The 72089-nt window shown below is 36.8% G+C and overlaps 1 protein-coding gene across 1 annotated transcript; it reads right to left on the bottom strand.

Annotated features, from left to right (window-relative positions):
- Positions 1 to 30373: 30373 nt before the first annotated feature.
- Positions 30374 to 43209, bottom strand: LOC149842856 (uncharacterized). The gene is made up of 5 exons (XM_090001609.1): positions 42793 to 43209; positions 38841 to 38877; positions 38523 to 38759; positions 38380 to 38427; positions 30374 to 31090 (listed from the first exon to the last, which is right to left on the bottom strand). The coding sequence occupies exons 1-5, from the start codon at positions 43092 to 43094 to the stop codon at positions 30614 to 30616; spliced, it is 1101 nt and encodes a 366-aa protein (XP_089857735.1). The 5' UTR covers positions 43095 to 43209; the 3' UTR covers positions 30374 to 30613.
- Positions 43210 to 72089: the final 28880 nt, after the last annotated feature.

Here is a 72089-nt window from a genome sequence, read left to right as displayed (position 1 = left end):
AAAAAAAAAAGAAACTATTCTGAACACGTAAAAAAAAGAGGGGAGAAGAAGTTACCGAGTGGATCGGCTGGACTGGTTGAGGGAAGAACGGTCTCTCCCTATATCAGATTTTCACGTTGCCTCCCTTTTGCTGAAGGAAGAAGAGGAACCCGCTGGCTAGAAAGAAGAAGAAGAAGAAGAAGAAAAACCGGCTGAAGGTAGAGAGAGAGAGAGAGAGAGAGAGAGAGAGAGAGAGAGAGAGAGAGAGACGTCAATCCCAAAGAGAGAGACGTCTTTTTTTTTGGCTGTAGAAGATTACTTATAATACTAAATTAGGGTAAAAGAAAAATTTCAAAACAAGTCCACAATTTTCCATATTTTTCAAAAGACCCATTTTAGTAAAACAACTTTTATTGTCTAAAAACAAACAAACAAACTTCCTAAAAATTAAAAAACCTAAGCAAACTAAACTATGATTAAAACATTCTAACTATAATAGAAACACTAAAGAAAATATATGCAGGGAAAGCTTTGAAAAATACGAATTTCTGATAAAATTCAATTCAATGCAATTTCTCAGAACTAACAATAAAAATGGGTTTTTAGATCGATTTTAACACGGATCATGCATAAATAATTATTAATAAAATGCAAGTATTATGCATGATCAGTTACTTTTTGGTTAGCTACACATCAGTTCCTATGGAACAGTTCTCTGTTGGTTCTATGTCACTGTGTCCCTTTCGCTCGATTTTTTGGACAAGTTTTTTAGCGGGGGTTTTCGACGATGATCAACTGTTCCAATGTGTTTCTCTGACCACTGTTCCCCTCTGGTAAGTATTATTTTACACTTTCACTGGATGGATTTTAATGTCCTTGTTTGAATTTATCGTGCATTGTTTCATCCGATCATTGCAACTTCCTTTTGTGAGATGACATATTTTTGTGAGCTTTTGATGGGATTTTCTTGTAAAATATGCATCTATATTTTTCTCATGGAATGTTTCAGCCCATCCCTATGAGAATGGGCATTTCATGGTTTTATAATTCCTTATAAGATATGTTTTTGTTTTGTTGTCTTTATTTTGTAAAACTTATTGACAGTTCATTATTTTATTTATACATGTGTTGTTGATGTTTTGAAAACTATGAAGTTGAAAAAATCATGCTGCCTAAATATAATGTCCCAAAATTTTAACCGTAAAATTTTAGAGATTTTTTTCTTTTTAAAATAGAGAAAACAATCTTGTTCTTTGGGTTAAAACATTTTAGGCGGGTTACAATACAATCAATGATCATAACTAAATTAAAATGTGAATAACATTAAGATTTAATTAAGTCTCAATAATTTGAAATACATATGAGAGAATTTTTTTAACAATAATTTTTTTTCAAAACTATCTCCGGGAAAGGAAAAGACTGGCTCTCGACACTGCCTAATCATTCTCCATCTGCTCCACAGTTTCACATCATAATCTACCTAAAACCCCATAAAACAGGTCAGACTCGTGAAAGCCTGGTAGAAAATAACATACTTGCAACAAATGGATAATATATAAATACATTAAAATACAACCTTATATATTAATCATGTAACACATATCTTAGTAGGCAATAATATAAAATCATGCCAATAACAAAATATGAGGTCAATTTAATGCACATACATTCATACGGAGATTTGCATAAATACAATCAATTATGCACATGCATGAACATTTACAAAAATGCATGAACATATACACGGTGTATGAACTTACCATTTCATTCTTGCGAGTCCTTCATGCATGAATAAGTTCTTATATTCAATTATTGTTTTCTTGCTTAAATGATGCATGTCATATTTTATCTATATGCAATTCACATTCTTGCTTTGCTTGCCAATATTTGTCTGTGGGTACAACACAATCTCTCTCAGTATAGAGGTACGACCCAGGTTTGTATTTTCAAACAATTGTTTCTTATTAACCTACGTGATGCCCCAATTGTGCATACTCTAGAAAGGGAATATAATTTTATAGAAAGAGTTACCAAACTCCTACAATCACGATATATCAGATTTTTCTCATGAGTCTTACCTACCACATCACAGACAGATCATGGTAGTTATCCCGGTTATAGGTCCTATGGATGGATGACAAAAACAACCTTCTGTGCTAAGCCAAATATCACATAGAACCATCAATACCATGCTTACTCTCTCAATAAGCCCTAAGAAAATTAATTTAATTTTGATTTTTTAATTAACTCTCTCGTTAATCGTGTCAATACAAACATACAACCACATTCAGGGTTCATATGCAATAATATTTATGACACTTTATGCATGCTTTCGATTAGTCTTGATGATGCGTGAAATGCATAACATTTGAGCTATTAATTATATGCATTCAGATGTGTTTTCATGGTTTAAATCCATGTTTATGTCATTGTAAGTCTTAAGGAGCCACGTTTCGAATTTGAGCTAAAACTAAGCTAAAATGAAGAAGTTAAAAGGATTTCAGCATCCTGAAGCGAATTTGTCAACAAATCGGGTCTAGATACGGTCCAGGCTACATATTGTAGGATTTTTGGATCAGACAAGACCCTCATATCCATTCCAAAACCCAAATCCATCTAGCTTTAGGTTTTAAAATTGCAAAATAGCTTAAAAGTGAGGGACGATTTAGGCCTGATGAATCTTTAAAGAAATTTTGAGTGCAAGTGTAAATCTGTGAAATAAAGGAGGTGTTTTGAAATATTTGAACTTGGTTTTCTGATTCTTTCTCATATCGAACATGTACTCCAAAGGAAAACCTTTGTCCATGGTTAAAGGAAAGAGTTCTCTTGTTGTGCTTGCATATATAATTTCTCTTCATCATATCCGGCTTGAATATTCTTCCCCAATATTTCTTCCACCTTCACCGCTTCATTTCAAAATTTTTCACATATCCATGTGATTATTCTCCATATCTATTTGATGTTTTTTGCAGATTCGTGCAAGTTAGAGGCATGTTTCGTGCTTGAGAAATCAAACATTCTTGAGGTCTGATCGATCTTCTTGCATCTAGCGGCTGGATTCCTTCATCCCAATCTTCTTCATGTTTTTTTCGTCTCCATTACTCCACCTTAAAGCTTTGCTGGAATTCGCAGACCTGTAAAGAACCATTGGAGGACGTGTAAAGAACCACCTCTCCAAAGCCATGGTCCACTCTTCTTACGTCTCTATTCATCGAGCTTCTGAAAGGGTGTATGCACATTCTTCAGGTCAAGTTTGACATTTTGGAAGTAAATACAAAATTTTATGAAGGCGTCGAAATTGACTTGAGACCATCGAAGGCTCAAACACATTCGATAGGAAATTTTTTCTTTGCACCTTGAGCATTAACTTGTGTCATGAATGCTTGTATTCATTCAATAGTTTATAAACAATGTTTTTATTTTATTAATAAAGTGAAGTTCATCTGGATATTTGATCTTGGATATATCCCATTCCCTGTGGATCGACCTGACTCACTACTATAGTGGAAGTCGGTTTTTAGTATTTGATGGCCGATTTTATTGAGAATAATTTTATAAAATATTGCAAACATCAAAAGAACCATCAAATTTTGACGTCATTGCCGGGGAATGGCGAATCATATCTAATCCTATCCAGACTCTCACTTTATTAATAAATGGTGTGTTTCATAGTTGATTAACATCGGAAAAACATAGTAAGTAAATATAGGATTTCATTTGTTGGATAATATAGTTAGTATGATTTGATTTATTATAGATTGTTTTGAATTAGTTTGTTTCAAGCATATTAGTTGATTAGATTTACATCATTCTGCATGGTAGACGTGTTTGTGGATTTTGTTTCATCTATTTTGTGGATTAGTAGCTGAGAAATTACATAGAAAAGTCAAGTAAAGCAAGTCTTGTTTTCTTCTATTTTTAGGCAAATTTAAAAAATCTGTTTTAATAGCCAAAACAGTTCAGAAAACTCTGGTTTTTGGGACTGAACATTCTTTGTAGTGTGTAGGATCAGAAAAAAAAACTGGGTACAAGTGATTCTGAAAAATCTTGATTTCTGGCCCGTGATCGCCAATTTGTCAAAAACTGAGATTTCTGTCCCTGCTTCAGAACAACTTGCATACAGGATTTCAGGAGATTGGGAGTTGAGTTTAGGGTAGTTTCAGATGTTGTGGAAAGCTATTCTTGTGTAGAATCCACCTACAAATTTTCAGAATTTTTTGGGTTTGTGGTCTTATAGTTATCAAATTTGAAATCAGACCCTATCCTGTGCTCAGAACTAGGTTTCTGCAGATTTTTGGAACAAAAGTGCATTTTGTCTGAATTTTAATTTTCAAAATAAAATAGATTTGTGTGTACTTATTTTTTTATGTGTTTCTTTGGTTTGTCTAGTTGTTGTTTTGTATTTTTTTGTGATTTTTAGGGATTCCTCTCTCTGCTTATTGGTTATAACTTTTGAAGGTGTCAAAAATCCAAATGCTGGAATTACTGAAGTAGTAGAGAAAGGGAGGCATTAGTGCCTTTTTTATTGTTTTTTTGTTTGTGTTCTCTGTTGCTAATTGGGCTTCCATTTATCACTCTTTGTGTTTAGTATTAGTCGTGTGACTCGTGATCTAGTTGCACACCTAGATTAGATAGGCTAGGAAGGTCACATAGATTTTGGACCATACACTTGAACTTGTGCCAGTGTATGCAAGGGCAATGTAATTTGGGTGAAGCTCTTCATCCCTTCAAGCCAGAGCTAGAGTGAATTACAAGAAGAACCATAAGCCAAAGCGAGATAGAGGACGAGAGGCAAGAACATCTGGTGCAAGAGAGGCCTGCCCCTAGGCTACTTCATGAGTACTTTGTGCTTACAGAGTACCCACCAGGGCTCCGTTATCATAAGACCTGAGATAGGATCCCAACAATATGAGATCAAGGCCAGCACGATTAGCATGTTACTATCTTTTCATGGCCTCTCATATGAGGATCTATATAAACACATTGATGAATTCCTTGACATGTGCGATATGGTTAGGATCAATAATGTTAGGGATGATGCGTTGAAAATCTGATTGTTTCCATTTTCATTGAGGGATAAAGCCAAGCATTGGCTCAAGTCATTGAATACATGGCAGATTGAAACATGGGATCAATTACAGCAAGAATTCTTTCATAAATATTTTCTGATAGGTAAGACAAATCAGTTCAGGTGAGCCATCATGAGTTTTTGCGAGAGTAAGGGTGAGCAGTTTCATGAATCATGAGAAAGAATTAAGGAACTCCTTCAGAAGTGCCCACATCATCAGGTTACAAGATGGCAAGTTCTACAATCCTTTTATGATAGTTTGTCGAAAAGGAATTGCCAACTCATTAATTCATCTTGTGGAGGCAGTATTCTTTTGAAGAGTGAGGATGAGGTGTAGCATTTATTTGACACGCTAGCTGAAAATTCTCTTCATCATTCATCATCCTCTTCTTTTTCTTCTTCTCGTGCCGAGAGGGACACACTGAGTATTCCAAGAAAAGATGGGTTGTTGGAGGTAGGTCCACTGGACACTATGCAAAGTCAAGTTAATCTGCTTAATCGCAAGGTGGATTAGATCCTCACCAACCCCTGATGCATCAGTCTTTGGTGTGTGCTCTGTGTTATAGTCCAACTCATGAGGTTACTGAGTGCCATTTTGCACCTCAGGATCCTGAATTTGTAGCAAAGCAAGTTTAGGCCGCACAAGGCTTCACTCGCCCTCAAAATGATCCTTTTTTCCACTTACAATCTAGGGTGGCAGAATCATCCTATTTTTTCTTAGAGGCAGCCAACAGGACCATCCATGCATCAGACTAGACCTCAACAACAGTCTTTTCAACGTCAATCTTTCTCCCAATCTCCATCTCTGTTTGCACCTACTGCACCTTCTCAGGAGCCGCAATGACATTCTTCATTAGAGGAGCATTTGTTGAGGATTTGTGAGGATATAAAGGCATCCAACGATAAGAATCAACAGAGATATAATCAGACATTTCAAAAATATCACAAGATCATGAGTTCGCACACCCAGTCTCTAGTCAAGCTAGAGATGTAGGTAGGACAATTAGCAGAGTCATTCAGAAGGAGGATGGAGGGGACCTTACCAAGTCAGCTATTGAGAAATCCTAGGGGTAAGGAACAAGTTATAGGAAGTCTATTTGCTTTTGAGGATGAGCATAGTCAAGCCAAATCTGTCATGATGTTGCATAGTGGACATGATTTTCATGCCTCAAAATCTATCAGGATGGTAGAGCAGCCTGTACATCCTGAGCCTTCCACTTCAGCTCAGTCGTCCATCCTGGTCAGACATCGTCATCAAGATATAGGTGCATCTTCTCGTCAGAAAGAGGAGCCACTGACGCACATTCCCAAACCACCCTATCCTGGAGCTTTAGAGATGTCAGCAGGCAACAATCCTGCGAAGATGTAGGATATGCTTGAGATTTTCAAGAATGTCCAAATTAACATCGCTCTCCTTGATGCCATTAAGCAAGTGTCTGCGTATGCGAAATTCCTTAAAGAGCTCTACACTTAGAAGAGAAAATCTAGAGAAAGAACCCCCACCAAGGTCATGCTTAATCAGCAGGTGAGTTAGGTGCTCCAGCACCGGACACCAATAGGGGGTGGCAATCAGGTCGGGTCGGCGGGTTGGCGGGTCAGAATACCTCAACCCGAACACAACCCGTTTATTAAACAGGTTGGATGTGACAAACATGAACATGACCCATTTATTAAACAGGTAACATGACACGGTTAACCTGTTTAATAAATGGGTTGGGTCGACACGACCCGATTACATGACATGGTGAATAAAGTCAAATGCTCCAATGACTTAGAAAATTAGGGGAAATGATCTGAAAACCTGAGTTCGTTAGTGATTTCGAAGGAGAAAGAAGATCAAAGGTTCTGATTCTAAAAAAAAAGGCGGAACCACATTGACAGAGAAAAAGGAAAACCAGAAACTTCGGTTATTCAAAAGAAACAAAACCAAGAAAACAAAAGAAAAAACAAAATCCTGTAGAGTCAGGATTTTCCACGGACCTTTCTGAAAGAGCAGAAGGACTCCTGCTTCACCTCTGGGTTCCTGACGAGATCTCTGGAGTCATCATCGGGATTCGACCGAATCAATTTCCAGGCAAAGTATCTGGCGAGGGTCGCCGAGAGGAAGACGAGGATGAAGCAGAGAGGGCACATCCTGGACGGACGATACAGAGCGCTCGAACCGACGAAACAAAATGCACCTCCTCCTCCTCCTCTTCGCTCGACGAAATCAGGTGACGATCGAACGAGAAAAGGTCATCGGGGTTAGGTGGTCGTATGTGAAAAGGGAGGAAAGCCAAAAATTATATGCGACGATCACTCGCAGTAATCATCGTCATCCAAACAGGATTTTAATGGCTGCGAACTCCAAGCCTTGGTGTTAAATCGGATTTGCTATGCGCTTTGGCTCTGCCTTGCTACGTCAAAATCAGGCGCCGACCCCTTCCTTCAGATGCGGGTTTCTTATGGGTTCTAATTACCATTACGCTCTTTACTCTTTTGCGATATTACGGTCGTTGCCCCCACCACACGGTTGGTGCCATGAAGGTTTACTGGGTCTACCTCGTGCTTGCCTAACCCGTTTATTAAATGGGTTGGCTGGTTGGCATACCCCTAACACGAACCCAACCCATTTAATAAACGGCTTAGGCGAGTCAACCCGTTTATGACACGAACCCATTTAAGCTAAACCCTAACCCGGATAAGAAGCAGGTTGGCGGGTCGGGTCAGATTTTGCCACCCCTAGACACCACCCAAGTTGCAGGACCCTGATGCACCCATCATTTCATGTGTGATAGGGGAAATCAAGGTGGAGCGAGCATTGCTAGATCTAGAAGTGAGTGTTAACATTCTCCCTGGTTTCCTCTATAACTACTTTGGATTAGGGGAGATGAAGTCGACACCCACGACCCTTCAACTAGCTGATCATTCTATAAAGGTGCCTCATGGCATTCTTGCGGACATGCTAGTGAAGGTCAAGGATTTCTACTTCCGAGTTGATTTCTTCATTCTAGACATGGAGGGCATAGATGAAAGGAGACAGACTTCGATTATTTTAGGCAGACCATTCTTGGCAACAACCAATGCCTGCATCAATTGCAAAATAGGAGCTCTAGATCTATCATTTAGAAATAGGAAGGTGAGGTTAAATGTGTTTAATGCAGCTATGGGACCTGCTGGAGACTCGACGTATTTCTTGGTTGATGTTATTGAGGAGATCTTAGAAGAGACACCTGAGTTGTATATGCCATCGTGTCTAGATTTGTATAGAGTAGGAGATAAGGATTTAGAGTTAGGTAATGGTAGTTTGAATATCAGGTCTTCCCTTCCTTCTTTGGCCATATTTTTGCGAAGAGATGGGTTTGATCCTCTCCCATCTTTGGCTGAGAGACCAGCACCATAATCTATCATGTCTTCCACAGATTTAGAACTTAAGCCTTTGTCGAGCACGCTTAAGTATGCATTTTTGGGAGAGGGGGAGACCCTTCTCGTGATTCTCTCAGCACACCTCTCTGATGAGCAAAAGAAGAAATTGTTAGAGGTATTGTATGAAAATAAAACAGCTATTGAGTGGTCAGTGGCTGATCTCAAGGGGATTGATCCCTCATTTTGCATGCACCGAATTCATACAGATACGAAGCAAAAGCCAGTCAGGAATATGCAGCAATGACTCAACCCAAACATGAAGGAGGTTGTTAAAAAGGAAGTCGTCAAGTGGCTTGATGTAGGTATTATCTACCCCATATCCGATAGCCAGTGGGTCAGTCCAGCTCAAGTTGTTCCTAAAAAGTCTGGGTACACTGTAGTCAAAAATGAGAAGGGAGAAGAGATTCCGCAGCGGACCACTATAGGGTGGTGTATCTGTATCGGTTATATGAAGTTGAATGAAGATCATTTTCCTCTTCCTTTTATTGATCAGATCTTGGAGAAGTTGGTCGGTCAGAGCTATTATTGTTTCCTTGATGGTTATTTCGGCTATAACCAAGTCGCAGTTCATCCGGAGGACCAAGAGAAGACTACCTTCACCTGTCCATTTGGCACCTTCACATTTCATCGTATGTTGTTTGGGCTATGTAATGCCCCAACAACTTTTCAAAGGTGCATGATGTCTATATTCTCCGACATGATCAAAGATGTCATGGAGATTTTCATGGATGATTTTTTTGTGTATGGATCTTCCTTTGAAGATTGTCTCCATAAACTTTTACATATGCTTCAGCGTTGTAGGGAGACTAATCTTATGTTGTCTTGGGAGAAGAGTCATTTTATGGTGTAGGAGGAAATTGTATTAGGACACATTGTATCTAACTATGACATTAAAGTGGACTGCATGAAAGTTGAGTCAATCGCAAGGTTGACTTCTCCTTCGACTATTAGGCAAGTGTGATCATTCCTTAGGCATGTCAGATTTTATCGGCAGTTTATTCGCAATTTCAGCAAAATCTCTAGACCGTTGTGCGCTTTGTTACAAAAGGATGTGTCATTCACTTTTGATAAAGAATGTTTGTAGGTGTTCGAGACACTGAAGAACGCCTTGATCATTGCTCCTATTTTGAGGTTGCCTTACTAGACATTGATGTTTGAGATCATGTGTGATGCATCAGACTTTGCTATCGAGGCTATTTTGGGGCAAAGAATTGATAGGAAGCCTTATGCTATTTACTATGTGAGTAAGACCCTGAATGATGCTCAAATGAATTATACAACCACTAAAAAGGAGTTACTCGCAATAGTCTTTGCCCTCGACAAGTTTAGATCCTACTTGCTGGGGTCCAAAGTAGTTATCTACTTGAACCATGTTGCATTGAAATATTTGCTCAGCAAGAATGATAATAAACCAAAGTTGATCTGATGGATCTTGCTACTACAACAATTTGATCTTGAGATTAGAGATAAGAAGGGTAGCGAAAATATAGTAGCGGATCATCTGTCACGTCTGGTTGTAGAGTCATATACAAATAAAGCTCCAATCAGTGATTCCTTCCCATATGAACAACTTATGGCAATAAAATCTATGTGTTGGCCCTGGTTCGCAAATTTTGTTAATTTTCTGGCAACCTGACAGATACCTGCGCACTGGTCAAAGAATGAGAGAGATCAATTTTTTTGCCAAGTCAAGTATTATTACTGGGACCAACCAGATTTCTTCAAGTACTATGCAGATCAGGTAGTTCGAAGGTGTGTCCCAGAGGATGAGGTTCAGTCTTTGCCTTTTGTCATTTCCTGGCTTGTGGAGGTCATTACAGCAATCGAAAGACTGCAGCCAAGGTTCTGCAATTCGGATTTTATTGGCCAACCCTCCACAAGGATGCTTATGAATTTTGCAAGTGATGCATTCATTTTCAGCAGACATGGAGCATGTCATGGCGAGATATGATGCCTTTGCTCCTGATCCTTATTGTTGAGATTTTTGTTGTCTGAAGCATTGATTTTATGGGCCCATTTCCTCTGTCATTCGGTAACCTATATATTCTTGTAGCGGTGGATTGCGTGTCCAAGTGGGTGGAGGCTGTGGCAACCAAAACCAATGATCATAAAGTGGTACTTAAGTTCATTAATCATAATATTTTTAGTCAGTTTGGGATGCCACGGACGATCATCAGCGATGGTGGAAAGCATTTCTGAAATATGCAGGTTGCTTCTTTACTAAAGAAGTACTCTGTGTGTCACAAGTTTGCCACGTTGTACCACCCACAAACCAGCGGTTAGGTTGAAGTTTCTAATAAGGAGATCAAGAGGATTTTAGAGAAGATAGTCTATCCTGATAGGAAGGATTGGTCGCAGCATATGGATGATGAATTGTGGGCCTACCAAACTACATTTAAGACTCCCATTGGAATGTCCCCTTACCGCCTGGTTTTCGAAAAGGCATGCCACCTCCCTGTGGAGCTTGCACATCGGGCATTTTGGGCGATAAAGAAGATGAATTACGAGTATAATCGGGTAGAGAAAGAGCACCGCTTGTATCTTTCTAAGTTGGAAGAACTTAGGAATGATGCATACGAGAGTGCGAAGATTCATAAAGCTCGCACCAAGATATTTCATGACAGACATATCAGCAGAAAGGTGTTTGAACCTGGTCAAAAAGTGTTGCCCTTCAACTCTCGGTTGTAGCTCTTTCCAAGAAAGTTGAGATCAAAATGGGATGGACCGTATGTCATCTTGCAGGTCTTTTCATCTGGAGTAGTGGAAATTCAGGATCCTCGCACTCAATATAATAGTGAATGGACAAAGGTTAAAACCATATATTTCTGGAGATCCAGAGTCTAAAGAGTGTGATGTCATTGACCTCCTTGATGAATGAGAATGGCACAAAAAATCATGTAGATTAATGGTTGCTGTAAATTAATTAGCATGGTGTTTGCTTTTGTTTGTGTTGGATTTTGTTTGATTATTTTTTCTTTCTCTCTTTTTGTATATTATTGGCATTTCATCTAATCATTTGAGCCAGATTATGTGAGTTTTAGATCTTGAGGTCAGATGAAAGAATTGAAGGATCTACAAGCTGGGATCAGTAAATACTCTTGAAACTATGTGTCATGAGTATGGAGTGTGATCAACAGTGAACAACGCATTAGAGTGTGCATTATGGTGGTGCACGGGCAAGTGGATATTTCAGAGGACCTTCCTATCCAATCAGGTTGTATTGCTCCTTCTTCTCCTTTTTATTTATTGTTTTCAGCATGCATTCTTTGTTCATGAGGTTAGCATTAGTCTAAGCAAGGGGGAGTGTCATTGAGGATAGTGTTGGTTTAAGCATGGGGGAGGGGATGGCACCCTTAATTTTTTTTTTGTTCATGTGTTTATTTTGCAAAACTCACATAAATTAGGTTACAAAAATAAATTTTTAGCTTTATATGGAGTGCTATTTGTAGGATTTAACATATATTAAGAATTTTAAGCCCCATGTAGAAAATTCTTTCAAAAACCAAGCTAAAATGCGTGATTCTTTATGTAGATTTCAATGAAATGATAACATATGAATACTTAACTCCTGATTGAAGTTCTTCTATGATCATGCATGGCTTTGTAAAATAAAAGCAGTGAAAATTTGAGAAAAGAGCGAGTGTAATTGTTCCTCTTTATCTAGTGCACTCATGAAGTGGAAGGGAGCTATAGTTGATTTACTTCCACCCTATGAAAAGAGCCACTAGACGAATAAACACATTGCCTAGTTGTCATCAGTGAGGCCTACTGAGTTCGAGCAAGTAAGCATGAGGGGTGTTTACACCTGGTACCCTAAGGCCAACTGGTCTGGGAGTTGCTGGGCCAAAGCTCACTACAAGAACGCAGTAGAAAGTCTAATAGGCGATGACATTGCACACGCTAAGGGTTGCACAAAACTACTGATATCTCGGGCCTAATAACTTGATGGGTTATTAGGTTTGTGATGGAAATAGAGCTTAGTTAAAAAAAATTGCTTTGGGAAAGAAAGAAATATGTGAAAGAATCATACACGTGTGGAGTGAAGGATGATGATATGCTCATGTTTGATTTTTTGCGATTGACATGTAAATTATTGCAAGTTTTAGTGAGGTTTGAGAAAATCTTTCTACTGTGGAGGCGTGGATTGTTGTTATATGTTCTCTCCTGCATGAGCATGGCATATTAGAGTTAGAATTGACTTTTTTGTATACCTAATGATTTTATAAATTAAATTAAATGCATGGTAAAGATGTTTGTGGGTAGCATCACTGGAAACCCTCACGAGACCTCACTCATCCACTGTGGGTGAAACCCAGGGTTTTAAAGGGCTTGTTGCAAGTGCTAAATGCAACCGAGATTCTTGCAAAAGTGAGTTAGGATAGTTGTTTTATGTTTAGTAGATTTGATTTGTTGGAATTCGTTTTTATTTTTGTAATTTAGTCTGTGGTGAGCTTCTTGCATTTTAATTATAATGCACTAATCTAAGCGTTGCTCGAGGTCTAGCAACGAGTAAGCATGGAGGATTTTGATGATGCATGAAATACAATATATTTGAGTTATTAATTATATGCATTCAAATATGTTTTCATGGTTTAAATCCATGTTTATGTCATTGTAGATCTCAAGGCGCAACGTTTCAAATTTGAGCTAAAACAGAACTAAAATGAAGAAGTTAGAAGGATTTTAATGTCCTGGAGCAAATTTGACAACAAATTGGATCTAAATCCATTCTTGGCTATGTATTGTGGGATTTTTGGATCAGAAAAGACCCTCATATCCATTCCAAAATCCAAATCCATCTAGCTTTAGGTTTTAAAATTACAAAATAGCTCAAAAGTGAGGGATGGTTTAGGCCTGATGAAATTTTAAAGAAATTTCGAGTGCAAGTGTAAATCTTTGAAATAAAGATGTTTTGAAATATTTGAGCTTGGTTTTCTGATTCTCCCTCATATGGGACATGTACTCCAAAGGAAAACCTTTGTCATGGTTGAAAGAAAGAGTTCTTTTGTTGTACTTGCATCTACAATTTCTCTTCATCATATCTGGCTTGGATATTCTTCCCCAATGTTTGTTTCACCTTCACTGCTTCATTTTGATTTTTTTTCACATATCCATGTGATTATTCTTCATATCTATTTGCTATTTTTTGAAGATTCATGCAGGTCAGAGGCGTGATTCGTGCTTGAGAAATCAAGCATTCTCGAGGTCCGATCGATCTTCTTCCATCTAGCAGCTAGATTCCTTCATCCCAATCTTCTTTGTGCTTTTTTTGTCTCCATTACTCCACCTTGAAGCTTTGCTGGAATTCGTAGACCTGTAAAGAACCATTGGAGAATGTGTAAAGAACCTCTTCAAAGTCGTGGTCCACATTTCTTATGTCCCTATTTGTCGAGCTTCTGAAAGGGTGTGTGCACATTCTTCAGGTCAAGTTTGACATTTTGGAAGTAAATGCAGAATTTTATGAAGAAGACAAAATTGACTTGAGAGCATCGAAGGCTCAAACACATTCGATAGGAATTTTTTCTTTGCACCTTGAGCATTAACTTGTATCGTGAATGCTTGTATTCATTCAATAGTTTATAAATGGTGTTTTTATTTTATTAATAAAGTGAATTTCATCTGGATGTTTGATCTTGGATATATCTTGTTCCCTGTGGATCAACCTGACTCACTACTATAGTGGAAGTCGGTTTTTGGTATTTGATGGTCGATTTTTACCTGTTCTCACTGAGAATGATTTTATAAAATATTGCAAACGTCAAAAGGACCATCAAGTCTCTACCATAAAATTAATACAATAATGCAATCATTATGCATTTACATAGGCAAGGTAAACTAATCATTGATATTTATGCATGCCCAATTCAATCAATAATGAAATGCATTGAATTAACATGCATATCAGTCCAATATCCCATTTAAGCATTAATAAATATGTTGCACAAAGAAAAATACAACACTGCATCAACATATGTCATACTGTGCAGTTCAGATCCCTATTAACCCGATTTTGGAAAACCCACCAAAACTCACATAAATTGAATTTAACTCTTAATGTTTAATTGATATTGCCTCAACATCTTAAGAACACAGTCCAAGAAACAAAACTGCAAAATTCATTATAATAAAATCAGGACAATTCTGGGACTAAACCCTGTTTAGGAAAAATATCAGACAACAGATCCTGTTAATTACAAAAATTTATTCTAGTTTGAGGAGTTTCTCAAGTTTTATAGAAAAAACTTTTGACAAAATCATTTTTACAGAATCTTTCTATACATGTTACCTTTCACCAAGATTTTTCACAATTTATTCTGATCAGTTTTGATTAGGGTTTTAGTACTTTCAAAATCTTTGGTTGAAATATTCCTGTTGATAGAGCAAAAAATTTGTGCTTTGTTGAAATGGACGTTTTGACCTCAAAACTGAACCAAACAGGACGAAATAGGATTCTAAATTTAAACCATGGATGTGTAGAATAATCAAATATTTTTTGTTTTATTTATTAACCTCATATTCATAGAGATATCGATTTTATTCTGAAATTGGTCGAAACAAAAAACAAAGACAGAATAGCCAAGATTCAAACTCATGAAAGATCCATTAAGTAAGAACAAGATTCATGGTATAATCTATACAATCATGATTTTTTATGCTTTAAACATATTTACAATATTATACAATGCATCTTTAATTATATTCATGTTAATCTTGCTAAAACATTAACATCCATCATTCAAGAATCATTAAAACCTTCATGGAATATCTCAAATACAATTTCATCTATGCAAAAATCACAAGAAACATTAAAGCAATATAGAATCATGGTTTATTTATACAATAGCATGTTGTTTAATCATATTATACATGTACTAATTTATCATATATGCTCAGATTAACTTTCTTTAATATAAAACATCAAAACACTAAAATGTTTTTGGCAAAACCTTCTTTAAAATAATTTTTGCGTATTTTTAACTAAGATCTATGCAAAAGACAAATTTACAGCATCAAGATCTATGAATAAACACTCAAAAACATCGATTCATATTCATTATACATGTTAGACAATCCAATAAAATACAGATATAACTATTTACGCAATTTTTGCTTTTTAGGGTTTCAAAACAAATCTTTTCTAAATAATTTTCTCAAAACCGATCTTTCAAAACACTATTTTGGATTTTTGAAAATCTTTTTCATGTAGATCTAATAGACATAGCTGTTATAGGCATAAATTACATGTAGATCCAAGCCCTAGATCAAAAAGAGGGTGTGCTGATGCATCCCGAAATTGAACATCATGAAAGTAGAGATTTTTTACCAAAAATGCATTTTTCACAATGATATCGTCGCTATATCCTACACTTGCACCTCGTTTCGAGCTAGATTAGACCTTCACCAAGGTGTTTGAATGTCTCTAATGGAAATCTGGACCCCCTCTAAGGTTGGGAGAAAGAAGAAGATGTGAAGAAGAAGAGAGAAAGAGATACATTTCAATTGAGAGAGAGAACTAACATTGTTATCCCTTCTCATGATGACCTCTATTTATAGATGGGCTTAGGCAAGAGTCTCATCTTTATTATAAGAGGTTAATATATACTAATTTTCTTTATTAATAAAATAAGTAAATAAATTATGCATCACAACTTATTACATTTTCAAATTAACTAAGCTACAAAAGAAATATGGGGTCTTCTTACCTTGGCTTGAGCTCCAGTTACATGATAACCTTCCGAGAGGCCTACAAACCCAAAGACTTAACAAAATTCGGTGTTTAAATAGTTGATTTTATACCTCTCAAAACATAGATCGTCATGGTGGTCTTAGATTTAATCGTATACACATGGATCGACAAGAAAATTTAGTCGATGCCAAAAAAAATTAATTTTCAACTTACAATTAGGCATGAGCTTTGGTCGATGTTGAAACACTCAATTCAACACCAATTTGGGCGTGTAGAGAGTCAATTTCAATGACCTTGAAATAAGGAATGTCAAGGTCGACTCCAATTTAAGAAGTGAGTCACCGATCAACTGAAATTTTTGTCAAAACAATAATGACATTGTTCTGAGCATCCCACCCTATGGGTCCAATTTAAGGAGTTTAGATCTCAATATCCTCAGTTATATCCAATATAATCCATCTTTAATTAGATCCAAATGTCATGGATTATATCCAATTTGATTGGGTTGGATCCAAAATATAGTTCGATCAATTTTAAACTGAAAGTGCTATAGGATCGAGGCAACGAGCACTAAAGACGGGTGAATAGTCCTTTTAAATAACGTCTTTGGAATTTTGAAGGATTTTGAAATTCACACAGCAATCACACAAAGAATACAAGATTTTATTCTGGTTTAGTCTTTCTGACCTATATCCAGTCCCCAAGCAAAATGCGCTTGAGATTTCCACTATCAACCTTGTGTCACTACAAGAACATACAAACCAAATCTGGTCCCACTTTCAGTAACAACCCTACTGAAAGCAAACAACTCCTTTAAACCAATGAGTCCTTTTTCCTTTTACAGAAAAATATAAGTAAGCAAACTTATAATCAACCTGCGAGCCTTTCTTATAAATGCAAATAAAATGCAATTGACTTCTGAGGTTGTTGAAATACTCAACTCATAAATTCACTATCTCTCAAAAGAATTTGAGTGAAAAACTAGAGTGAAAATATCAAGTGAGTGAGAAAATGAATACTTGATTGAATAAGAGTGAAAAGCAAAGAATTCGATCTTTGTAATTCAATATAATTCGATGTTTTTGAGTATAGAATGCACTCATATTTATAGTTGAAACATCTCATACATTAAGGGTATGAAGGGTTGTCAAAACAATCAATTTTGAACGGTCAATTTGTTTGAAAAATGAAAAGATATGCCTTTTAAAAGTTATAGAAAAATGACTATATTAGTCGACTGGAACAATTGTTAGTTGACTGAAATCAGATATTAGCAGATTGACAGTTATCGTCGATCGACTAATGTGTTTAACAAAATCATTTTAAAATTTGGAGTTTGAAACTTAGTCGACTAAAGAAAAGTTAGACGACTGATGAAAATCATCAGTAGACTGAAAAACCTTTCAGTCGACAACTGCTAAATTTTTCTGAAAACAAACATTATGTCTGATCGACTAAGAAAACCTTCAGTCGACTTCTGCTAAATTTTCTAGAAATCAAACATTCTGTCAGGTCGACTAAGAGTCGATTAGTCAACTAATTTTGAAAGTTGACGTTTTTGCTATAAAAAATTGGTGTGAAAAAGTTGGTCGACTAGTGAGTCTGTTGGTCGACTAATAAAGATGAAAAATTAAGTAAAGATTGTTCTAAAACGATTTTCATGAAAGGTTTTTTTAGAAAAGTTTTTCTAAAGACTTTTTAGATGAAATGCAATTGAAATATGCACTCTAAGTAAGGCTCTTACAAGAATCTAAGACATTTAATGAAATTTACATTTGCATATTTGTCTTCAAAGATTCTTCATTGAATTCTTCAATTCTTGTCATCTTTCTTCATTGCCTTAGCTGAAATGCGGTTGATTCACTTGTTCATCATCAAAATCTACTTCTGGAAATGTCATATACGGCTTCGTTGCCGTAACAATCTCTCCCTTTTTTATGATAACAAACTAGTCAAAGATGGATCATTTAGATGCATAGATGGAGATTTTACTCCCCCTATCAATATGCTGCAAAACATAAGAAGTTAGTATAATCAAAGCATATATATATCACATATTGATTATTTTGTATTTCCATCATTATTTCATGCATTTCTATTTCTTTTTCATGAAATTGGTATCAAGTTCTTATGCAATTTTCAATGCTTTCTCATGCAATTTTTATGTTTGTCTTTTTCTCCCCCTTTGTCATAATCAAAAGGAGTAAGTGCAGTCATAGGATAAGCAAAATGCAAATTCAAGTTCAAAATATTACAACTTAGAAATTATCAACGTTTAGGAAAAGAAAAGTTGTTTTATCAAAGCAATAACAGTAAACAAAGTTCAAGAGAAGTGTTGCTTGATCATCTCTTTGAGTTCAGCAATATCAGTCTGAATTGATGAAAGTTGTTGAGTCACATTCTCACGAAAAGTGTGTTGATGTAGCTTCAATGATTCTATTTATTGCAAAACTTCATCATGATCTTGATCAATAAGGACTTTCTTTCGTTTGCCTTGAGATGGAGGTGACATAGGAGATGGTGATGGTTCAGAAGATGTAGGGGAATCAAAACGTGAAGGAGGTAGATAGGTGAGTTTCATGCATTTAAAAACAGTTTGATCAAAATATTTCTTTTGTTCAATAGATTTTTTATTGGTTAGGGGTACTTTGAAATATTTGAAAATGCGAGTGAGAAGACATTCAAACGGAAGAAAGGGTTTTTGTTTCCACAATGTAGTAAAATACATGTTGGCCCAATTTACAGAAATATTTTCAAATAAGACGTAAAGAGTCGTAGAGAGATCTGTGAAATAGTAATCAAAAGATCCAGTTTTAGGTAGGACATTGTGGGCAAGAATTTGTCAAGCAATGCGAGCGCAAGTTCGAAGATTGGTATTCTTGAAGGGAGGACAATGAGGTGTACCGGGAAGAAGAATTTGTTCAAAAATTCTTTCATCATTAAGTTCAATAGTATTGAAAAGAGTTTTCGAAGATGGAATATCTAGGATTTGTCCAAGAAGTTTAGAATCAAACTCAATTTCAACATCGTGAACCAAAGAGGAAAGAAAACCAGTTTCATGATTAATTTGTAAATTAGTGTAAAACAAATGGATCAATAAAGGATAATGAAATCGGTCAGAACCGGCGTCAAAAAGATATGAAATGCCTGTGAATAGTTCTTTTATATTGTAGCAAGAAAATAGGTGAAACAAAATATTTCTACCGAGTAATATAGGGAGTGCAGAAATCGATCCAAAAGTATCATATAGAAGGGGATTTCTAAGTAGGCTAAGAGAAAATCTATGATGTCCTTTGCCTGTAGGTATAGATGAAGAGAGACCTTATGCGGAGGCTATTTTCTGACGAGGCATGGTCGAAAGAAAAGATGAACATGTCGAAGAGAACCAGTGCCGCAGGGAGTGGCTGAACGACGAGGTCACAGAGAGGCACAGGCGGAGACACTATGGATGTCGGCTCTCCAACGCTTCAAAAATGATGTCCAGTGAGAGGATGATGTCGTTCGGCATCGTGGAGGATAACCGGTGTTGCAAAGTATGCTAAGGCGTCGCAATCGTGAGTTGCTGTAGAAGCACTCTGTCACGGTCAAGAAGGTTCTGGCAAGGAAGAGGAGTGCACCTGGCAAGAGATTTGAGTCTCCTAGGGTTTATGGAAGATGGACAAGAATGGCAGAGGAGAGGGAGTGTGTTCAGCTTCTGAAGAGGGGAAAAACACACAGGCGTGTTTTAAAAAAGAAAATGACTTCCCTATTAAAAATAAAACCAAGGGGTATCGGGTCCCTTCTATTTAAAATAAAAAAAAACATCAATCGACTAATCGATTTTCATCGGTTGACTAAAAAGTTTGATTTTGAGATTTTTCAAAAACAAAATGTTTAAAAAATAAATTTATAAATCTAAAAATGAGCAAATGCCTAGTTCTCTCATAATTCTTATAAAATCTTCATTTTTAAGTGGTTTAGTGAAGATATTGACATGTTGTGCATTAGTGAGTATAAAATTTAATGAAATATCTTCTTTTAACACATGATCTCGTAAGAAATGATGTCTTACTTAAATATGCTTAGTTCTTGAGTGCTGAATAGGATTTTTTAAGAGATTTATAGCACTAGTGTTATCACAATAAATGGTTGTTGTGGAGTAATTCAAACTAAAATCTTTTAAGGTTTATTTCATCTATAGCACTTGTGAACATGCTAAACTAGCCGCTATATATTCTGCTTCAATTGTTGAGAGTGACACAGAATTTTACTTTTTACTAAACTAAGAAACTAAGGAATGTTCTAAGAAGTGACAAGTTCCACTAGTACTCTTGTGATCAGATTTGCTTCTAGCAAAATCTACATCACTATATGAAACTAAATCGAAGGAAGATGATTTCGGGTAAAACAAACCAAAATCTGAAGTATCTTTCAAGTATCGAAGAATTTGTTTTACAACAATTAAGTGTGATTTCTTTGGATTAGCTTGAAATCTAGCACATATACAAACACTAAACATTATATCAGGTCGACTAGCAGTTAAATATAATAGAGATCCAATCATACCTCTATAGAGCTTAGTATCTACAGTTTTACCATTTTCATTTTTGTCAAGAGAGGTAGTTGTGCATCATAGGATTTCTTTTTTATTTCGATGAGTCCATGCCAAATCTTTTAAGAAGTTCTTTTGTATACTTGGCTTGGTTGATGAAGATTCCTTCTTCAATTTGCTTTATTTGAAGTCCAAGGAAGTAGTCTAATTCGCCCATCAAGCTCATTTCAAACTTTTCCTGCATAGCTTTAGCAAATTCTTTACAAAGAGAATCATTAGTAGAACCAAATATTATGTCATCAGCATAAATTTGCACAATAAGAATATCTGAATTAAGATTTTTAATAAATAAAGTGGAGTCTACCTGACCAATGGAAAAACCAGATTGTTTTAGAAAATTTTGTAGTCTTTCATACCACGTTCTTGGTGCTTGTTTGAGTCCGTACAATGCTCTTTTTAATTTGCAAACTTTTTATGGATATTTCTTATTTTCAAAGCCTGAAGATTGCTCTACATAAACTTCTTCATTGATGTATCCATTTAAGAATGCACTCTTAACATCAATTTGATATAACTTAAAATTCATGTAGCTAGCAAAAGCAAGCATCATTCGAAATGACTCTAATCGAGCCACTGGTGCATAGATTTCATCAAAATCTATGCTTTCTTCTTGATTATAGCCTTATGCTACTAGCCTTGCTTTGTTTTGAATGACTTCGCCATTTTCCAGCTTATTTTGGAAGACCCATCTTGTTCCAATTACCGGATGATTATTTGGTCTATCAACTAGATCTCATACATCATTCATAGTAAATTGGTTAAGTTCTTCAGACATGGCTAAAAGCCAAAATTCATCATCACTAGCCTCATTGATATTCTTTGATTCTATTTTTGATATGAAAGCAATATATTTTTTCAATTTCCTTTTAGTTTGGACACCACTCTTTATTTCTCCAATAATCTGCTCATGTGGATGATTGAGAACTTCTTTCCAAACCGGTGGAAGAGGAATATTTTATTGAGAAGTGCTCTCTAGCAAAGGTTCTTCTTGAAGTATGACTTCTTCTCCTTTGCTTAGAGGTATAATCTGCTCACTATTCTCATCAAATGCAACATGTAAAGATTCTTCAATGCAAGATGTTCTTTTATTAAAACACGATAAGCTTTACTTCTAGAAGAATATCCAAGAAATATTACTTCGTCTGATTTTGAATCAAACTTATCAAGATTATCTTTGGTATTTAATAAGAAGCATTTACTACCAAAAATTTTGAAATATGAGATCTTTGGTATACGATCATAATACAATTCAAAACATGTTTTATATAAGAATGGTCGAATAAGAACACGGTTTAAAACATAACATGTTATATTTATTGCTTCAGCCCAAAAGTATTTTGGTAAATTTTTATCTTGAAGCATGGTTCTAGCACATTCTTGCAAAGTTCTATTCTTTCTTTCAATAACTTCATTTTGTGGAGCCGTTCTAGGAAAAGCAAAGTTGTGAGATATACCATGTAAATCACAAAACTTTAGAAAAGATTCATTTTCAAATTCACCACCATGATTACTATGAATGGTAATAATAGATGTAGATTTTTCATTTGTTATTTTTCTACAAAGTTTAGAAAATTCAGAAAAAGCATCATTTTTGCTTTTTAAAAAAATCACTCAAGTAAATCGTGAATAATCATCTACTATAACAAAATCGTATTTACTACCATTCAAACTTTGAATTCTAGATGATCCAAATAGATCTAAATGTAAAAGTTCAAGAGGACGCTTTGTTGAAATTATATCTTTTGCTTTGAAAGAACTCTTGATTTGTTTACCCATTTGGCAAGCATCACTTAAGTGATCTCTTTTATATGGTATTCTAGGTAGGCCTCTAACAAGATCATTCTTGGATAACTTAGAAATTAATTTAAAGTTAACATGTCCAAGTCTCTTGTGTCATAACCATTAAATTTCATTTGAAGTGATAAGACGTTTTTCATTAAAAGTGAGTAACTCATCTAGATAAAGTTCATATATAGTATTCCTTCTTTTACCTTTAAAAATGTTCTTTTTAGAACAAAAATCAGAAATTAAGCATAAATCATGTTCAAAAGAAACGAGAAAACCTTTATCACATAATTTACTAATGGATAATAAATTATGTATTAAACCATCTACTAAAAGAACATTTTCTATTAAGGAAAATTTTGGATTACCAATGTTACCAATACCGATTACTTTTTCCTTGTTATTGTCACCAAAGGTGGCGGTTCCTCCATCCTTACTTTGGAGGGTAGAAAATAACTTCGACCTTCCAGTCATATGTTTGGAACAACCGTTGTTCAAGATCCATTTGCTCTTTATTTTGTGTACCTACAACAAAATTGGAAGACAAAGCATTTGATCCCTTTTTATTTTTGGGTCTATGAGCATTAGTCTTAGGAACCCATATCCATTTGAATTTTGGTTTTCTTTGAGAATAAATATTCTTTCTATAAAAAGATTTAGCATTTTTAGAATAATCATATCTAGGCTTATAAGCTTTATAAGTACCATGATTAGATGCATTTCTATTATGACTAGAAAATTGAGTTCTTTGAACCAATGATTGAGAATTTTGACTTTGATTCTTTACCACATAATTTGGTCTATTTTGAGTATCAAAGAAACTATATCCCAATCCAGTTTTATTAACTGAGCATCATTGAGAACCAATAAGTCTTTCTAGATTTTCTTGGCCATTAGTGAACTTAGTCACTATAGAAAGAAGATCATTTGATCTTTCTTTCAGACTTGATATTTCTTCTTGTAAGACATTGGTTCTAATTCCAATTTTTTTTATCTTCGATGCTTGACAGGAGTTTTCTTTCTTGAGATCTTCTATCTCTTGAAGTAACATTTTGTTTTTAGAGTCAAGAGTTAAGTTTCCAGTTTTTAACTCTTTGTTTTTAGAACTTAGACTCTTAAATCTAGTATATAAATCATTAAAAGCTTCTAATAAATCCTCATAATCAAATTGACTTATTGAGTCTTCTTGTGCTACAAAGCATATGTTGGCAACTTCTTCATTTGATTCTTCGTCGGTGGAGGAATCACTTTTATCCCAACTTGCTTGAAACACCTTTTTCTTCTTGAATTGGTCTTTAGTCTTGATTTTGAGAAGAGAACAATCTTTCTTGATGTGTTCTGCCTTTTTACAGTTAAGGCACTTGACTTCATTAAAATTGGAAGAATCAGTTTTCTTTACCTTCCTTTGAAATCTTTCCTTTTTTATGAATCTTTTGAATTGCCTAGTGATGAGGGCAATATCTTCATCTTTTTTTTTAATCTTTAGAGTCTGATGTGACTTTGAATGCAAGAGATTTCTTCTTTAGTTCTTCTTCTTGTCTATCTTGAAGTTGAACTTCATATGTCATTAAGTTGCCAACCAAATCTTCAAGAGAAAGGGTGTTTAAATCATTTGCTTCCTCTGTTGTTGTAGTTTTTTTTTTCATTCAGAATTTAAACAGCTTAAGATTTTTTTAACTAAATCTGTTTGCGAATATTCTTTTTCAAAGAATTTTAGAGTATTAGTAATATCAGTCATTCTTGTTACCATGTTCGATATAGATTCATTTTGCTTCATTTTAAACAATTCAAATTTATGAACTAAAGAAGCAATCTTAGATTCCTTTACCTTTGACGTACCTTCATGAGTAACAAGAAGAGTATGTCAAATTTAATTTGTTGTAAAACATTAAGAAATATGATTGAACTCTACCTTGTCAACGACACAATATAGTGCATTCATAGCTTTGACATTGAGTGAAGCATTTTTCTTTACTTCATCGGTCCATAGGCTGAAATCAATTGATGGTTCTTGGTACTTTTCTGAAACAACTCTCCAAATTTTGAGATCCATGGATTGTAAGAATATTTTCATTCTTACTTTTTAATAGCCATAGTTTGTTCTATCAAAGAGAGGAGGACGAATTGATGAGTATCCTTCTTTGTGCTAAGAAGATGATGTTGTTGCCATGCTAGATGATGGTAAAATCACGATATAGTAAACCTTGCTCTGATACCAAATGAAAGTACTATAGGATCGAGGCAACGAGCACTAGAGAGGGGTGAATAGTGCTTTTAAATAACGTCTTTGAAATTTTGAAGGATTTTGAAATTCACACAGCAATCACATAAAGAACACAAGATTTTATCCTGGTTTGGTCTTCCTGACCTACATCCAGTCCCCAAGCAAAACACGCTTGAAATTTCCACTATCAACCTTGTGTCACCACAAGAACATACAGACCAAATTCAGTCCCACTTTCAGTAACAACCCTACTAAAAGCAAACAACTCATTTAAACCAAGGAGTCTTTTTTTCTTTTACAGAAAAATATAAGTAAGCAAACTTACAATCAACCTACGAGCCTTTCTTATAAATGCAGATGAAATGTAATTGGCTTCTGAGGTTGTTGAAATACTCAACTCACGAATTCACTATCTCTCAAAAGAATTTGAGTGAAAAACTGGAATGAAAATATCAAGTGAGTGAAAAAATGAATACTTGAATGAATAAGAGGAAAGGCAAAGAATTTGATCTTTGTAATTCAATGTTTTTTAGTGTGGAATGCACTCATATTTATAGTTGAAACATGCCATACATTGAGGGTATGAAGGGGTGTCAAAACAGTCACTTTTGAATGGTCAATTTATTTAAAAAATGAAAAGACACACCTTTTAAAAGTTACAGGAAAACGGCTATATTAGTTGACTGGAACAGTAGTTAGTCAACTGAAATCAAATATTAATAGACTGACAGTTATCGTCGGTCGACTACTGTGTTTAACAGAATCATTTTAAAATCTTAAGTTTGAAACTTAATCGACTAAAGAAAAGTTAGTCGACTGATGAAAATCATCAGTAGACTGAAAAACCTTTCAGTCGACTCCTGCTAAATTTTTTTGAAAACAAACATTCTGTCTGGTCGACTAAGAAAACCTTCAGTCGACTCCTGCTAAAATTTTCAAAAATCAAACATTCTGTCCGATCGACTAAGAGTCGATTAGTCGACTAGTTTAGAAAGTTGACATTTTTAGTTTAAAAAAATTGGTGCAAAAAAGTTGGTCGACTGGTGAGTCTGTTGGTCGACTAATAAACATGAAAAATTAAGTAAAGACTGTTCTAAAACAATTTTCATGAAGGGTTCTTTTAGAAAAGTTTTTATAAAGACTTTTTAGATGAAATGCAATTGAAATGTGTACTCTAAGTAAGGCTCTTAAAAGAATCTAAGACATTCAATGAAATTTATATTTGCACATTTGTCTTCAAATATTTTTCATTGAATTCTTCAATTCTTGTCATCTTTCTTCATTGCCTTAACTGAAATGCAGTTGATTCACTTGTTCATCATTAAAATCTAGTTCTGGAAATGTCATATATGGCTTCATTGTCGTAACATAAATAACCAAATTTTGAACTTTATCCAAGTTGAAAAACCCAAAATGGAGGTTGGTCAATTTTAAAAATTGCATTTTCTAAACCAACCCATATCCAAATTCACTAAATTTAATCTCCTACGAAATCTATGACTCATAACGGACCTAACTAGAGTCCCAGTTCAAATTAAACTCTTAAATTTTGCTTGAATTTAACCTGATTTTTGCTTGAATTTTGCTCAAATTTAAAAGTTAAACTAAAACAAAATTCTGAGGTATTACACTAAATGTGATATACATGTATACTCTTAGTGCAATAATATCACCATATGTATGTGCAGATGTGGATTGTTCAATGCAATCATGTAGAAGATTGCCAAACATTATCATACTTTCATTTATATGTTGTATTTTTTTGTATTTGATGGCCATATGATTTTGTATTTTCCTTTTTTGTATTGTATTATTGATTTTTTTGTTATGTTATTTCAGTTAACATGAAATCAATATATGTTTTGTATTATAAGTATACTCATTGTTTAAGATTTTAATGTTGAGTACTCTGGAATAAATTGTTTGAGTCATTAGGTTAAGCTATGCTCGATCTAGAAAAGGTAAAGATTTTATTATCGCTATATTGATAATGAGCATTGACAAACTTTATTGTTGTTGAAAATCAACAACCTTAATGATGTTAAATTGATGAAATGAAAAATTGGGTTGGTTGAGAGAGAGCTGAGATTTTGCTTTAACTTTCAAAGAGACGATTTTGATGGTAATAAGATTATGATGATGTGACTTCTATGTTGCGGTACCAATGTTTATCTTGCAATTTCACATGATGGAGATGATAAATTGAGAAAGCGCAAAGATGGTGACCCAGTGAACTTATACACTCCAACGATAAGAGAGCTTAATAAGGCATCATTAAAATACATAATATTTAAATTAAAGGATGATGTTGTCAATGAAGACCCATCATTTGAGGGAACACCTGAACATGATAAAGACATGTTTGCAGGATAAATATAGCGAAGAAGTGGAAGGATGTCATATCTGAATCGGTTGAAAGAAAAGTTGTGCATAAGAGCACAATGAAGTACACAATTTTTGATTCAAGTGATGATGGTTTCCATGATGAAGACTCATTCTATGTAAAAATTGATGCACATAAAGAGAATAATGCATATTTTGTGAATAGTGCACAAGTGAAGGGTATGCAAATACAACCCTCTTTTCTCTCTTTCTCTTAGACGTCCCTACCTCTTGACGTATTTCTCTCTCCTCTCACTGATCTCACCTGACACATCCTTAGTGTGGTGGTGGATCTTGCTTGAGCAAGGGCCCAAGCCCTTAACGTAATTCCTTTAAAGATTCTAGAAGGCTACATAACTCGGGAAAGCTATTCAGAAACCTCTACAATCGTGATTTTGATATATCGCCCTCCCCAAAGCCCAACTCAAGTGCACAACCCTCTAAACCTTTATTATTAGTTTTCTAGACCTAAAATTAGACCTTAGGTTGCATTATCTCATTTTTTATAGCCTTAGAACCAAAACGGCTCCAACCTAATTAACCAAAAAAAAACTATTTTTACTTATTGAGCATCATAGCCTCTCAACAGCCTATTTTAGTGATCTCTGACCTCTAGCAGCCTACCCTAACCATGATACATGTCCCTAGGTGTCCACCTAACCCTTAGGTTCAACCCATAACCGATCTGAACCAAAACCCTCTCTGGATTAGACCCTGAAACTGTTTTTAGCCTAGCTAATTTCCCTATTTACCTATGACTTGTCCCATAACCCCCTAAACCTATACCATGGTTACCCTTAAGCCTCTTTCCTACTGTGTTCAATGAAGATCGGTACCTCGTACGTGTCTGTACTAGCCGCATAAATATAAGAACAGCAAACACTATCCTCACACTTTGTCAGGCTTAGGTTTGCCGTGTAGGGTGCATCATCTTGGCTAGGGAGTCAAAAACTTCAGGGGGGCGGATCCTATGCACAAGCCTAAGCAACTATAGGCCTTGGGGGCAGCCAGCCATGTAGTTTTACACACCTAAACCTACACATGTGACTCTAAGCTCAGCAGGTTAACCCAGGATGACTAGGTCACCGACCCAGCTCGGGTTTCTGTATAAAAAAAAAAAAAGCTCCTAAAATGTTAAAGCCAGAAATATAATTTCCTTTTTCTTTTTTTCTTGGTTCCTCCAGACGCATGTTGAGATAAAAAAATGAAGATAATAATTTTATCATTAGGCTTTCAAGTGAGAAGTAGTAAGAAAGGTGCAGTACTTGTACCCTTTTTAACATAAAAATAGCAGACTAAGTGGTAGTCAACATCAAGAAGATTTGCGCTTAAAATATCTTAGAACTTTTAAGCATGAAAATATAATATCTTAGCGACAAAGGATGCAATTGGAGGACATGGGTCCTGTCCTATCCCTGTCTCCTCTTTACAAAGTAGAGACATTTCAAGGATGAACTTTTCCTTTTCCTTTTGCCTGTTTTGGCTTCTTATGACATCATCGCAAAATAGAGCAAATGTCTATCATGGTTATCATTATCATCGCAAAATAAACCTGACCAGTTGACACCCCTAGCTAGTAGTTATTAATAATAATATAATACAGATAATAATAGTATTAATATTTAAGTACAACTTTTTCAGTGATTAAACTATATTCTGACCAACTTTTTCAGTGATTATATTATATTCCAACCAACTTTTTCCCCAATCCCTGTTCTGATCGTTCACGCAGCATTCGTCCCACTTTCAGCACTAACATTTTTTTAAGATACTAGTAGCAATCCTTAAACCATATTAATGAATCCCTACCAACACTTGTTTCAATTGAAGCCATACTCGAAACTTTTAAGCATTAAACGCCTACCAATCAAAGAGGTGGGAAAAGAACTACCAATCAAAGAGTCCACATGAGCTCATCCAGAGGCTTGAAGAGTTTTCTCTGCTAGAGAGAAGAGAGTGGCAAATGGGAGAAGAGACTCGGCAACCATCCTTGTAACGCTTCCCATCTCAGTGAACCTTGGGCTGCATCTTCTATCTATAACCTTTAGCCTAAAGCACCCATGAAGGCTTTACTCATCTGGCTAGGGGCCACTTCATGACGTCCCAAGTTGGAAGGGAGTCGCAAGTTCGAAATCCGGGGTGTGCAGGTGTCCTTTGCTGCAAGGACGAAGTAGAGTGTACTCCCTGATGGGCAAGGGAAACCTGAGGTTTTTCTGACAGACACCGTGAACAAGGTGCATGTCAACCGATTGTACCTTCCACTAGTGAAGCATAAAATCAACGGTTGTCTTCTCAGATCTTTCCCTTAAAATGCTTAACCTGAAGAAACTGAGAGACAGATGACTTAGGCCCCACATAGATCATTAGAACATAGATGAGTACAACCTACTTCTTGAACCCACAAGTACCTATCATAAAAACACCATGGACGACTCGCATCTTCTGCAGCTCTTGTATCACCTTGAATATGTGTCTATTCTCACTTCCAAATTATTATTCTTTCTCTTTTTCCTTTTTAGATTCCAGCAACGAAATTAAAAAGCGAAGAGAAGGGACACCTAAAATAGACATTTAAGAAAATAATAATAAGCATATAAGAAGACAAGGACATGGCAGATGAATTGTCCACTGCAAGGCTACATACCAAATGAAGTACCGGGTTAGCATGACTATGTTCGAAAGAAGAAAAATGTTTCACCTATGCATACGCATTTTACCAGGAAAATAAAAAAACTGAGACCATTAAGAATGAATCAAACTTCACTGGATTTCATTTGACAACCAGTCCCCCAGTGTCCATTAAGCTGAAAGACAGATTTTGGACAGCAGATTGTGCCTTCACTGTATGGCTCTTGTTCATTTGTGAAATGATATGTTTGGCAAATAAGTTTCTATATGTTCAAGGATCCAACCGATCTAGCATTACAACATGAACAAACCATTCGGCATATGAATTGCTAAAATAATCTTGTCTGAATATCTTTATGGGTTCATGTCATCTGACAGGTGATGTTTCCCAATGCAGTAATAGTTGTGCACCATGAAGCTAAAAATGCAAATTTTAGTAGATTTTCTCATCTAGATAATATACAAGATTCCAAGGGATGTTTCCTTCCAAGGATATAGAAAATATATTTCTGAGTGTTTGGCTTTGTAAGAAAGATCACAATGACATTTAGGCAAACCAAACCTGAACAAACCATTGCATTAGGCAGACTGGATTCCTCACCCTGAATAATGGCTTCGCATCTTTACATGGAAAATAAGTTTATAATCAATAAATATGGAGACATATTTGTTGCAATGAAGTTAAAGATGATAATTAGCAAACTACAACAATACATCATCCATGAGCCACCCTTTTTTGATGTTACAGTTTTATGGATTGGACAAGAAGCTGTGAGACCTAACGTTGCAAACTATGACAAGTAAATAAATGCCTAAATACATTTCCCCGTACAACCATGCACTTATACAACATTGTGCAAGCTCTTAGCCCGCTCGTATTCTATCCAAGCGATCAACACTTTTCCTGGCCCTCTCCAGCTGTTCCATACATTTTCTGGGCCGGTCATGTTGATCTACGCTTCTACGTGATTTCTCAAATTGGCTGAAAGAGATAAACTTCTCTAACTTTTCAACCTTAGACGACTTCAGATCACTATTAAGTTTGGGAGGCTTGTCTGTGCTAGGCCTTGATTTCTCTCTTCGGTCAGTGTTCCTTGATGCCTCGTAACCATCAGTGCTCCACCTGGATGGCTCAAACTGATCAGTGCTTCTCCGTGAACCACTATGCAGTTGTGATTTCTTGATAGTTGAAACAAACTTCCTGAGGTGTCTAATGTATTCAGGATAAAGTTCAAGGTCACAGTGGCTCCCTCCTTCAAGCCATAATGGTTCGTACTTCTGTTGGCAGAGTTCCCAGAGCTGCTTACCATGAGACCAGTCAACTACTCCATCAGATGTTCCCTGCACAATGACATTATAGACACATGCATCAACTACTCCTTTAAATAAATACGGGTGTGATAGTAAGTTATAGATGGAAGCTAGATCGCCAATCAAATGTGAACTGTTCGTTAATTTTGCATGAATTTCAATAGACCATGTTGTTTGTCTATTCTACAGCCTTGTAATGCAGTCTTACAAATAAACAGGACGGTTTGATTAGTAATGATCAATTCATCCAAGTGCAACGATGACTATATGCTAAATGAACAGCAAGCTCAGAGAAAATTTTGATTTGCACAATCAGGAAGAGGTTCATCAAACAAATTTCATGCATGGGATTTTCATATATCTATCATGCTCATTTAGATTGAAAGATATTCACATTCATAAAATTGGCCAGAATAAACCAAAATAAGTTGAACGCCAGAACAATCGTTTACAGTTTTGTTTTTTTCACAGTCGCCATATTATCATCAGCATTTCAAGGTAAGCCTAAATCATTGGCAACATATCGCCAGAATACATACTATTGATATTATCACATAATATCTTAATGATACTTTTGAAAAAAAAAATATTTTTATATATTTCAAGCCTATTTTTTCTATTGTCTTGTTTCTTTATATTTTAAAAACTTTTCAAACTTGTTTCTCTATATTTGTGCAAGTAATGCAAAATTTATTATTTTCTTATTCTTTATATTTTTTAAATTTTAAAACTTTTAAGATTTTCCTGAGAGAAAAACACTTTTTGAAAAAAACTCTAAAAACACCTTGGCAAGAAATTGCCGAGAACAATGCTGGTGTGACTATCATCATGGAAGAAAGCGAAGCCATCTATGCAGTATAAAGTTCTTACTGAATATCAATAGGGTAATATCTCCGCATTAACCAAGGATGAAAATCAGAAAAATAAAATGTTTTCTCATCTACAATTAAATAATGTGATAACATGACATGATGAGGTGACATCATGTGTCCGCAGGGCTTCAACCCAGTAGGTCTGGAATGTTAGGAATGGCTCTATGATGACACAGCTGTAAAATCTGAGGTAGTTATTTGCTTTTTCATGCTTTTCATTAATGTCAATGTATTTTAATAAACTTCCATAATCCAAATTAACTGCAAGATGATTAAAGAGTTTTCTGATAGATGTACTAATGTGTGTGTTATTACTTTCCTAATTCTAAGTTAGTAAACACTAAATACATTGAAGGCAAAGCAATATCCATAATCAATCCCATACATTATCAGCAGTATTGCCTCTAGGCAAATTTATAAATTATAATCTACTTACTCTTTTCATTCTTCAAACAAAAACCTTCCAACCCTTGGGTATTTTCTTTTAGAAAGAAAAAACAAACGTACATGTGCTCTCTCCTTTTTCAATACAAAATTTGACATCTCTTACATGTCTAATAGCTTTCCTTTTTGGTGATAATAATACCATCAATGAATGAATAAAAATCAATGTTTTCCCCGAAGACAATCAACAAATGCAGATATTTCTTACAAGACACAAATACATTCCACAATCAGTTGTACCATGGTGTCCATTTATGTCATATGAGACTTTTTCCATGATTGGAACTGAATCAGAGGAAAATACTGAACCGCAGAATGGCCATGTACACCTCAAGTAGATCGCTGTTCAGAAAAGCATCCTTCACGTCCAATAAAAGGAAACAATTGAAATCAATGCAAATTGCCATTAGACAAAAACTTGAGGATTCAATATCATATTCTAGCATACGCCCCTTGTCCACCAGTCTAATCTCCACATCTCCATAAAAGACATGAAATTAGCATTGTTTATACATCCATGTACATATCACAAGCTTTTTTGAAGTAAAAGCACTCTAAAATGCAGAATGCTCTACACATACTCTCCCAGTTTTCACCTGTAGCCTATGAACAACTGAAGAACAACGTAGCTGCCAATACAGGCCACAAAAAGACTAGGCAAAGGAAAACTATATTAGTATGAAATTCTAATGGACTGGAATGTCATAAAGGAATACAATCATATGAGACTTCAAAAGGAACTTGTACAGTCTGTTAGACCTAGACAATGGCTCAAAAAAGGACTCATGCTAAACAAAGTAGCATGGCCTATTGTCTTTCAAAAAAAGTAACATGACCTATGAACCTTACTTGCCTAGAGGACCCATGTAGCTCATAAAATCAGCAACCTTTTTGGTTAATAGTATACCCAAAAGAAAAGAAGTCAAAGCATAGCAAGCAGCTCCTAAAGAAAGTTTTTCTTAGAAAAAGCAAAAATTTCAACATCTTAAGAGTCAAATTCAAGAGAATCACAAAGAACTTTTTCAACAATAGTGTTCCTTAAAATAGAAAGGATATTCAAATGATAAGATATAGATCCATAAGGATGGGTTCATCATAAAACTCAGTAACAAGCATGTCATGAAGCAAGACTGTGTCTTCCTATTGTAATGGGTTTTTTTCTCTTGACAACACCATTTTGTTGGTAGATACAGGCAACGATCTCATGAAGAACAATGAGAACAAACGATGACAGTCACATTGACATAGTTTTTCCTCCCACCCACCCCAACCCAAGTCATATCAAAGATAGAAATGTTGAAGACCAAATATTGACCTAGAATATTGAAAAGGTCACAGAAGATGGGTCCAACAAATATGAGCAAACTGAGCAAATGGACTTGATCAAGATTCAAAAGAAAATAGCAAAGTAAAAAAATAAAGACAACAAAAAGAGGACTACACTCACTGAGATTTTTATGGTAAATGGAGAAGGACAACCTAGAAAATGATGCCACAGTAGAAATGGATAACACAAAATAACTGACACCATCATGCAAAAAGTGAACTGTATCAACACAAATATAAGCTCCAATTCTATAACTTATTTCTACCTGTCCCTAACATGTGATACCAGACACTAGAACCAGCCCATGAAAATAACATCATAGCCAAGCACCACTAATTTAGTATACAAAGAAAAACTAAATTGAATGTTTTTGAAAAAATAGAAGCATCATATCTAACATGGGTGCATCTAAAGGCAGCAATACCAATGTCTACATGGTGTAACATGGGTGCAGTGCAGAACATGGCAAGGTTGCAGGTCAAGTTGTCAGGTGCAATCAAAGCACCCAACAGTATCATGCATACTTGGTAAATATTAACTAATATCATCCAAGGTTTTTGAGCCCTTAGGTCGTAACCAAGGTTGCCAAACTAGGAAGTGGAAGCGGGAAATGATACGGGAAGCGGAAGCGAGAAGCGAGGCATTTTAAAATTTATACGAAGCGGCAAGCGAACTTTCAATTTAAAAGCGAAATATGAATAAAAAATGAAGCAATATGGAATCAAACAAGAAACAAATAAAAACTAAAACAAAATTGATTATTCTTATATTTGATGATTTTTCTATAAAAGAGTTAAATTTTTGTTAAAATCTAAGAATGATGGTTACCAATTTAAAGAAAGTACATGGAAAGTGAGTGAAAACATGAAAGAAAATACATAAAAAAGATGAAAAGAAACGTGAGAAAAGCATATAGTATGCATAGACCATGTGTATGAGAAGCATAGAAGAAGCATGGGGGAATCGAGCTTCCCATGAAGTTTCGGAAGCGAGGAGTATCGCGCTTATGAAGCGAGTTTCCGGGAAGCGAGCTTCCCACCTACCTAAGAAGCTTCCAATAACTCTGGTCGTAACCCTCAAACAAGGCCCCCTTCAGTCTATGGTTTAGCAATCGATAGGTTACTATATGTTAGTTTATAGCTTCTTATTTAGATGTAGATTGTCAGACATCATAACTATAATACAACTATATATATATATATATATATATATATATATATATATATATATATATATATATATATATATATATATATATATATATACCTTCCACCCCTGTGCAATAAGCATTAGATATAGAAACATGAACAAATTTCACAAACCATTTTTTGTCCAGAGTCCAGACCAACAAGAAACATTAGAAGTCAAAATAAAGAGAGTACGGGATAGAGCAAAAGTAAGATGGCACAAAACCTTCAAGAGTCATGCAAACAAAAGCCTTCAATTACGTGGAAGAAAAAAAAACTTATTGATGTCAAAACATCAGAAAGGGATGGCAATGATACATGCACACAAGGTCAAGGCATGACTTAGTATCCTACTCCAAAAACAACAAAATGTCCTGAGATCAAACTGCCTGAGTACTGATCCAGGGATTATATCACAATCTCCTCAGACACCAACCAAGGGATAATTAATTCTGAGTATTGAATTTCTCCAAAGTACTAGAGACCTCAATAATCATACAACTCACAAAGGATCCCACTGGAACCACACAACACACTAATACTCAAGCTCAGTCATCACAGCAAGCCCATACATAGAGCCCTTCAAGTAGTCAAGTGGAGACTTTTCAACAGAAAATTGTATGATCTTAGATCACAAGAAGAAGATAGCACAAAAGAACAGCCGCCTACATCTAACCTTGTATCACTGAGCAGAAGTAGTGACAATCCAAAAACAGAGAATACTTTAATATGGCAAGTTCATGGATAATGTATATACATGCATAACATGGGATACACAGAGGGTACATGGAAACTGCACAAAACAAGCCCTGTGTACAAGGAAATTCTATAAGATTCTAACCTAAGATAGAACTTAGAAACAAGTATAAATAGGCATGCAAAGGTACACGAATATAGAATTAATAACCCAAGAAAATGAAGAAAATGCACTCAGATAGAACAAGGTTAAATCACAAGTTAAAGAGACTACAACACAGTCAATGTTTATGCAGACTAAACTAAACGTAAACAAATCCAAACAATACCTAGAAGAGAAAATCCATCAGATATTCAGAAGTCACTCATTAAACATGAACCAGAAGACAAGATTTATGAACATATCGGGAAAAACTCGACCGAGAACACAAAAGACTTTATAGAACATTAGACTGCATAAGAAAAAGCTATCATTATAAAAGCAGAGATGGTTTCTCAAAAACGAATCCTATGATTTCCTGAAAGGAATGGTTTAACTGCCTAATCATACTATTTAATTAGCAGGGGCATTGAATTCAAAAGTACAAAGGGAGAAAGGCACTTGCCAGACCAAAAGAATCCTAATCAAGTCAGATAGATGGAAAACCTAAAGCGAGAGTGAAATGCTGTGATGCAGTTTTGGCTTGTGTGGTAGAAGGTCTCGTTAGCAAAACACAACTAGAGTCATGGCCCCCTGTTCCAAGTTTATATATGCAACAACTGCACTCTTGTTCCAAGTTTTTCTATATGATCAAGCTCTAATAATCATCTCAAAACAAGTTTGTGAAATATTTTCCAATGTTTTGAACAATAAGTTGTTTTATGTCAGGCCACATAACATCTGATATTTGTCTCTATCCAGTAGTGGCAACCTGCTTAGGACTAATGATCCCCATTGCTATGACAATGCCACGTCTTTCTACCTCAAGATTCAATCATGGCTCTAGCTTTGCTGAAATTTTCTAAATTGAACAATCATGAATCCTAAAAAGTGTATGCCATTCTGGCAAATTAAGAGTAGAAATGAAGGTTATGAACCTTGAAAATGCATGTCATTCTGACATTTCTAACACAGGAGGCATCTATGTCACATGGGTATGGGGTGCGGGTTCTGGTCCGGGTATGAGAGTCCGACACGGCAATTTCTAAAACTGCGGGTATGGAGGTATGGTTTTATCTATGAGGAGTACGTGTGAATGGGGACAATAATAATTATTATTTGCTTGTTCCTGAAAATATTTTATCTCCTAACCATCGTAGAGAATTTAGAATTATAAGCCGTTTCAATTACCGAAATAGGAACGTTGTGAATAAGAATCCAGTATTTTTCAATAGGGCTAAGACTAATGCGCAGGGGTTTGAGAAATTCATAGATAGGGATAAGAATTTTGATACATATACAAATAACTCTCTAAAATGGAAAGTGTTTCTTTGGCCTACATGTGTGTGTGTATGTGTGTTTGGATTGAATAAGGATCCAAACCCATATGTTACATTTTATATAAAGAATGGGTTTGGGTTGGATTATAATCCAAACTCAGCCCATTCCTTTATATAAAAGGAGAAGGAATGAAAATAAAAGGTAGGGAGAGGGTAATGAAACCCACCCACTCTCTGTCTCTCTCACTCCCGATGTGCACCAAGACGAGAGGAAAGGAGGAAATGGGGAAGGGGGGCTCCCCCCTTTTTCCTCTTTTTTTGTGATCTTGGTTAAGGAAAAAAAAGGTGATTTCGGGTGGGCCAGGTCCAAACCCGACCTGGCCCATGCAGAACCAGCTGCACGGAATGTACCCGTCCCTGCACCTGACTCAGAAGCGTCGGCTGATACGATGCATCCATGTGACGTAGGTTGTACCCTATACATTATATGCAGCACCTCTGTTCAGCACATAGACTACGGAAGATGAAGACCTAGAGTTCCTTTTGGAAAGTACAATGAGACTGTAAATCCTCAATTACACAGGTTATTTTGACAACCTTGAATTAGATTTTGGAACCCTTTTCCACTATTCCAAAAATGACCTTGTGTTTTATATAAATTAAGATGCTGGTAACATTCCCTATATTTTCCCACTACAATTCCAATTTTATTGTACTTCAATATTGAATTTGGTGTAACCAACCAAAAAGTTTAAAGACGATTTGGATAAGAGACTCTTTTCTGCAGTTAAAACATAAAAATAGTCTTTTTCCTCTCAAATGCAAGTCTTCTTTGTTAAAAGTTCACATTGATATCAATAACACCATTTTATGATGGAAGTGAAGGAGGAACATGGTTAGATGAAGAGGGAAGTGATAAAGGCTATGTAGCCACATCTAACACATCTAAACATCTTCTTCTCTCGCTTCCATCATCTTCTTATGTGGCCATACTCCATCTAACTTGGAAGTAGTTAGTCCATTTCTAGAACCATGAAAGGAGTCAAGTGATTTTCATATTCCAGGTCACAACAAAAGAAATGGCAGTATTATCTTCAACTGCAAGAAAAAAAAAAACTACTATTTTGTTATTATGGATATAACTTATTTTATATATTCAAAAGCCTTTATTCTTTTCAGGAAATAATGATCCAACCATTACTTATAAGAGATGTAATTAGTCATGGTTGATAAATGCAGTTATTATGGAATACTGGTTTTCTATACAGTAATATTGAAGTAGCATGTTAAACTTTCTTAATAGAATCATCATGCACATCTGGCAAAAGAATGAGAAAGAAAAACTGTAATTAAGTAAAAGGAAAAGCTACTTACATGAATGACAAGGACAGGACAGGTTACAAGTGGGATCTTGTCAATGTTCTGCGCCACAAACAGATAGAAGTTGATCATCATCACACCACTCATGTGCATGATCCCAAAGTAAAGTTATGCATGTGTCAGATAAGAAATGTTACCTTATAAATGTCAAACCAATATGTCCGCTTCACAGGATACATGACCCGCAAGCCTGAAAGTATAGGACTATGCAGAACAACAGCTCTCAATTGAGACAAACGAGTTGCCAGATCTAGTGTTGGCCCACTTCCAACAGATTGACCATAAAGAATTATATTTTCCTCCTTTACCCCATAGTTCTCCAGAAGACAGTTATATGCAGCTTCTATATCTGCATAAGTGTTGTTCTCACTTGGCTAACAGAAAAAAAAAACAATCATGATACAGTTTTAAACATAATGAAGGGAAATAAACGGCTTTCATTGTATGCAACTAACCTTTCCAGAGGACTGGCCATACCCCGAATAGTCATACCTGTATAGAAAGAAAATTTTGATTAATACATTGCAAGACAGCACAACTCAAAATGCTATAAATTACAGCTAAAATTTATATCTATTTGCTGCCTATCCATTGATAATCAATAATAGATATTTGCAATCACACTTTATTCTTATCACCATAGGAAGTGGAATTCTTTTATTTCTAAATTCACAAAATGAATCAATGTTCTAATTCAATAGGAACCATATAAATTACAGCTAAAATTTATGTCTATTTTCTGCCTATGCATTGGTAATCGATAATACATATTCACAATTGCACTTCATTGTTAGCCCCACAGGGAAATGGAAGCCTTTTATTTCTAATTCACTGAATACCAATGTTCTAATTCAACAGGCACTGAAACTGGTGCAGTAAGAGATTGAATATAACAGTTCATATGGAATATCACATCTATGTGAATTAAGTAAATCAACTGACAAAATTCAGAGCTTACAACGTGTTTTATATAATATCATCACATTTTTATTCCCTATTGGAGTGACTTAGAATGTCAAAGAAAATATCATACAAGAGCTCCAATATGATCTCAACTGGTCAACTTTATTTCTACGATTGGTTAAGATGTATGGACTAAACATTTTTCAAGCAGCCAATGAAAAATAAATGTCATAATGTAACATCATTTAATGGCTCATTTTTGCTAGAAACAGCATGAAAACAATAATTTCCTTAGATAGAATGCACGGAGAAAGGAAAAAATAATGATTGAAAGGACTCTACACAACAAAAAAATATGAAAAATCAGAAATGGCACAAGATTACCTGTTTGCCCAAATCAGAAACTTGTGTCTCCAGAAATCCTTTGTAGAAAATTATAAAATTCAGACTACAATCTCTACAGATGGGATCTATAAAAATTATGTGGCTGTTTTGTCCCAAATAAATTTGAGAACCAATGATACTAATTTCTCATAAAAGATTTGAAATGGCATCACAAAGAGCACCTTTATTGCTATAACCATGTTAGCAATCATCTTTTTGACTGATATCAAGTGGTGTTCATGCAGGGAGAATGACCAAGGATTACTTCATTAAATGACAATCAAGACTCCACAACAGCCATATTGTCACGAACTGCAATATATGCTTTGGTGTGCCGCTTATGGGCAAGAGAACACTTAGAGAATATGACCACTTATGGGTCAACACAAGAAAACACAAGAATAAGCCACTAAGGGCTGAGAATCACACAAAAATAATAAATATTATTGGGGAATAATCCCATGAAGAAGCAATACAAATGAGAGGGGGCTTACCACATTATATACAAGAGACAGCTCCTAAAGAGCCATTGGGACCTACCAAACGGCTAGAAATCTAGCCGCTGGGTAGGGTCCAATGACTCTTTATTAATTCCCAAAAAGACCATGAAGGCTGGGAATTATTACATAAAAAATACCAAAATAAAAACAGAAAAATAAAAATATAAAATACTTATTTCTGCTGTACATGAGAAAAGACCAAAATGCCCCTGAACTACGAATGCACAGAAGTATATATATATATATATATATATATATATATATATATATATATATACATTTAACACATATATCACATCAAACCTGGTCGGCGGTAATATAGGGCCCCACCGCCCAAACCTGGTGGACCAGGTGGTGGGCTGTGCCTAGGCACCACCTTTGACAACTAAGGTCACTTTGACCTTAATACTCCATTCTAAACTCAATATTAGGCATCCAGAAACTTTTGATGAATGAACTATTCTCGTTGAACGACATTGGAATGGGATTTAGCTTGATCTTTTGATTGGAATCAACATGATCAATTTTAGACTGTACCAAGTTATATTATCAGATTGTTTATGATAGTTTGCTCAGCCGATTGGCCATGCTGAGTTGCCCCAATTAGAATAAAAGTATCATTCACGTCCATGAGCATTTACTATTTTCATTTACATTGGCCATGAAATGAATTGGTATAAGATTCTCTTACTTTACGGTAAATACCTTCCCGAATTTTAGAAGATAATTGTTAGGAGTTAGCACTCCTAAATCAATTATATTCACATGTATTTAAATTTCAGAATTTTAAGTTCTAATACTGAAGAGGTTGGTGCAGGCAATAATACAGCATTGCTTCTCGTTAGCAACCCAAAATTTTCCAGGCCTCTAACTAGAACAATAAAAATAGGAGAGAACTCTTCAGAAACATGCAGAATATATGCACAATAATACATAGTTTAGATTGCATTGACAGATACCAAGTGTACTAAGGAATTACAAGATTGAAGAAGAATGTCAAATATGATAAAAACATTAAATTTTCATATATGAAAACTTAATACTCAGGAGTTTTTTTTATATTTATCAGCAAACAATGTCATTTTATAATATTTTGGTACATTGTACAAAAGAGAGATATCCATTTTTCAAAGTTTGGGTTTTCCAAGGTTCAACATGCAATTTGATTTCATGTGCATTAAAAGGTAAGACCTGCTAGAGTTATGAAAATTATGAACCCATCATGGAATTCAATTTCCTTGATAACAATTACAATCACCATACTTTCCTCCTTATTCCACATCACAACATTAAGTTTAAGCCTGCCTAAATCCACTCCAACCTACAACTCTCAAGTAGTGTGATCAAGACAACAGAACTAAGAACTCAACCAACAGTCAAAGAAGGCCATGGAAGCAAGAAAATTAAAGAAAAGTTTCCACTTTAATACTTCAGTACATGCAAACAAAACGGGTTAAAGATGCAGTACAAATAGCACCCTCAACAAGAACAAGGCAATGAATTTCAGCAATTTGGACTACACCCACTTCTCACACAAACTCAACAAAAAATTAGAAGGTTCTCTCTCAGCTGCATAACTTGGATAAGACGAAAAGGCGAACCGCTCGAAGTTTGGTTGCATAAGAGGCAAGGAGGGCTAATGAATGAAGAGTGTCCCCAGGTTAATTTAAGATTCATGAAAGAAACTTTCAATTACAAGGGTAAAATTCATACTTGTGAACTACCTGCACATGGAGGATTTATCAAACTATCACACATATGCATGACCGAAAGTTAGCCTCAGTACAACCACTCAAGAAAAGAAACAAATTAAATAAGTAATTCTACAAATACAAAAAGAAAAATTAACAATAGTTTCTGGAAGATTCTCCACAAACCCAAATCAATGCTCTCCCTCCCAATACGAGTAAAGTTGGTACAAAAGCTAGTGAAAAATCCAAAACTTTAAAACAAAAATTAAGATGGTAGCTGTCCTAAAAAACAGAAACCACAAGCAAAAATCCAAGGAATCATTTGGGGTCCTGGTAGAGAAATCATCACTTTCAAAAATTAGATCACTGTCGTATATTCTCCTAGTCACGACCTGCGTGTCATAAAGCCACCAAGTGAACTCTTATCATGGTCAAATTTAAAAAGAACACCAATTGGACAAAACATGGAGAAGCAACCCTTAGTTTCTTCCAAACAGATCGCTTTTTAGACATGGCTGTTCGTGTTGTTTCTTCTGCTTGCAGAAAATGCTCCTGAATCACCAAAAAATTCACCGACTTTGGTGACCTCGGGTGTTCATGGATCAAAGCAATAACAAGATGAGACAAACTTGCTTGCTAGAAAACACACTAAACTGAAAGTCCATGGTCAGATATAGCCTCCTATAATCAAAATTACATGAATAAGGGCACGAAATCCAAGTTGGTGCTGCACAAAGTTGTTAAAATTGACAAGAAAAGCTGAAATTTCAAAGGTACTGCAAAAAATTGCTAAAACAAACAAATAGACATAAATCTAGCAAGAGAAACCGAAATGATATCTATTTGAGATTAAACAGTTCCATGCCATAAAAATAAATGACGCGGCTTGTTAATAAACAAAGAAAGGGATTGAAATAGAAGGGACGCACCCCATCAGATTAACTCTGAGATGGATACTCAATTCCACGAAGAGCTCATACATTTGGCCCAAATCGGCGGCGTTTCCGTGGGAGTAGAGAAGGGTGAGGTTGGCCATGGGGTTGCGCACGTACATGGCAGTGATCTGGTTTCCCTTCCTGGTCTTCACTCTGAGAACGTCGACGTTCTCCCTGTGGGCCACGTTGGTCATGGACAAACCACCCCCAATTTCATCCTCAACGATCTTGTAGGAAGGAGGGTTTGGTGGGAAGAAGGCGAATTTGGCAGCCACAGAAGACGTTACACCACCCATCTTCAGAAAACTCCAGAAGAAGAACAAGAAAATCAGAGTTTTGCAGAGATAACGGCCATAGCTATTGAGAGATTCGTGGTGGTTAAGAGAATAAGAGAGGGCCTACATGGCCGAAGTGACTCTCCAAAAGCGAGAGAGAGAGAGAGAGAGAGAGAGAGAGGGTTTGGTTTAGAGAGAGAATAAGAGAAGCTCAGCTACTGCTGTAAAAGAGGCTTAGAGGGGAGGAGAGAGTTTGCTCAGATAGTGAAAGAAGCAGAAATCACCAACGTGGGCTTTTGACTTCCTAGAAACTACAAAATACCACTAAGTTAGTTAAGTTTGTGTTTGTGTTTGTGTTAATTAAAATTGTTTTAGTATGAGCTTGGTGGTGTCTTTTTCCCGAAGGACGGGAAGACCATCAGAGACAGTCGCGCGCTGGTTAAGTTTGTCGTATTTATGGTCGCTTTTCGAACGGTGTAAACCCGTGGCACAGCACTCTTCCAACAAAAGAGTAGCAAGGGTTAAACCCTTGCTCTCATTAATGAGAGGCGACACTGACCCAGCCATTTTCCATCCGATGGCAGGTCAGTCAAATTAGAAAACAAAACAAAAAAAACTAAAGAAGAAAATTGTTGGAGGATCATTTTCTAGCCAACCACTAGCCAGGAAATGGGTAGGTCACCGTCGGCTGGAAAATGGCCGGCCAGTTGCTTTTTTGAAAAATAAAATAAAAAAGAATTCTGACCATTTTATGTCCAGGGAGGTGTCTCACTTACAGGGCGACAACACCGGACCTGAAATGGCTGGCCAACCATTTTTCGAGAACATTGCAAAAAAACAAAAGTCCATGTTTTGGCAGTTCACTAGTTGAAAATGGTCTGAGTACATACCAACTCAGCCATTTTTCGGCTAGTAGCTGCCTGGAAATGTCCAGATTTAGTTTTGGGGGCGGAGGCCTCATGTTGTAAAGGGGGAAACCAGGTCAAAAAACTGATGGCTTCAACGTGGTTTAACAGGTTTTGGGTAAGTCAGTATAGTTTAAGCTCAATTGCTTCATAATGGTTGTTTAGATTCCTAAAATAAAGTTATATAACTATATTATAGGTAGGATTTAATATTTGGTATGTTAGATCTCAGAGAATCTGAAAACTGAAACGGATGGGGGACACCTTAATCGAATAGGGCATGTGTATCGAAAAGAAGGGTTGAACCTCCAACCTTGTGGATATCACACTCTTCTCTTGAGATATTTCAGCCTTCTCCAAGGCATTTTTGATAGTCTTTCATTAGAACTCTTGTCATCCTTTATTTTTCTTGAGTCATTGTATAGTCAACCAAGGAGGGATGGATTAATTCTACCATTAAACTTGGAGATAGTTTCATAACTCCATTCATAAATAATTTTTATTAGGTTACATTCAACTCATAAATAATATAATTATATTATATAACGAATCTTAATGAGCTTATCATAGTGCGGCTCTTGGGGAACCTCTTGTGAGACCCTATGGCCATATCTAGATCTAGTACCAAGATTCGACATCTTCCACTTGGTCATATAGGGCAAACACTAACATTATCAGGATTTCTTACGCATCAAGTGGATTATTCACTCATGTTCATTTATGCTTACTTGAGTTATATTTGACTCACATGTCATGCAAAAACATCTTCTTAAACTACTTTCATCAATGGATCAACTATCATGTCAGACGAAAGTAAATAATCAATTAAGAATTTATTTTTCTTTAGCATACATAGTTAGATACCAACCAAATAAACTTGCACATTTTCAAGAGATATCATATTTTAATTATGAGATTTTTCACACATGTTATGAATTATTTATCACATAATCATGTAGATTATTCTATCATATCAAAAACCATCATTTTATGAATGAAACAAATTAGTCATAACATCTTGAGAATATATTAATCAAGATTTATAAATTTATTAGCTTATCATACATATATAATGTAACCATGAGACTTATTCACATATACTATACTTTATTCATGACATTATGAGGTATTTTGCATGCATTCATCCTTATGATTTATGTCACAAAATTATCTTGCATATCTATATGAATTATTCATCATTTCAAGATTTCAATCATAACCCTTAATATGCAATTTCATGTGCATACTTTCATTCACATCTATTGCAATAACAATTATGCGGTCTATAGCTCTAGATCAAACAAATACATATCATAATGATGAATTATTTTGCACGTTGCCTTATTTACAGGTCCTCCCCCTTGATAGTCCAAGTCAAAAAATGGGGGTGGGGCAACATCCAAACAACCATCAAACAAGTTTTGTGACTTAAACCTGGTTTAATAGGTTTTGGGTGTCATCCCAATGGTACCTAAGTTTAATTCAAGTATAATTGAAGCTCAATTGCTTCATAATGGTTGTTTAGGTTCCTAAAATAAAGCTATATAACTATATTATAGGTAAGATTTAATATTTGGTATGTTAGAACTTAAAGGATTTGAAAACCAATATAGATGGGGTCACCTGAATCGAATAAGGCATATGCACCGGAAAGAAGGGTTGAACCTCCAACCTCATGAATGTTATATACTCGCCTGTTGAGTTATTTCAACCTTCTCCAAACTCTGAGCCTTTTTTATAGTCCTCCGTTAGAACTCTTGTCATGCTCTATTTTCCTTGCCATGGCCATGAACCATTATATAAGCAACCAAGGAGGGATGAATTGATTCTAACATTAAACTTGTAGATAGTTCCTTAACTCCATCTATAAATATTTTTTATTAGGTTACATGGAGCTCATAAATAATATAATTATATTATATAATGAATCTTTATGAGCCCATCATAGTGAGGCTCTTGGGGTTCCTCTTGTGAGACCTTATAGCCATATCTAGATTTAGTACTAAGATTCAACATCTTTCACTTGACCATATGAGGCAAACAATAGTATTATGAGGATTTCTCACACATCAAGTAGATTATTCACTTATGTTCATTTATACTCACTTGAATTATATTTGACTCACATATCATGGAAAGACATCTTCTGAAACTACTTTCATCAATGGATCAACTACCATATCTGATGAAAGTAAATAATCAATTAAGAGTTTATTTTTCTTTAGCATACATAGCTAAATATCAACTAAATAAAATTGTACATTTTCAAGAGATATCATATTTTAATTATGAGATTTTTCATACATGTCATGGATTATTTATCATATAATCATATGGATTATTCTATCATATCAAAAACCATCATTTTATGCATAAAACAAAATAGTCATAACATCTTGAGAATATATTCATCAAGATTTATGAATTTATCAACTTATCATACATATATGATGTGACTACGAGACTTATTCACATATACTATATTTTATTTATGACATCATAAGGTATTTTGCATGCATTCTCCCTCATGATTTATGTCATGAAATTATCTTACATACCTATATGAATTATTCATCATTTTAAGATTTCAATCATAACCCTTAATGTGCAATTTCATGTGCATACTTTCATTCACATCTATTGCAATAACAATTATGCAGTCTATAGCTCTAGAGCAAACAATTACATATCACAATGATGAATTATTTTACACATGTATCAATTAGGTTGCCTTATTTACAGGTCTTCTCCCTTAATAAACTAGGTCAAAAAATAGGGGTGGGGCGGCATCCAAACAGCCATCAAACAGGTTTTGTGGCTTAAACCTCGTTTAACAGGTTTTTGTGTGTCATCCCAATAGTACCTAAGTCTAATTCAAGTATAATTGAAGCTCAATTGCTTCATAATGGTTGTTTAGGTTCTTAAAATAAAGTTATATAACTATATTATAGGTAGGATTTAATATTTGGTATGTTAGATCTTAGAGAATCCAAAAACCGATATGGATGGGGTCACCTGAATCAAATAGGGCATATGCACCAAAAAGAAGGGTTGAACCTCCAACCTAGTGAATATCACATACTCTCTTGTTGAGATATTTCAGCCTTCTCTAAGCTCTGGGCCTTTTTGATAGTCCTTCATTAGAACTCTTGTTATGCTCTATTTTTCTTGCCATGGCCATGAACCATTATATAGGCAACCAAGGCGAGATGGATTAATTCTATCATTAAACTTGGAGATAGTTCCTTAACTCCATCCATAAAAAATTTTTATTAGGTTACATGCAGCTCATAAATAATATAATTATATTATATAATTAATCTTAATGAGTCCATCATAGTATGGCGCTTGGGGTTCCTCTTGTGAGACCCTATGGTCATATCTAGATCTAGTACCAAGATTCGACATATTTCACTTGGCCATATGGGGCGAACACTACCATTATGAGGATTTCTCACACATCAAGTGGATTATTCACTCATGTTCATTTATACTTACTTGAGTTATATTTGTCTCACATATCATGCAAAGACATCTTCTAAAACTACTTTCATTAATAGATCAACTACCATGTTCGACGAAAGTAAATAATCAATTAAGAGTTTATTTTTCTTTAGCATACATAGCTAAATATCAACTAAATAAAATTGCACATTTTCAAGAGATATCATATTTTAATTATGAGATTGTTCACACATGCCATGGATTATTTATCACATAATCATGTGGATTATTCTATCATATCAAAAACCATCATTTTATACATGAAACAAAATAGTCATAACATCTTGAGAATATATTCATCAAGATTTATGAATTTATCAAGTTATCATACATATATGATGTGACCATGAGACTTATTCACATATACTATATTTTATTCATGACATCATGAGGTATTTTGCGTGTATTCTCCCTCATGATTTATGTTACAAAACTATCTTGCATACCTATATGAATTATTTATCATGTCGAGATTTCAATCATAACTCTTAATGTGCAATTTCATGTGCATATTTTCATTCACATCTATTGTAATGACAATTATGTAGTTTATATCTCTAGAACAAACAAATACATATCACAATGATGAATTATTTTGCACATGTATCTATTAGGTTGCCTTATTTATAACTCATCATAACACATGTGTCTCGCATTCTTAGTGAGTCGTAGGATTCTTATAGCTATTCCATGATGATACCATAGGACGTCATCATGTCGACATGCACACTACTAGAGTATTATGAATTTTATCAACTCATGGATTCATGATAAAATACGATTTGCCAAACGTAGCATATACTTTTACTTTTTAAAATTTTATCTATAGTCCATACTCTCACTATCTATGTGCACTATTATCACATGCAACATGCTTAACTTCTTATCAGATTAACTATCACTTAATCATCTTGGATCAGTATATTCAGATAAAAATAACTAATATAATATGAATACTACCATGTTGTATACCATGCATAAGCTTCTATAGCATGAAAATATTTCTTCATGCATTCATACCATAAGGAGGATGACTTATGATAATTATTTATCATCATATAAATATATTCACATGCATGTGTAAAATTATAATACTATTAATTTAGCTCATATTTTTCTAATGCATTGAATTAAGCAATATTTGCTTACTATAAGCAATATGTATTAGGACAAAAGCTTAAGTCTTTAAATTCATCAGATTCATATCTAATGAGAGTTATTTTTTTCTTTATGTGTTTAGATCCATCATTGGATCCAATCAAAAGACTATATCCTAATTCATTTAATTTATATGAATTTATATCCAAAACTTGACTTGGGATGTTATCATCAAATCCAACATGATTTGAAGTAGAAATAGATCTTCATGCAAGTTTAAATAGCTCATAGCAACAAACATGGATCACATAGAATTTGACTATAGTCCAAATCCATATCATTAGGTTCTAAATTTAAAGGGATCCTTACTCCTTATTCAATGTTATACTTTTCTGGATCCAACAAAAGATTCATTAAATAAGGGGACTCAATAAGGAATAATCCAAACTATATATGCATTAAATATGCATTGTCCCATAACCAAGTTAAATAAACATTATTCTAATTTGGAACCACAAAAGATCCATATAATTAAGACCAAACAGGTATTAACTATTAATACATACAATAAAGTGATATGCAACTTAGATCTCATAGTGTTCATATGTATCATATTTTCTGTATCATGAATAGATTCTATTGTTCATATCACACCATGAGTTTTAAAAAACTGGATCTCCATGCTTGAATGAATTATACCCTCAAGACTCATAGAATAACTCATACACGTATAATAATTGGGCAAACATGTCCAATAGGTTCAACCGAATCCAAAAATATTTTTTGGATAAAAAAACATTAAACTGGATTTTATTCAGATCTATTCATGTTCAACCAGATCCAATATGGTTTTATTAAATCCCACTAGGTCTATTTGAATTGGACATATGCCAAGCATCAGATCCACTAAGTATCTAATCTGATTCAACTTGGTTAATCATAAAGTTGTACCAATATAAGGCCATCCTAGATCTATATATAAAGCATACCAAAACAATATGTGATACACAAAATATTTCAAGATCTAATATAGATTTATGCATGTTTTGATTGCTTAAACAAAACTATAAGTTATATGAGATATGACTACAGTTCAAATCCATTAGATTCATGGATCTATTATATTCCACTATATAGACCCATCAATTAAGAGAGGACATTGGATCCATAACATGAACCATACACAAAACATATCCAACATGATATTTTAGAATTTCATGGTGTTGTTAAAATAACAAAATTTAAATATTCAAAATAAACCCAATTGCAAGCACAAAGTTTATAACATGGGTTTGTTATGCAATATTATAGGTTCAAACTAATTATTTATCAAGTTTATTCTCATGTAAAAACATGAGTCACTAGGATTTGACTATAGTCCAAATCCATGCTCTTAGGATCCAAATCTATACAACATATAATTAGATCCAAGCATTATGTTATTTGAATTCAAAATTAAAACTTAGACCAATACTAGGTCCATACCACAAAGGCATCTAATGGGGACATACATTAAGAAGTCTATAGTCACCCAAACTAAGTAATCTTGGATTCTCATAATGTTAGTTTGGATCTAAACTCACCCATAACAGGTAGTGATCCAATCAAACCATATCAAGATTCAAAGTATACTTTTATTTGTGTGTTAAAACAATTCTAAAGTCGGATCTCAATATCCAGATCCAATATTAGGTTACCAGATCTAACACCAAAAATGCCTACAAACTCATATGTTTAACCCATCAACATAAATCCAAATTGTCAAATAAATAAAGGTTGATAACCTACCTTGATATAATGTATGCAGCAGTCCATCATACTTGTTTATGGATCTCACATTGATCATTGGTCCAATTTCAGTTCTGGTCCCACTGGTTTAACCGGTTTCAAACGAGTCCACTTGGTTCAGTCTAGTTGACTAAATTCCATCCAGTTCACTTAAATCTCTGAGACTGGTGAGCTTGTTTGCTAGTACTTGGATCCAATTTGGTTTGACTGAATCCAAATAGATTTAAGTAGATCTATTCAAACATTTAAGTTCAAATCGAGTCAACCCATATTGCATAGAGATGATGCAAAAGCTTGACCCACTCTAGATATATTTGATTCATATCAATGGGTCTAATCCATTTATAGATCCACACTACAGATCCATTATGGCTTAAGTAAACAAATCTAATCTAAAGCCATTGCGATCCATATATTTGCTATTTACCATATCCAAATATGATTATGGGTCATCAAATCACTGATTCTACTTAGATCCAAATGGATCCAATCTAGTTTGATGCACTCAGATTCAACCATATCCAATCTAGTTAATTTTTTTTCTTTTATTTTTATTTTTCTTTTTCTTTTTTCTTTTCTTTTTTCTTTCTTTCCTTTTTTTCGCTTTTTTGGTTGTGATCTTGTGTCATGGGGTAGATCTCCAGCTAGCGGATCTAATTCTATGCCGACAGATCTGACCTCACATAAGGTCAAACCCTGTATACGCTGGTCAGATCTGACCTTTGGCTTGTCGATCTGTGCCTACTCTGGCAGGATTTCTCTGTATGGTAGATCCATGTCTCTGTTGGTCAGGTCTATCCACTGAACGATAGATCTAAGCCTTTGTCGGCCGATTTTTCCATCTATCTGGCATATATGAGTTGTTCATCTATTGACCTACTTCTCTTTAAGTGATCTGCTTGACAATCACCCATCTCATTGTTTCTTAAGATGGGTGTGGTGTCCATCTCAAGAGATGTTGACATGGATGGCCATGCTATGCATAAAAATGACCTCTTAAAAAAGAACTTTGTTTTCTCTTTTCTTACTACATTTCAACAAATAGGGTCAATTTTGGGCAATGATATTTTGTAGTGCTTTTTTTTCTTCCAAAATTTTGAAAGCAACCATTGGTTTCCTATATCAAGAAACAATCATTATGTTTCTTCTTCTTTTCTTTCCTTTGTTCTTGTTCACTAATATTTGATTATGAGTAGTGTTAGCAGAGGTGGTGTGTCGATACACCAGAATGAGAGAAAAGAGAGAGGAGAGATGAAGCACTCAAGCATTTATGTGGTTTAGCCACACAGGGCCTACGTCTATGGGCAGCAACAAAGAAAGTTTTTTATTGTTTTTTTTCCTTCTAGTTTGTTACAAGAAGGAGAGATTATATAACGATACCAACATAGGCTTTCCCATATGAGAGGGAAAACCGAAACATGTTAGAAGTTAACACCCACTCGATAATGATCACCTCTGAGCTTGAGATTCCTCCAACACTCTCTCTCAAGTGGGGGTGTAGACCCCAACTTGCCGAGTATCTCTTGGAGGCAAGCTTTGGAGATAGCCTTGGTAAATATTTTGGCTAGCTGATTGGTATTGTTGGTGAAGGGGTACATATCGCTTTGCTTTGAATCTTCTCACAAACGTAATGCTAGTTAATTTCTATATGTTTTATTCTTTCATGAAAGATCAAATTGTTTGCTATATGAATGACAACTTGATTATCTTAAAACATCTTTATTGGCGAGGAAATTTGGAAGCCCATCTGGCTTAGAAGAGATTTTACCCAGATTATCTCACATGTGGTAGTTGCCATGGCACAATATTCGACTTCAGGGCTGGATTTGGATACAATACTCTATTTCTTGCTTCTCCATGCAATTAAATTGTCCCCAACAAACATGCAGAACCCTGTGGTAGATTTTCTGTCATCAACATTGCTTGCTCAATCAACATCAGAGTATCCCTTGACATTCACGTGTCTGTTCCTTTTCATCCAGATTCCATGTTCGATGTTTTTTTTATGTACCTTAGGATGTGATCTATCGTGTTCATGTGATCTTGACAAGGGGCATGCATGAACTATCTAATTGAGCTAACGACATAGGAGATGTTTGGTCTAGTCACAGTTAGATATATTAGTTTTCCTACTAGACATTGATATTTGTCGATGTCCTCTATTAGGTCGTTGTTGATGGCACCGAGCTTTAGGTTCATTTCAATGAGGGTGTTTGTTGGCTTGGCTTCGACTTTCTCAGTCTCCTTTAGAAGATATAGGGCATACTTTTATTGTAATAGAAATATGACTTTTCTAGAGTGGGCCACTTTGATGCCAAGAAAATATCTAAGTCTTTAGAGGTCCTTGATGTCAAAGACTCTATGAAGGTATTCTTTGGTGTTGAAGATCTCCCTCTCACAATTATTGATGACTATGTTGTCGTCCACATGCACTAGTACCACGATTATATATTGATTGTTCTGCATTATGAATAAGGAGTTGTCGACAATGCATTTTTGAAATCTTTTTTTTGTGAGGGCAGAGTTGAGTTTGGTGTACCATGCTCGAGGTGAATGTTTTAAGCCATATATGGTCTTTTTTAGTTGACACATGACTTCTTTATTACTTTCCTCAAGATGTCTAGGGGGGGAGCTGCGTGTAGACTTGGCAACAACTTCGCTCTAATATTCCTTTGAAACATTCATTTGGAATAGAAGGGCTCATGTAACTTCTAGAAGGTGTCAATTTTTTTCTCTGCCACCCCATTTTGTTGGGTATCCCTAGGCATGTGGTTTGATATTCAATGCCTTGGTCTTTTTCGAACTCTATAAACGGCTAGTTGATGTATTCAAAGCCATTGTCAGTTCTTAGGGTTCTGATTTTTTATCTATATTAGTTTTCTACCATTTTGAAAAACTCTTTGAAATTCAAGAAAACCTCATCTTTTGATCTCATGAGATACACCCACGTGGCCTTCGAGTAATCATCAATAAATGTTATGTGTAATTTGTAGCCCCATTGAGTGTCTACGGGGGTTGGCCCCCACATGCTGAAATGGATAAGGTGGAATGGTTTTTCAGTAACCCACTCTAAATGAGGAAAGACTGCTCGAGTAAGATTTGCATAATGACAAGCATCACATTCATGAAAATTGTAATCCAAGTTTGGAAAAAGAGTTTTTATAGCCATTTTGGATGGGTGTCTAAATCTAAGATGTCATGATTTTCCAACATTATTCAAGTAACTAGAAATAAAGGCATTGTTGTCCTAGCTTAGGATATAGAGACCCCAACTAACTTTGCCTTCACCAATCCAGTCATGAAATACCATGTTAGTGGGTGAGAAAATAACGTTCCAGTTGTGTGTTTAGGTGAACTTGCTCATGGATAGACAATTCAATGTGAGGGAGGGCATATGTAGGACTCTAGTTGAAATGGTATTGTCAAAAAAAATTATCTCCCTGATTCCCTTCACAGGGATGTGGGACCTATCGACCATGGTGATCAGGCCCTGAGGAGATGAGTTCATGCCGAGAGGACAAGAGGCAGGTCCGAACATATGATATGTGGCCCCTAAGTCCATGACCCAGACACACGAGTCAAAAGAGGATACACTAGAAGAAATCTGTGGATTAGCGATGGTCATAATTTGTCGCTAATCTGTCACAAATCCATTGCTGAAGAGTTTAGCAATGGATTAGTGACAGATAACTTTCATCGCAATTTCCTAGTCGCTAATTAGCGATGAAACATATTTGTTGCTACTTTCATCACTAATTTGTGACGAATTAGCAAATGCCATGATTCATCGTGAGGCTGTCGTTAATCCATAGAGATTTGGTTTTGCGACAGATACACATCTGTTGCTAATTTTAACGCTATTATAGCGACAGAATTGCGATGGATTACAATCCATCACAAAATATCGATCGATTCAGTTTTGCGATGGATAAATATCCATCTCTGATCCATCGCTAAATTGGAGGTCAATACTAATTAGCGATGAATATTATCCGTCGCCAATCCATCACAAAAAATAAATAAAAAATTGTTTGAAATATAAATATCGAGAAAAAAATTTCGTTATACAATTTATATATCTTGTGTATAAAAACAAAGTACACATAAAAAATACATATACAAAGCAGATGAAACAAATTTAACACAAGATACAAGGTGAAAAAATTTAGCGATCCACTATAATCCTCGCCAAGTTCTAATTATTTACAAGTGAACATATATAAAGAGTTTTGTTTGAAACAACAAGAAAGTGCAACAAATTCAACACATGAATCTAATCATCACCAAGATTCTGAGCATCATCCTCTTCATTGTCTTGATTTGCTCTTTCATCCATGCCTCCATCAGCTCCTCTATGTTGATTATCTCCAGCATCCTACAAGAGAACCGAAAGGTTAGTATTGATAAACAAAATATAACGAAATAAATTATATACAATGCATCTAATCTAAGGCAATCAAAGTAACATAATGAATTATACATAGACTAGCTAGCAATAAAGTGAAGGACATTAATGGAATTCAGATATGTGTTCTAAGGCTAACAAAAAAAAAATCATAGTGATTCAATCATGCAAATATGTGTTCTAAAGTTGTCAAAAAAATGTCATAGTGATTCAAGCATGCATATATGGTTTATAAGGCTGTCAAATAAATGCGTCATGTATCACAATCATGCATATACGTGTTATTAGGCAGTAAAAAAAAATTCATAGTGATTCAACCATGCAGATATGTGTTTTAAGGTTGTCAAAAAACTTAAACTTTCATAGTGATTCAATCATACATATATGTGTTATAAGGCAGTCGAACAATTTTATAATGATGAAATCATGCTTATATATGTGTTCTAAGGTTGATAAAAAACTTTCATAGTGATTCAATCATGCATATATATGTTATAAGGCAGTCAAAAAACTTTCATAGTGATGAAATCATGCTTATATGTGTTGTAATGTTGTTAAAAAACTTTCATAGTGATTCAATCATGCATATATGTGTTATAAAACAGTAAAAAAACTTTCATAGTGATGAAATCATGCTTATATGTGTTTTAATGTTGTTAAAAAACTCTCATAGTGATTCAATCATGCATATATGTGTTCTAAGGTTGTCAAAAAACTTTCATAGTGATTCAATCATGCATATATGTGTTATAAAGCAGTAAAAAAAAATCATAGTGATGAAATCATGCTTATATGTGTTTTAATGTTGTCAAAAAACTCTCATAGTGATGAAATCATGCATATATGTGTTATAAGGCAGTCAAACAATTTCATAGTGATGAAATCATGCTTATATATGTGTTCTAAGGTTGTCAAAAAACTTTCATAATGATTCAATCATGCATATATGTGTTCTAAGGTTGTCAAAAAACTTTCATAGTGATTCAATCATGCATATATGTATTATAAGGCAGTCAAAAAACTTTTATAGTGATAAAATCATGCTTATATGTGTTTTAAGGTTGTCAAAAAACTTTCATAGTGATGAATTCATGCATATATATGTTCTAAGTGTCGAAAACCTTTTATAGTGATTCAAGCATGCATATATGTGTTTTAAGGCAGTCAAAAAACTTTTATAATGATGAAATCATGCTAATATGTGTTCTAAGGTTGTCAAAAAACTTTCATAGTAATTCAGTCATGCATATATGTGTTATAAGGCAGTAAAAAAACTTTTATAATGATAAAATCATGCTCAAATATGATAAAATCATGCATATACTAGCTTAAAATCTAACGACATGAAATAAATGACATAAAACGTTCACACCTGATAGGCACATGCAAACGAAGTTCTCTTGTCCCAAAAAAAGTTGCACAACTCATTACGGTCAACGTCGAAAATGGCTTCATGTAAAAAGGCATGCACTGTGTCCTTAACAAGATGACAGACACCATCTCAAGAATTAGCAGGGTCAATCGGACGTTGGGAGTTGATGCTGGCAGGAGAACTCTGAGAGCCCTGACTGGATGAGGCAATGACTGGTGTGGTGTTCATATTACTCCCAAACCCGAACACACAACCCTTTTTTTTGTTCACCGGTTGCAGTCACCCATGCTGTATAATCAAAAGGTGGATGTTGAGTGGAGTCATCGCCATATCGCTCTACCATCTAGTGCTCGTATGACTCCTACAAAGTAATGATTATAGTATGAATTAATAATTAAGAATTACAATGTTTATGATAACTTGTCTATTACAATGTTTATTAATATAATAAATACATATCATTGTTGCTCTTGCCTTCTCTGATACGTACTCTTACATTTATGTGTTTCAACAAACACATCCTTGTAAGGCACAATGCCTCCTTTTTCTGCTTCCTACGAGGTTAAATGATAAAAAAAAATAATTAAAAAGTATGCAACAATACTTATAAATTTGACAATATATATTGATGAATTACCATTTTCTTCAGGTGGCTCTCAAAAGTCCTAGATCCACCTGTGTGTAGATGGGCATCAGGCATCTTCGCTCGGTTCTGTGTAGCCTTTGTTGAGCGGTTTCAAAACTCATGGCCCACCCACTTGTCATATATTGCATCTCAATAATCTGACCTGATAGTAGGAGGGTCATGGCCCTTCCACTGTAGTGGATCATTTATCCCATCAGATGCTTTTATTACTACAGTCTTTATATTGTGCAACATATCTGCAAATCGACTGACAGTCACCTTCTGCCACACTCACCTCGTGTTCTGCTTCTCATTCGCAATCGCGAAGCGATTCAAAGCCTACAAATAATTTTAGAAAGTTAGTACACATGACTATAACAAAAAAATAAATATAAAACACATTAGCTATGATAAACGATTGTATACCATGAGAATGAGAACCACAATCTGTTCAACACCTCCTTCGGGTACTCTTTTCATTGAGTGACCGATCCAGGAAGATGTTGAACTTGTGACTGCCTAATTTCTCGTATTACTTCTTGTGGCTCAAACCTCATGCTACACATGAATTAGTACACATTAACAATCGACTATCGATATACATTATTTATAGGATAAGTATTGGATAAGTGAAAATGAAATACTTACAGTCGACTATCGATATACACTATTTGAATGAGTCATCGTGTGTCAGACTGAGAAGACCCTGCATCCAGCGTTGTCTAATGACATGTATAAATAGCTAGTGTAGGTGGGTCGTGTGCAGGCAAAACATCATCTATAGAAAAATGAGTTAAAAATTCACACAATGCATATTTAAACTAATCAAGTATACAATTAGTTAAATGATATACTTATCAAAGTAGCCCATGAAGATGAAGGCTGAGACTGGGTACTACTGGGTGTTCGACCAGTGTGACCTCTACGAACCATATTCTAACAAATAAAAATTTTTTTTGGATCAGTTACACAAGTCTATATCTTCATGGATACATAATCAAATAAAAAATAACTTTATGCAAGCATGCATACAATCACATCAAACATTGCAATACATTCAAATCATTCATATCAAAACAATGTCGAACATGTACCTGCAACAAACACACTCCAATATCCTTCTAACTACAATCATAAATAGCATGGTCTCCGAAATACAAACATAAGAGCATATGAGAAAGTGATGTAGTATGTATTACATGATGTATTTCACTAGCTCGAATATGCTTCCTCATCACTTGTTTGACTTTCATATTCTTCTTTTTCCTCCTCCTCTTCATTTTCTTCTTCATTGGGTGCTCATCCACTTGGTATATCATTTGGATCATATTCTTTCATACGTGTGTCATCGGACCATGGAGATGTGACATGCAGATCGTGTGTGACATTGTGACCATAAGAGAAGTCATACATATCATATGATTGATAGTAATCACCCTCTTCAGCAATCTTGTCTTTCTGTAATTGATCATACTTGGGGTATAGTTTAGACTTCACATTTCAAACTACCCACTATTCATTTCTATCCAACTTTCTTGTATTCGGATATGAAGTATAATAAACTTGTTGAGCTTGCGAGGCTAATATGAATGGTTCATATGTTTCAAACATTGCTTTATGATTTACCTCCACAATGCATGAGGCTTTGTCGACTCTTGTTGTTGTGGAATCAAACTAATGACACTTAAATAATGTTACCCTATTATTTATGCCTAAGTAAGTCAATTATATTATTTCTTCTATAACACCATAGTAGTCATGTTCATTTTCATCGTAGTTGTTACCCTTGACGCACATGCCATTATTCATCGTTGACTTGTTTACACTGTAGTCTTTTGTATGAAATCAATAACCATTTATGATGTACCTGTTATAACATTGCACAACTTTGGTCGAACCATTTTGTAAATCACATATTCCTTGGTCATTAACATCACCATAGCGGACCTACAAGCATAAACAATGACTGTGATCACGACCAATTAAGTAACTTATTCTTGTTTACACGAAAAGAATATGTGACATCATCCTTACCAACTCTTTTAACCATGCCACAAACTTATTTTCATGTTGTTTTTGTACTTCTGAATAAGTGAGATGTGGAAGTTCTCTTCGCAACTCCAGATCAAATCATCTGCACTTAACAAATAGTTGAGTTATTGAACCATGTATGTACGTAGAGAACTTGGTGTAACATATTAAGTATACTTACTCGATATAGGGGTCGATCGCTGAGCAATTAAAAAGGATATAAATTTGTGTTGCGTCTTGCTCTCGATCTTCCAAGAGTCTTGACCGATAACTACCAAAGGCATGCCCAAGTGGTTGAAATATCGATAGTTTGTCAACCACAGTAAATTATTTCTCATCATCATTACGAGGTGGGCAAGTGTAACGTGTTGGAATGTGAGGTTCAAAGTACATAGATGAGAAATTTGAAATCTCTTCTAAAGTGTATGCCTCACAAATAAAACCCTCCACTCTTGCTTTATACTGAACTTTTTTTTGAGGTCAAACATGCATCTGTCAACAATATATTTCTCGTAATACAATAAATTCTCAATAGCATTGAAGAGAAAAATATACCTTTCAAATGGGTACATCCACCGTTATTGCATAGGACCACCAACCCTAAGTTCATTTGGCAAATGTATGATTACATGTTCCATAACATCGAAAAATACTAATGGAAATATCTTATTTAGCTGACAAATAGTAGTGACGATAGAATCCTCGAGATTCTTTACCACAGTTACTATAACTTTTGATGCACACAATGTTCTAAAAAATCTACTCAACTCGGATAATATCCTCCATATAGGTTTGTCTAACATATTATAGAATGCTAGGAGAATCAACCATTGCATAATGACTTGACAATCATAGCTCTTCAACCCATATAATTGTCCCTCATCTATCTTCACAGCCCGAGCAATGTTAGAGACGTATCCATCTGGAAATCTCAACTATCTCAACCATTAACATACCTCTTTACTTGATCTGGTCCAAGCACATACCTTGCCTTTGGTTTCAGTACTTTGCCATTGTACTCTTTAAGTTCCAATTTTGGTCTTTTACATATTACTTTTAAATCTATACGGGCCTTCGAATTATCCTTCGATTTTCCTTTGACATTCATTACCATATTAAACATGTTATCAAACACATTTTTTCTCATATGCATCACATCCAAATTATGTTATATCAATAAGGTCGGCCAATATGGTAGTTCCTCAAATATAGATTTTTTTGTCCAATTATGATCCTTCCCAAATGCAAAGAAGGGTGTCGGACTACGGGCATCTATCAGTCCATATGAAAATTATTGTAATCGTCTTAAAATCTCTATGTCAGACAAGTGTGTAGGTAGACATCACATTTTAGTTATGCCTACTCAGAACACATTCCTTTGTCGTCGGAAGGGATGGTCGTTGGGTAGAAATCGACGGTGACAATCAAACCAGCATGACTTCCTTCCATGTGTCAATCTAAAAGATTTTTTATCCGTCATGCAGTACGGACATGCCAACCTCCCATGTATGCTCTAACAAGATAACATACCATATGCATGGAAGTCACTGATTGTTCATAGAACAACAGCCTTCATATTGAAGTTTTATTTTTTATGGGCATCGTACGTGAGAACACTGTCATCCTACAATATTTTCAGTTCATCAATCAATGACCTTAAATATACATCAAAATTTTGGCTCAGAGAGATCGGACGAGAGATCAATAGAGACAAGAAAAGATTTTGACGCTTCATACACAAGCTTGGAGGAAGGTTGTATGGGTGACAAATACTGGCCAACACGAGTATGGAGTTGATTTACCCCCAAATGGATTAAATCCATCTGTACATAAACCGAGCCTAACATTTCTCACTTATATTGCGAAGGTCTGATGAATACGATCAAAGTGCTTCCAAGCTTCCACGTCAACAGGATGCATGATCTTGTCTTTATCATGTCGAACTTTATTTGCATGCTATCTCATGTGTTAAGCTATCCTCGAAGACATATACAATCGTTGCAATCTAGGGGTGAGAGAGAAGTAGCGGAGTGACTTGTATGACACTTCTTTTGACCTCGTGCTACCATTGTCTCTTGTCTTTAGCTTGAATCGATGATGCCTACATAACGGACATGATCTTCTATTTTATTGATCTTTGAAATATAACATGCAGTGATTTGAACAAACATCTATCTTTTGATACCCCATACCTAGAGCATTGATCATAACCTTCGCATGATAGAAATTTTGTGTCAATTTCTCATCTTTGGGCAATATACGGTCAAAACATAATTGACTCAAATTATACTCAGACTTCAAATTCAGTAGTTGAAGAACTGCATACAAGATAATATAACTCTCGCAACCATTCTAAAATGGCTCATCAGCATCTCTAAGTAAGTCATAAAATCTACTAGCTGCATCATTTGCTGCTTCTTTCTCTACCCAAGTTAGTACATCACTAGGACCCATAGCAGAACCCAGTTTTGATCCTGCGGCATCACATATCAAATCCACATATGAATTATCGTGCACTATATCCACACGTGCATCAAAATTCTTACACAATTCTTCACCATGAAGCGTCTAATTCTGATAATCACTCACAAAACTCTTCATGTATAGGTGATGTCTAACGTCATGAGGTTCTACAAATCGATTGTTCTTACACATCGTGCAGGGGCACCTGGTCTGACCAGTGGGATCCACTATACTGACACTTGCTGTTATAAATTCAATAAAACTATCAACACCATCCATATATTCAAGCGATACTTTATTGTCAACTATCCTACGGTACATCCATTCACGGTTTGCAATCATTTTGTCCTATGATGTTACAGATATTATCCTAACCAGTTGAAAGAGAATCATAAGAAAGCTATGATAAAGAAAATATCTGATTTATCTTGCATTGATGGTGGATGTAATGATTTGATATATATATCACACACACAATCATATATATATGATGTCATTCAATCACAAGAACTATGATGCAAACGTTGATAACTTAATATTTTCATGTGCAAAACCATCACATCATATTTACACTCATCACAAGGATATTTAGAATGATGAAATCACATTCATCAACACGATACATTCATTTGAAGCATGCTTTCATGATACAATTTCACATGAAAGACATAATCAAATTGAAAATAACTTCATGCAAGCATGGATACAGTCACATCAAATATTGCAACACATTCAAATCATTCATATCAAAACAATGTCAAACATGTACCTGCAACAAATACACTCAAATATCCCGCTAACTACTACCATGACTAGCATAGAATCTGAACTTCAAAAATAAGAACACTTCTATTTTCATACATTCAAATCATGCTCAACATGATCTCTGAACTTCATCAAAGCAGTCCTAGATATCCACAATTAAATGAGTGTGTGAATATAAAAGTGTTGCATCCAAGAAATTAAATAACCTATGATGCGCCTGCATCACTTACTCACAACGGGTATTTACTCGATTTGCATGCTTTTGCCTTTGCATTTTTTTATTTCTTTTTGCATGACATTTTTAGCCGCATACGATGCTTAGCACTAAGCATCGCGTAATTAGCTCAGCTACGCACCTGCAAAGCATAAATATACAAATAGTGGATTACCATAGTTGTGCACTCTATGTGCGGTAGATTGTCGTAGCTCGCATGAAGCGTCAGAAGTTTGCTGGAACTCTAAAGGTGATTACTCATCTCAGCTGAGCGACCCCAGGTCAGATGAGGCCACCCACTGAGTTTAAGCATATCAATAAGCGGAGGAAAAGAAACTTACAAGGATTCCCCTAGTAACGACGAGTGAACTGGGAATAGCTCAGCTTGAGAATCGGTAGGCTTCGCCTACCGAATTGTAGTCTGTAGAAGCGTCTTCACAGACGGACTGGACCCAAGTCTCCTGGAAGGAGGCGTCAGAGAGGGTGAGAGCCCAGTCGTGTCCAGACCCTGTCGCACCACGAGGCGCTGTCAACGAATCAGGTTGTTTGGGGGTCGTGGGCACACGAGACATGGCATCTTCGGTGCTCGGAGGTCATCAACGGTGGCACACGGCGACGTCAGTGCTCGAGGGTCAGCGGCGGCGACACACGATGCCAGAGAGGGCAAGAGCTCAGTCGTGTTCGGACCCTGTCGCACCACAAGATGCTGTCAATGAATCAGGTTGTTTGGGGGTCATCAGGTCGTCGGCACACGGCACCATCGATGCTCGGGGGTCGGCGACGATGGCACACGACACACGACAGCGTCAGTGCTCGGGGGGTCATCGGTGGCGGCACATAGCGGCGAGAGATGGAGTGAGGGAAGGAGGAGGTGAAGGAGAGGGCGATGGGCGGCAACCAACGGGTGTTGGGCGACTGGTGACGGTCGACGGACGGTGAACGACGGGCAACAGAATGAAACAGAAAGAGAAAAGAAAGGAGCTCACATTAGAGTTTACGGGTTATTTAGCAACAAAAAAAGTCCATCACAAATTTGCGACGGAGTAGCGACCAAAAAATGGTGTCGCTCATCCGTTGCAAAGTTGCGACGGAGTGTGAGACGGAATTTGTCTGTCGCTAATCCACCGCAAATTAGCGATAGCATTGGCGACGGAATTTTTCCATCACAAATTCCACAACTAATTTAAATTTTAAGGACGGATAGTTTTCTCTCGCTAATCCGTTGCAACATTGCGACAAATTATTTGTCACAAATTTTCGTTGCTAAATAACATTTTTCTTGTAGTGATAGGAGGGAAAAATTGGTACCTGTGTTTGCGGTAGTTTAGGAGGGAAAAGTTGGTACATGTGTTTGCAGTAGTTTTAAGAGGCGATGTTGGCTCTGCTGAGGTTCTGCAGGATTTGAGCGAGCTTTCCCACTGTGAGAGGGGTGTTTGTTGTATTGTTGTGCAGTTGTTAGCAACGAGAACAAAAGCCTTTTCCTTGCCCGAGTTGTCCTTACTCATTCCTGGTTTGCGGCAAAAGGGTTTAACATATGTCTCGATTGTGACCGTCTTTCTTGTAGTATGAGCATACAATCATTTTGCCTCTTCCGTGATTCTTTTCACAGTCGCTTGGGGCCCTTTTCTTTCTTAGAGGTCTTGATTGTGAAGACAATTTTCTCGGGTTGCTCAGAATCGTCAGTGTAACGCCCCAAAATTTCCAACTTGCAAACCTTTCAGAAGAACAGACAAGAGACTAAAAAGAGATCTCTTTATCTCAGAGATGGTTTATGAAATCAGCGGAAGACTATTCTTTTGTTAATTTCAGAAAGGCAAGCTGACAACTTTAGGCGCGTTAGCTAAAAGAACCAAAGTGCACAACCCATGCTACTTGCAAACACTTGGAAAAGCCACTTTCATTTAAGAAGTTCTCCAAATAGTTCAAAATTTGGATATCCCAAGGAAAATCCATTACAAAACCCCAAACAACAGGACGCGAGCTAAGAGCAGGAAGAAGAACATCTTGGAGCCATCTTGCCATCGCGCCATCGCCTGTGGTGTACCTAATCATCACCTATACCCATAGAATGAGTTAGTTTCGCGAAAGACTAGTAGGTGCACAAGAGAGACTACAGGAAACTGAATTATGTACATTTAATTCAGTATGTTACGCAGTTTAAAGCAAATATGCAGTCAAACAGGTAAACAATACACGAGGTAAAATAGTGAAAGCGCGAAAGTAGTACAAGCGAGTAAGTAGTGCAAGCAAATCAGTAGTGCAAGCGAGTCAGTAGTGCAAGTGAGTCAGTAGTGCAAGCAGATCAGTAGTGCAAGCGAGTCAGTAATGCAAGCGAGCGAATCTCACTACTCAACAACCAGTGCGAACAGACTTTATGTTTCGATATAACTGCCATGCGGGTACGCGCAGGCAAAACGTAAAAACAACTGAGACTAGTTCGCGCGTCTGTTATTGTATGTATTTTGAATAACCCGAATAGCTAGTTGAGTCCACTCCTAAAGGGACGGCTTTAGCCGAGAGAGGATTCCCCAAAGGCTGAAAAGTAGTGCCACGGATGCATCCAACTTCTGCAGAAGTGTTGAGCTAACTAATGTAGCCTCATTCCCCTAACTTCAATGACTAGGGAGGCCAGATCATTGCCCGTGAGGTGGTGGTTAACTACCTTCCATTGGAGTTTTGTGCCGCTCTGTCCTCTCCCTTGACAGACAACAAGAAGCGAATGGGTGCGTTAGGGGTTGCTTAACTAACCACTCATTCTATGTTGTGGTCTTTAAACCACTCGAGCATCTTGCCTGTGAAGGCAAATCAGTCACAATTTAAGTGATTAAAGTATTGTGCATTTAGCACTATTCGAGGTCGCACGACCATCTCATCCGATCATCGCAGTACTAGACGTGTCGTGCACGACTACAAGTACTCTAGGATGAAGGGGGTATAGCTCCTCAATAGAAGCCTCAACAGGAGTGTTTCACAAAGATGTAAAGTTTATCGACTTTACTTTATCCTTTGAAATAGTTGTACCTTGTGCCAACATTATGCATGCGATTTTCTAGAACCTCATCCGCTATCGGGGTATCTACATGCCTCGCATGACTCGATACCAGCCTCGATAGACGAGATACAGGTGTCTCAACAGGACCCCAGTTAAGTAGCTCGCTTGAACCCCAACTCGTCTGCAGGACTGCATACTCGAAGAGTCAGGATCCTTGCAAGGTATCCCTATCCTTAGACGAGGATGTAACGCTAGCTTCCAACTCAACTCTCATCGCAAGAGAGAAAGTGGTAAATGCCCCTTGCATCCTCCACGAGGATGCCCTTAAGGCATACGCAAAGAGCAAGAACCTGAATGTCATATGCAATAGCAAGGCAATACCAACACATATGCAAAAACAAGAGCTTAGGCGCATAGTGCGACGTAAGGTAAAGGCGGTAAGCAGAAGTGCAATGTTAAACCTCGACGTGATGCGTGACCGCAAGTAAAAACTGATAGAAGGTAAAGGGCAAGGATTGCGAAACCACATCCTTGAGTGAAGTGTATACTCATATAAATATATATATTTATATATATATATATTCATTTAATGGTCATTTTTTGTTTAATTGAACTTAATTCAATTATCCAAGTCTTTCATGCAATCTTCCCCTACCATGGAGAGTTACGAGCTTGCTGGCATCTGCGGACATACACGATTGACGGCTCGGGTCGCGAAGCGCGAGTGGGATCTGTTGTAGCTGCAAATATGTGATATTAACATGCAAACCCAGACAAAAGCAAGGCAAAGACTCGACTTCTCTGATACACAGGGCTGGGGCCAACCGTCCCAATTGACTCGAAAAAAGGATGGGGCAGGGCCAAATGACCCTTGTTGCGAAAAGAGGGATGTAGTCAATGCGAGCAGATGACTCACGTTTACTAGGAATTCCTCGCTAGAGACCAACAATTGTAATGATTTGTCCCCATTACGATGTAGCTTCCAAAGATTTCTCGGGCCTGTAGACCAAGGGTATATGCTCGCGCACAAAGGGCAGGGGGCCATCTGCCCTTGCTGGCAAACAAAAATGGCAGGGGCCGATGGCCCCTGCTGGCACAACTAAAAGGGGTAGGGGCATCGGCCCCTGCCAGAACAGCCAAAAGAGGCAGGGGCCTACAACCCCTGCTGAAATAAACATGGCAGGCAAAAAGGGGCAGGGAGGAGGGGCTCGACCCCTCCCCTGCCGTAGCAAAGAGCAGGGAAGAGGGCTCGACCCCATCCCTGCCATACGGAAGCAGGGAGGAGGGACTCAGCCCCTCCCCTGCCGTACGAAAGCAGGGAGGAGGATCAACCCCCCTCTCTCGCAAAAAGGGGGTCGCAGGGAGGTGGCTCAACCCTACCCTCCCTGCGTAACGGAGAAACGAGGGAGAAGGAATAAGAGAAAGAGAGAGAGAGACAGAAAGAGGAGAAGAAGAAGAACGTACTTGTGGAGGATGCCGGAGAGAAGCCCGCCGGAGTACGCGTGTCGTCGATGGTCGCGGGTCACCTGCATCGACGACAGTGGACGAGCGAGAGAGAGAGAGAGTCGAGAAGAAACGAGAGGGTGAGGGGCAGTGAGGGGGTTTTGTAACCCCCCTACTGCCTACCTCGTTGTTTTTAATGACAGCGAGAGGCGGTGGTTCCGGTCAGGTCCGGATCCGGCCCGAATCAATACAAATATTTTTCAGTGTTTTACATCCTACCCTCGTAAAAAAAATAATTTTGTTCGCGAAATTTCTATTGCATAGATTGGTCAAAATACAAGTCAGGGTATTTTGCCCTGATATCAGACTCAGGCTCCCATGTACATTCATTTATCCCATGGTGTTGCCAATGTACTTTTACAAGAGAAATCGTCTTCGATCTGAGCACTTGGTCTCGACGATCAACGATTGCCACAGGTCCTTCCTCGAATGTTAAGTCTTTTTAGATATCCACATCATCATAATGAATGATGTGCGATGGGTCGTGAACGTATCTTCTCAGCATAGATACGTGAAAGACGTTGTGGATCTGAGCGTACTGAGGAGGCAGCGCAACGCGGTAAGCCGCCTCACCGATCCGATCCAGGATCTCAAAAGGTCCGACGAATCGGGAACTCAGCTTTCCCTTCTTCTCGAACAGGAAAATGCTCTTTGTAGGAGGTACCTTAACAAAAACCATATCTCCCGTTGAGAACACGAGCTCTCTAAGTCGACGATCGGCGTAACACTTCTGTCGACTTTGCGTGGTACGCAAACGTTCCCTGATCATCTGCACTTGCTGAGTATAGTGTTGTAGCACTATAGGTGAATCTAGCATCCGTTCACCAACCTCATCTCAGTAAACAGGTGATCGACAAGGCTTCCCGTACAAGGCTTCGTACGGGGCCATACCGATACTTGCATGATAACTATTATTGTACGCGAATTCTGCCAACCTGGTATGAGAGTCCTATTCTCCCTTCTAGTCTAACATGCACGCTCGCAGCATGTCCTCCAACATCTGAATCGTACGTTCAGATTGTCCGTCGGTCTGAGGGTGGAAAGCAGTGCTGAATTTTAGCTTTGTGCTTAAGGCCAACTGCAGCTGCCCCCAAAATCTGGAGGTGAACCTAGGGTCACGATTGAAGATGATTGACACAGGAATACCGTGCAATCTCACAATCTCCCTGACATAGAGGTCTGCCAAGCTGTCTAGTGACTGACTGAGCCATATAGGGAGGAAATGCGTTGATTTAGTGAGTCGATCCACGATCACCCAATTCGCATCGTGTTTCCTCCGCGTCCTCGACAAACCGACGATAAAGTTCATCGTGATGTCCTCTCACTTTCATTGTGGAATCTCCATCTGCTGCATCACTCCGCCTGGTCGCTGGTGCTCGATCTTAACTTGTTGGCAAGTCAAGCACCTAGAAACGTACTCAGCTACATCCCACTGCATTCCACTCCACCAATATCTGCGCTGCAAATCTTTGAACATCTTCGTGCCGCCCGGGTGAATCGTGTACTTGAACTTGTGGGCTTCAGCGAGAATCGCATCTCTCAAAATAGGATCTCCTGGCACCTAGAGACGATCCTTATGCCATACACCTCCTTCCTTACTCAGACGGAAGGGGGTATCGGCCCCCTGTGCTAGAGCCTTCAGCTTTTCGTACTACACATCGATCTTCTGACTGACAAAGATCTTTGACAATAGCTCAGGTTGACCTACCATGCTGGAAAGACTGATCAAAACTGGAGTGACCGCAAATAGTTCCCACGATATTAGATCCTCAATCAGCTTCCACCCCGCAAATAACAAATTAACGGAAACGCTGGGAGACTTGCGACTCAAAGCGTCGGCCACAACGTTCGCTTTTCCTGGGTGGTAGGACAAGGTAAAGTCGTAATCTTTGAGGAATTCTAGCCAACGTCATTGCCTCATATTCAGCTTCTTCTGCGAGAACAAAAATTTTAGGCTCTTATGATCTGTAAAAGCCTCAAACTGCTCCCCATACAAATAGTGCCATCATATCTTCAATGCAAAGACCACCGCTGCTAACTCCAATTCATAAGTCGGATAATTCTTCTCATGTATTTTAAGTTGGCACGATGCATAGGCGATCACTCTATCGTTCTGCATTAAGACGCAACCCAAGTCTGTCCTGGAAGCGTCAGTGTAAATCATAAAGCCGCCTTGACCCGAAGGTAAGGCCAAAATAGGAGCAGTGTTAAGACGTTCCTTCAATATCTGAAAATTACTCTCGCACATGTCGTCCCATACGAACTTAGTTTCTTTCTTCAAGAGCTTGGTCAAGGGTAAAGAGATCTTAGAAAAGTCCTGGATAAATCTTCAATAATACCCAGCTAATCCAAGAAAACTCTGAATGTCACGAACATTCCTCGGCTGCTGCCAACTGAGTACAGCCTCTACCTTCGCTGGATCCACGGACACACCTTCCTTGGAGATGACATGTCCCAAAAACATGATCTCCTCGAGCCAAAACTCGCACTTAGAGTACTTAGCGAACAAACGCTCTTTTCGCAAGGTTTCGAGAATAACTCTCAAGTGCTCACGATGTTGCTCCCAGCTATCTGAATACACCAAGATGTCGTTGATGAACACGATCACAAAGGTATCCAAGAAGGGTTTGAACACCCTATTCATGAGATCCATGAACGTTGCAGGAGCATTAGTGAGTCCGAAGGGCATGACCGTAAATTCGTAATGCCCATACCTGGTCCGGAAGGCCGTCTTGGAGATATCATCTCCCTTAATTCTGAGTTGATGGTACCCAGATCTAAGGTCGATCTTTGAGAAGATCCTGGCCCTCTGCAACTGATCGAACAGATCCTCGATGCGTGGCAATGGGTACTTATTCTTTATTATCGCCTGGTTAAGCATCCGATAATCGATGCACAACCGCAATGATCCGTCCTTCTTTTTCATGAACAAGACAGTAGCTCCCCAGGGCGAGACACTGGGGCGGATGAATCCCTGATCCATCAACTCCTGCAACTGCTTCTTGAGCTCTTTGAGCTCAGCTGGCGCCATCCGATATGGAGCCTTAGAAATTGGCGCAGTACCCGGTAGCAACTCGATGCTGAACTGCACCTCGCGAGGTGTAGGAAGGCCTGATAGTTCCTCCGGGAAGACATCTGGAAAATCTCGAACAATCTCCAAGTCTCCCATCGGGACCCGCGTCGGCTCGGACTGGATGACACTAACCAAGAAGGCAGTGCATCCTTTCCTCAGGTAGCTCTGCGCCTTTAGCGACGAAATCAACTTGCTCGCCCGAACGAGTTTCATGATCTTGAATTCCACCTTGGGCATTTCTGGTGGAGACAAAACAATCCTGCTATCTCGACAGAAAATCTTGGCATGGTACTTGTGCAACCAATCCATGCCTAGGATGACATCAAATTCCGTCATCGCTAGCAGGATAACACAAGCCGATAAATGTCGATCTACCAAGACTACGTCCAACTCTAGTACGTAGGCCGCACAAATAGTGTTTTTCTCAATCGGGTTATACACTTCAAGGGTATTGTGCAAGGGTTTTACAGGTATGTGCAAAAACTCGGCAAAATTTACCGAAATAAAAGAGTGTGTGGCACCACAATCAAAAAGCACAAAAGTCGCTTGGTTAGCGACAAAAAGGGTACCTTGTACTAGGTTGCCCTTGGTCAACTGCTCGGCCTTGGCTGAGTAGACGTGTACCGACGCCCTCCTTTGACCGCTCGCCTGCGGTTGTGGCGTCTGATACTGCTGTTGCGGCTGTGGTGGCCAAGAGAGCAAAGGTGCTCCGTTGGTCTGCCTGGAATCGTCAACCGCCTTTTTTGCGGCAATCGCGAACGTGGTGGCCCATCTTGCCACAATACAAGCATCCGCCTGTCTCGAGCGGGCATGCCTGCCCATAGTGAGATCGTCGGCATCTGGGGCATACATAGTCAGACTGCTGCCTGACTGGAGGGTTGCCCTGAGGCCGTTGACGTTTCAAAGGAGGATACTGCTTCCTTCCTCCTTCACTCTTTATAGGAAAGAATGGTCGCTTGCCTGGGTCATCAGAAGGTGTCTTCAGCTTACCACTCGCAGCGGGTGGCTTCCTGCCCTGGGTACTCTTAGTGCGCTCCCAGGCTTCACCCAAGAGGGTGGCGGCAGCAACTGCCGCAGAGAAGGTCGAGGGCATGCTGGTTAGGACCCGATACATGAGCCCCTCCTTCAGCCCTCAAAAAAACTTTCCTGCTCGCTCGCGATCATCCGCAAACAGATTGGGACAATAGGGTTCTAAGCTCTGGAATTTGGCGATATAATCCGTCAAACTCGAATTGCCCTGACTGAGCTCCAAGAACTTCACTTTCTTATTCTCTCTCGCATGAGGCAGGAAGTAGTTCTCCAAGAAAGCCTTTCTGAAAGCTTCCCAAGGAATGAGCGAAATTCCTAGAAACTGCACACCCCGGGTCATGTCCCACCAACTGCGGGCATTCTCCTTCAGCCTGAAGGTCCAGAATAATGTCTTCTTGTTATCGAGCACTGAAAAGACCTCGAACACATGTTCCACCTCCTTCACCCAGTTATCAGTCATGTCTAGGTCAGGCTTGCCGTCGAAGGTCAGGGGGTCAAGCTTCAGAAATTTCTCATACGTCACTGCGGTATACGGGATCGGCTCAGGAATGGGCGCTGGTTCCCTTTGGGAATGAATCTGGTCTCGCATAGCCGCTGCCAGAGAACTTAGGGAATCCATCACGAATCCCTGCTAATTTTACCATTCGTCAGTAGACCCTTCATTCGAGTTTCTTGACATCCTTGGAGTAAACAAGGAATACCAATAATTAGAAACCTCAGGAAGCTCGAGATAAGCCAAAACATATGTACCATTCATGTTTAACATGAGTAGTTTATGAAAATCCAGCAATGCTGGTACATAAGCAGAACGTGTCAAGCCACTTGGCTTAACAATGCAAAATACACCTACTAAGCAAGAAGAAAAATATACTCACAGCGTGATGCGGATGCTCAATGGTCAAGAATTCTTGCTTCTCTTAGCTCTGATATCAAGTTGTAACGCCCCAAAATTTCCAACTTGCAAACCTTTCAGAAGAATAAACAAGAGACTAAAAAGAGATCTCTTTATCTCAGAGATGGTTTATGAAATCAACGGAAGACTATTCTTTTGTTAATTTCAGAAAGGCAAGCTGACAACTTTCGGCGCGTTAGCTAAAAGAACCAAAGTGCACAACCCATGCTACTTGCAAACACTTGGAAAAGCCACTTTCATTTAAGAAGTTCTCCAAATAGTACGAAATTTGGATATCCCAAGAAAAATCCATTACAAAACCTCAAACAACAGGACGTGAGCTAAGAGCAGGAAGAA

Source organism: Nuphar pumila, chromosome 3 (assembly GCF_984573655.1).
Source record: "Nuphar pumila chromosome 3, dmNupPumi1.hap1.1, whole genome shotgun sequence".
Lineage (NCBI taxonomy): Eukaryota > Viridiplantae > Streptophyta > Magnoliopsida > Nymphaeales > Nymphaeaceae > Nuphar > Nuphar pumila.
This window is presented reverse-complemented; position numbering and strand designations above follow the sequence as displayed.

What these genes read in the sequence shown, in the direction of transcription:
- LOC149842856 (XM_090001609.1), bottom strand. Translation starts at nt 43,094, where the DNA reads ATGGGTGGTGTAACGTCTTCTGTGGCTGCCAAATTCGCCTTCTTCCCA. An exon ending in ATGGCCAGTCCTCTGGAAAG is followed by an intron (nt 38,760 to 38,840) that starts GTTAGTTGCATA and finishes TTTTTCTGTTAG; the next exon opens with CCAAGTGAGAACAACACTTA. An exon ending in GTCCTGTCCTTGTCATTCAT is followed by an intron (nt 31,091 to 38,379) that starts GTAAGTAGCTTT and finishes GTCATTGTGCAG; the next exon opens with GGAACATCTGATGGAGTAGT.